The sequence below is a fragment of the Leptodactylus fuscus genome, chromosome 2 (genome assembly GCF_031893055.1).
Source record: "Leptodactylus fuscus isolate aLepFus1 chromosome 2, aLepFus1.hap2, whole genome shotgun sequence".
In the NCBI taxonomy this organism is placed as follows: Eukaryota; Metazoa; Chordata; class Amphibia; order Anura; family Leptodactylidae; genus Leptodactylus; species Leptodactylus fuscus.
The window spans coordinates 220,981,048-221,051,621 of record NC_134266.1 but is presented as its reverse complement, the minus strand read 5'-3'; the positions used below and the strand labels follow the sequence as shown (position 1 = coordinate 221,051,621).

The 70,574-nt window shown below is 43.0% G+C and overlaps 1 protein-coding gene across 1 annotated transcript; it reads left to right on the top strand.

Annotated features, from left to right (window-relative positions):
- The first annotated feature begins 18,825 nt into the window (after positions 1-18,825).
- Positions 18,826-37,830, top strand: PTGES3 (prostaglandin E synthase 3). Its single transcript, XM_075265699.1, has 8 exons — positions 18,826-19,005; positions 26,122-26,235; positions 28,919-28,988; positions 35,012-35,110; positions 35,239-35,328; positions 35,417-35,479; positions 36,445-36,469; positions 36,846-37,830. Coding segments are annotated over exons 1-8 (483 nt in total). The 5' UTR covers positions 18,826-19,003; the 3' UTR covers positions 36,866-37,830.
- Positions 37,831-70,574: the final 32,744 nt, after the last annotated feature.

Below are 70,574 nucleotides of genomic sequence, written 5' to 3'. Positions count from 1 at the left end.
ATGCTGGAACAATCAGAGGCATGGTGTGAGGAACAAGGTCAGCAGCAGGACAGCTTGAGAGCTGCCGAAATGCCGGAGCAGGCAAACCATCAATGGCAGCAATTTGCTGAATATAGGCGGCTCATCGACGCCAACAACCCGCAGACTAAGTCGTGGGCAGAGGCTAGTATCACATAAAATATACCCTTAAAATACAGTCCTATGAAAAAGTTTGGGCACCCCTATTAATCTTAATCATTTTTAGTTCTAAATATTTTGGTGTTTGCAACAGCCATTTCAGTTTGATATATCTAATAACTGATGGACACAGTAATATTTCAGATTGAAATGAGGTTTATTGTACTAACAGAAAATGCGCAATATGCATTAAACCAAAATTTGACCGGTGCAAAAGTATGGGCACCTCAACAGAAAAGTGACATTAATATTTAGTAGATCCTCCTTTTGCAAAGATAACAGTCTCTAGTCGCTTCCTGTAGCTTTTAATCAGTTCCTGGATAAAGGTATTTTGGACCATTTCTTTCTACAAAACAATTCAAGTTCAGTTAAGTTTGATGGTCGCCGAACATGGACAGCCCGCTCTCAAATGATCTGAAAACAAAGATTGTTCAACATAGTTGTTCAGGGGAAGGATACAAAATGTCTCAGAGATTTAACCTGTCAGTTTCCACTGTGAGGAACAATAGTAAGGAAATGGAAGACCACAGGGACAGTTCTTGTTAAGCCCAGAAGTGGCAGGCCAAGAAAAATATCAGAAAGGCAGAGAAGAAGAATGGTGAGAAGAGTCAAGGACAATCCACAGACCACCTCCAAAGAGCTGCAGCATCATCTTGCTGCAGATGGTGTCACTGTGCATCAGTCAACAATACAGCGCACTTTGCACAAGGAGAAGCTGTATGGGAGAGTGATGAGAAAGAAGCCGTTTCTGCACGTACGCCACAAATAGAGTTGCCTGAGGTATGCAAAAGCACATTTGGACAAGCCAACTTCATTTTGGAAACAAAGATTGAGTTGTTTGGTTATAAAAAAAGGCGTTATGCATGGCGTCCAAAAAGAAACAGCATTCCAAGAAAAACACTTGCTACCCACTGTAAAATTTGGTGGAGGATCCATCATGCTTTGGGGCTGTGTGGCCAATGCCGGCACCGGGAATCTTGTTAAAGTTGAGGGTCGCATGGATTCCACTCAGTATCAGCTGATTCTTGAGAATAATGTTCAAGAATCAGTGACAAAGTTGAAGTTACGCCGGGGATGGATATTTCAGCAAGACAATGATCCAAAACACTGCTCCAAATCAACTCAGGCATTCATGCAGAGGAACAATTACAATGTTCTGGAATGGCCATCCCAGTCCCCAGACCTGAATATCATTGAACATCTGTGGGATGATTTGAAGCGGGCTGTCCATGCTCGGCGACCATCTAACTTAACTGAACTTGAATTGTTTGTCCAAAATACCTTCATCCAGGATCCAGGAACTGATTAAAAGCTACAGGAAGCGACTAGAGGCTGTTATCTCTGCAAAAGGAGGATCTACTAAATATTAATGTCACTTTTCTGTTGAGGTGCCCATACTTTTGCACCGGTCAAATTTTGGTTTAATGCATATTGCGCATTTTCTGTTAGTACAATAAACCTCATTTCAATCCTGAAATATTACTGTGTCCATCAGTTATTAGATATATCAAACTGAAATGGCTGTTGCAAACACCAAAATATTTAGAACTAAAAATGATTAAGATTAATAGGGGTGCCCAAACTTTTTCATAGGTCTGTATAAGCTTTAATAATTGATATTGAAATACCCCAACAATATTTATTGTGTGCCCCCTCATAAACTTATAATGGTTCACTTAACCTGACAAAGTATTTATATTAGAATATCAAACTGGAAAATTAACAGGTAGAGCCAAACATGGTTTCCCCCTCTAATACAGATTGTTCATGGGGGCTGTTATACCCAAATATCTGAGGGGAAAAAAAAATGTCCATTGGTCACATGGCCATACAGCAGCGAGTCCCATTCATTTTAATGGCATGCAGTGATTTCACTGAATGGCCCGAATGCTAATGTACTAGACTGACAGCTTTATGCCATCTTGGTACAGTAATGATTGGGCTGTTCCAGAGCTCACTGGCATAAAGCTGTCAGTCTAGTACATCTTGCTATGGTGCAGTCAGTTCCATACATACAGCCGTAATCAGTCTGAGAAATGTGGCCCTCATACAGACCCATGACTGAATACGGTTGTGTATGAGGCCTAACCCTGCAAGGACATGTGTCATTGCAGTGTTAATCAGCTGCACAAAATTGAGTAGCTGGCTGTTACTACAGTTGTACCTCCAATACATTAGGGAAGGGTGGTCTGTTACTGCCCCTGCCTTCCTGAGATAGTGCTGTACACAGATATGGGAGCTGTGATCAGTGCTCGGGTGCAGCTACTATATGAGCTCCTAGATCCTATAGGACCCAGGTCAGCTCTACCATGTAATTTAGGAGACTGCATTACTCCTGTAACTGGTGCTGGGGTATAAAAAAAAAAAAAAAAAACCCCGAAAACATATAACGTAAATTTAAAAAAAAAATTACCACTGCCTGTGTCATAGCCCTGCTCCTGGCAACACAACAGTGTGAGTCACTAATCTAAAAATTACTGTAAGGGAGAGGCAAAACATGTTTACATCACTGTTGTTTTTTGTTTTTCATCTCAAATATCAAATTCAACATGCAAAAATGAAAGTCCACAAATGATACAATGGATGGACTTATCCTGCCTAAAGCATAGTGAAGTGACCTGTTCCTTAAGCGCTACCAGTGTCATATCTTAAGTCTTGTGGGCCCTGGTGCAAACGTTTGTCTGGGGCCCCTACCCCCTCCCTAGAGCGAATTCCTGACAGTGGTGGTTACGGTGCTACAGCGATATTTCATATACTTGAAAAGGATACAGCTTTAGCACCCACAACTGCAGTGTTTCTGAATATGGTGAGTGAGCAGCGCAGGGCCCGGCATGTAAACAATACTGGGACAGCATTATGGGCGTCCAAGAGGGCCCCCCTCCCAGAGCTAGTGCTATTATTATACGTCTTCTCAGACTCGTTCCACCCGTGCTCCGCGCACACCAACCCATCCCCCCGTGTCATAACCTTCCACCGCCCCTTAGCTGATTGTGTTTATTTCCCTCTTCCTCTTCTCCGGATCTTCTGCTTTCCGCAGACATCGGTATGCTCAGTTCTCCAGAGAACTACACGAGCGTGCCTGCGGAGGCACAGTACGCTTGTGTAGCAGACCACCGCAAAATGGTGGCTTGGGCATGATCAGTTGGCTCTGCCCAAACCCAAAATGGCAGAGCCAATTGCAAATGCACGAGATTTGATATCTGTATAGTGCTGTGTCCGATGCCTGCGAAAGGCAGAAGATCTGGAGAAGTGGAAGGAGGGAGTGAACACAGCTAAGGGGTGGCCGAAAGTTATGACGCAGGGGGTGCTCCAAGCACAGGGGGAATGCCCCCGGTGCTCCGTGATCGTAATTTGCATAACAGAAGACTTCTGCGGCTTCTACTACGGCTACTGCGCATGTGCCCAGGCCGTTTTTTTTTTTATCGATGTCAGATAGCGAGTGCCGGAGTAGGATGGGACCCGAAGATATCGGAGGAAGAGGAGGCGTGGATGCAGAAGAAGACACACCCTGAATGCCCGCCCAGCGTACACAATGCGTAAGTAGATCATTCTTTTTTAGGTTTTGCTGATAGAGCCCCTTTAATTCCACCCTATTATGATTTTTATCCAGCTTCCCAATACATTGCATAGAATATTAAATAGTGCCACTAAGAAAAATTCTTGTAGCATCAAAAATTAAGCCCACATATGCTCTGTACATGGAAAAAAAACTATGGCTTTTCGAAGGCTAGGAGTAAAAAATAAAAATTGGCTCTACATATTGAAATACCTCCAACAATATGGTTTATCATGTGGTCCATTAGCCCAACAAAGTATTTTTCGTGTTCGTCCATCGGCAGTACACACACGGGATATTATTCCCCTAGATACAATTAGTAGAGACAGATTAACAAGAAATAGTCATTAATTAAACAATTAAGGCCCTCCTATAAGAGAAACCCCGCCCTACTCAACCTCAGTATTTTTATTTCTCTTTCTTACTTTCTTTTTTGTTTTTTTCTAGGTTTTTCATCTACCCTTTTTAAGCTCCGAGGATAAAGTCCAGCCAGGGGGAGCTGAGATGGAGGATCTCATGTGATCTGGCTGGCACATTCCCAGTAAGCCTGTGTTAAACAGTTGCTTCTGGATGAGGACACGGCTAATTCTCTATGTAGCAGTTCAGCTTTGCTGACTTTCCCACAGAATCCTGCTTAGATAGTTGATTCTGCTGGACGAGATTGCCCAATGAGGAAGCTCAGTGGAAACTTGGAAATGCTTACCTCATGTGAAGCCTGTGCCATCTTGGTTTCTGGCAAAAAAAAAGTTCTGCACATGTGCGAGAACAATGAAGTCTCGCGGGACTTCAGAAAATTGTTTGGCCTGGTCTGATCACCACCTGCCAATACAAGCCACATCATCAAGGGGCGCAGTGAGTAATGTCAAGGCTGATGCCTGACCAAACCTGCTGCTCTGCTATGGTAAAAGGCAAAGAGACCCTTGCTGTATTTGTTATATGCTGTTATTCTATATAGCATATGGACTGTATGAACAAAGGCAAATGACTAATTTCCTGTATAAGCTCCATTTTTCTAAATGGTATATACGGACGTAGCAGATTTTGAATGACATATACTGACATGTATAGACTCCTTTGGTGTCTTACAAGCCCATAAATACACTGTTATTATACCGTTTTCAGGGGCATTTGTGTTTTACACACATGGGTACATTAGAATATATAATGATGGATATATACATGTAGGTGGCGCATATATATATATATACATATATATATATATATACATATATATATATATACATATATATATATACATATATATATATATACATATATATACATATATATATATATATATACATATATATATATATACATATATATACATATATATATATATACATATACATATACATATACATATACATATACATATACATATATATATATATATATATATATACATATATATATATATATATATACATATATATATATATATTATGGCATGCGTAACACCATTGTGGAATGGTATATAATGATGGATATATATATATATATATATACATATATACACTCACCGGCCACTTTATTAGGTACACCTGTCCAACTGCTCGTTAACACTTAATTTCTAATCAGCCAATCACATGGCGGCAACTCAGTGCATTTAGGCATGTAGACATGGTCAAGACAATCTCCTGCAGTTCAAACCGAGCATCAGTATGGGGAAGAAAGGTGATTTGAGTGCCTTTGAACGTGGCATGGTTGTTGGTGCCAGAAGGGCTGGTCTGAGTATTTCAGAAACTGCTGATCTACTGGGATTTTCACGCACAACCATCTCTAGGGTTTACAGAGAATGGTCCGAAAAAGAAAAAACATCCAGTGAGCGGCAGTTCTGTGGGCGGAAATGCGTTGTTGATGCCAGAGGTCAGAGGAGAATGGCCAGACTGGTTCAAGCTGATAGAAAGGCAACAGTGACTCAAATAGCCACCCGTTACAACCAAGGTAGCCAGAAGAGCATCTCTGAACGCACAGTACGTCGAACTTTGAGGCAGATGGGCTACAGCAGCAGAAGACCACACCGGGTGCCACTCCTTTCAGCTAAGAACAGGAAACTGAGGCTACAATTTGAACAAGCTCATCGAAATTGGACAATTGAAGATTGGAAAAACGTTGCCTGGTCTGATGAGTCTCGATTTCTGCTGCGACATTCGGATGGTAGGGTCAGAATTTGGCGTCAACAACATGAAAGCATGAATCCATCCTGCCTTGTATCAACGGTTCAGGCTGGTGGTGGTGGTGTCATGGTGTGGGGAATATTTTCTTGGCACTCTTTGGGCCACTTGGTACCAATTGAGCATCGTTGCAACGCCAAAGCCTACCTGAGTATTGTTGCTGACCATGTCCATCCCTTTATGACCACAATGTACCCAACATCTGATGGCTACTTTCAGCAGGATAATGCGCCATGTCATAAAGATGGAATCATCTCAGACTGGTTTCTTGAACATGACAATGAGTTCACTGTACTCCAATGGCCTCCACAGTCACCAGATCTCAATCCAATAGAGCATCTTTGGGATGTGGTGGAACGGGAGATTCGCATCATGGATGTGCAGCCGACAAATCTGCGGCAACTGTGTGATGCCATCATGTCAATATGGACCAAAATCTCTGAGGAATGCTTCCAGCACCTTGTTGAATCTATGCCATGAAGAATTGAGGCAGATCTGAAGGCAAAAGGGGGTCCAACCCGTTACTAGCATGGTGTACCTAATAAAGTGGCCGGTGAGTGTATATATATATATATATATATACAGTCCTATGAAAAAGTTTGGGCACCCCTATTAATCTTAATCATTTTTAGTTGTAAATATTTTGGTGTTTGCAGCAGCCATTTCAGTTTGATATATCTAATAACTGATGGACACAGTAATATTTCAGGATTGAAATGAGGTTTATTGTACTAACAGAAAATGTGCAATATGCATTAAACCAAAATTTGACCGGTGCAAAAATATGGGCACCTCAACAGAAAAGTGACATTAATATTTAGTAGATCCTCCTTTTGCAAAGATAACAGTCTCTAGTCGCTTCCTGTAGCTTTTAATCAGTTCCTGGATCCTGGATAAAGGTATTTTGGACCATTTCTTTCTACAAAACAATTCAAGTTCAGTTAAGTTTGATGGTCGCCGAACATGGACAGCCCGCTCTCAAATGATCTGAAAACAAAGATTGTTCAACATAGTTGTTCAGGGGAAGGATACAAAACGTTGTCTCAGAGATTTAACCTGTCAGTTTCCACTGTGAGGAACATAGTAAGGAAATGGAAGACCACAGGGACAGTTCTTGTTAAGCCCAGAAGTGGCAGGCCAAGAAAAATATCAGAAAGGCAGAGAAGAAGAATGGTGAGAAGAGTCAAGGACAATCCACAGACCACCTCCAAAGAGCTGCAGCATCATCTTGCTGCAGATGGTGTCACTGTGCATCGGTCAACTATACAGCGCACTTTGCACAAGGAGAAGCTGTATGGGAGAGTGATGAGAAAGAAGCCGTTTCTGCACGTACGCCACAAATAGAGTTGCCTGAGGTATGAAAAAGCACATTTGGACAAGGCAGCTTCATTTTGGAAACAAAAATTGAGTTGTTTGGTTATAAAAAAAGGCGTTATGCATGGCGTCCAAAAAGAAACAGCATTCCAAGAAAAACACATGCTACCCACTGTAAAATTTGGTGGAGGTTCCATCATGCTTTGGGGCTGTGTGGCCAATGCCGGCATCGGGAATCTTGTTAAAGTTGAGAGTCGCATGGATTCCACTCAGTATCAGCAGATTCTTGAGAATAATGTTCAAGAATCAGTGACGAAGTTGAAGTTACGCCGGGGATGGATATTTCAGCAAGACAATGATCCAAAACACCGCTCCAAATCCTCAGGCATTCATGCAGAGGAACAATTACAATGTTCTGGAATGGCCATCCCAGTCCCCAGACCTGAATATCATTGAACATCTGTGGGATGATTTGAAGCGGGCTGTCCATGCTCGGCGACCATCTAACTTAACTGAACTTGAATTGTTTGTCCAAAATACCTTTATCCAGGATCCAGGAACTGATTAAAAGCTACAGGAAGCGACTAGAGGCTGTTATCTTTGCAAAAGGAGGATCTACTAAATATTAATGTCACTTTTCTGTTGAGGTGCCCATACTTTTGCACCGGTCAAATTTTGGTTTAATGCATATTGCACATTTTCTGTTAGTACAATAAACCTCATTCCAATCCTGAAATATTACTGTGTCCATCAGTTATTAGATATATCAAACTGAAATGGCTGTTGCAAATACCAAAATATTTAGAACTAAAAATGATTAAGATTAATAGGGGTGCCCAAACTTTTTCATAGGACTGTGTATATATATATATATATATATATATATATATATATATATGCGTGTGTGTGTGTGTATATATATATATATATATATATATATAATCTCATGCATAACACCATTGTGGAATGGGATATTGTGATGGATATATATGGCATGCATAATGGTATATAATGGATGTATTACGCCAGTGCTAAAATTATATAGCATACATAGCATAATTGTTTTATGATATGTACTTATTAATATATACTGATGGACATGTATATACTGTCTTCTGCCCGCGACTTTGTCTGCGTGGTGTTGGCGTCAGTGATCCGCCTGTAGTCAGTAAAATTGCTGCTGTTAATGTTTTGCCTGCTCCGGCATTTTGGCTGTCCTGCTGCTGAACTTATTCCTCACTCTGTGCCTGTGTTTGTTCCAGCATCTCAGCAGCTCGTTGTTTGCAACAAGTTAGTTTTTTCCAGACTTATTAAAAAATTGGCAAACTGACAATCTGGATTAAAGGTGTTTGCCCATGTCAGTTTGTCAGCACTGCCTGGAGCTGATCAGTTAATATGCAAATGCATACACTCAAAAGGGTTAGTGTGTCTCTACACAGAAGAGATAACAGACTTAGGACCTGAGATAAGCTGCTGCAGGAGCAGAGTAATATAGTATGTGAACATGACTTCATAACAATCGTGGAGCCATGTCATTTACCGGGGTAAAAAGTAGCCTGTGTGTTTCTCTAGGTTGCAGACTATGTGACAAATGTCTCCAAATCTATTCAGCCGTTTTTTGCGTGATTGACCTAACAATCATCCAATCACATTTCATAATAAAAGTAAGATAGGATGCATAACACTCCTACTGAGTGGTATATAACAAAGCATATATATACTGTACATGACGTGTATAACCCCATTGCGGAATACTATATACTAATCACATGGATAACTCCATATCTGGTTGATATATGTAGCATGTATATCTCCATTTTTTGGAATAGGATATTCTGAAGGATGTATATATGGGGTAAGGCTCTTTTCAGAATGCTATACTATAAGCATTGTATATGGGGAGTATAACTCTTTTTCGAAATGAGATCTAACGTATATGAGTATATAATATGTGTAAATCCAAGGTGGACTCTACTTGTATAAGACTAAAGTTTGGGTCAGGATATTACATATAATCTGCAATTAAGCAAACTGATGTAAAGGAGAAATATTCATTAAAGGTTACACATGTATCAGGTCGGATATCTAGTAAAAAAAAAAAATCAATAAATAAGTACATAAAAAAAAAATATATATTACATACACCCTTATTCTGACAATAATGTAACGGCCACAGTCTTCTGCTGTTGGTACAGTCCTCCACTTCTTATAATGGTGTATATACAATCCGTTACTTCTGACACCAGTGTGTTATTATACACTGTACCTGTTTTGCATCTGGGACAGTGTTCAGTTTTCTAGAGAGAAGGTTCTCATTTTGTCGTCTCTGAATTCTGAGGAAGGAGTAGGTTTTAAGTCTATGGATCCACAATTTATCAGTCAGTGAGATTCAGTTCCTGTAATGAGCCTACTGATTGCTGTATTATCAGAGTATTCTGTATTTTCCTACAGTGCCTTTTTTATATATATATATCTCAAATCAAACCAAATAGGCTTTATTGGCACGTCCGAATGGATATTTGGCATTGCCAAAGCTAGTAAAGTTGGGGGGGGGAGTGTGTGTGTGTGTGTGTATGTATATATATATATATATATATATATATATATATATATATATATATATATTCTTTTTGGTTTTTGCATCTGCTTGTACAGCCATTTCCACTGTATCGAGGGCCGGGGCTCTCCGTATTGGCTAAATCAATGTGTCTCAGGCACCACAAGAAAATAAAATGTGGTACTCTATTAGATATAATCAGAAGTGTCTGTAGAGGCGGGATTGCCCCCTAATGCTGCCAATAGAGCACTTTAGATCACATTATGTAAAAGCTGGGTACCCCCTAATACTGTCAGTAGAGTATTATAGATGAATAATTGTTTTGTACTTTGCTTTTCTGAGTCGGATATTCTGTTTGTTTCACAGTTTATGGAAATACCAAGTTTTACTAACAGGGTGCAGGCAGCGCCATAATGCCCCTGTCAACTCCAGAAGGAAGCAAATCCTACAAAATCTGAGCTATGGTGCACAGATCTCCAGCAGGAGGGGACTGAGCTTTTATCTTGTCCATATTGTTACAGGTTCCTCGGAGGAGATGTCTTCCACACTAAATAGTGGTCATTCTTTGGAGCTCCGAGCATTACAGGGGGATAGGAAATCCTCCATCAAATCAACTCCATCCACATTCAGTCACTCTGAGAATTTGTAGAGCTGCATTACAGCCAGTCCCATGCCTCAACCACAACAGGGAGTGTATGGTGGAATTGTCCTGGTTCAAAGGCTGACACACATGGGTCAGTCGTAGATCCGATATCTCCATAGGCTCCAGTAAGAGCACAAAGATAGTCCATGGATTCAGGCATGGCCGTTATACAAAGGGAAGCTTTGGTGTCCTCACACAACCCTACAGATATATACCTGCATATTCCAGTTTCTGAGTGTTGCCCTACACAGTGGGACAGGAATATTATATTTCCAGTTCAGACATCTTCAAATTTGGATCACTTCAGTCCCTCTAATCTTCATAAAGTTGTCATAGGTCTTAAAATAGCCCTACATCCTCAAAGATGCGCAGTTATATCTGACCTGGAAAATGGGCTCCTTATATCTCCTTCAAGGGAATTGGATGTTACTCTTATTCGGGATGAATCCAAAAATCGGAAGTAGCAGGGGCTTCTGGTCAATTCATTGTGCATGAAGATGAAGCTCTTTCCAGAAAGAAATCCCAAAGAATATGCATCATTATAGCCATATAGGATAGGAGGCCGGCCCACCTGAGCGAGGAATTCTCTCTCCTGTGCAAAATTAGACTAGAAATGATTCATGGGTTCAAGTCATTCTATACAAATCACTGAACTAAGACAGCCATAAAGATAAAGAACCTGGGAACTGTGAATTGTTTGTTTTTATATGTATATAGTAATAAGCCTCTTCCCCCCCCCCTAAAATCCTATCCCTATGTGTCCAGTTGTACATAAATATGCAGCCTTCAGAAAGTGTTTTTAGATATATCTGAAGAAGCCAGGAAGCTTCGAAATGTTATATTCTGTCATCATTATGAGTTAGCCATTAAAAAAGGTATCACCTACTGAAGACTTGTAAGTTGTTGTTTTTTTGTTTTTTTTTATATAGAAATGATTCTACAGCCATGGTCCTCCGGGGAAGACTCTCTACAATATAAAGGGGTTAAAGCCATTAGGCTGCTACTGCATCACTTTCAACCACTCCTGGTGAACCACAAGGGCCTGGTACAAGCAGACAAGCGAATCTCCGATAATTGCAAACTTATAAAGCATCTACAGGAGTCAAATGTAATAAGTCTTAAATCCAGGAGAATGAGGATCTGAACCAAAATCATTTCAAGGAGTCTACTCAGAAGATGGGTCATCCTCAGACACCGGTGCCATGGCACAACACAAAACTCAACAGGTCTTGGTTCCTATATCCAAAAAGGAAACCTGGTAGCGACAATCGGGTAATAAGCTGGTCCAGTGTTCTGACTGTTGTATCTGCCTCCAAAGGTTCTGAGGGAAATTCTTAACAAGGAAACAGAGGCAACTGCAATATTGCCACAATGGTTCCGTCAAGTATGGTCATCCTTTTACATATCCTTTGAAGGGCAGGATCTGGTAACTTCCAGTCTGAAAATACCCATTTTCTCCAGAAAGGCTCTTCCGTGCAAGTTCACAGTCTACATTTGAAGACTGCCAGGGAAACTATATATATATATATATATATATATATATATATATATAAAAAAAAATCTGGCCGTGTGGATACTGTAGCAATAACTTGGAAGTCTGCAGGAAGACGTTCTACAGTCTCCATATGGAATAAAGGATAAGTATCAATAAATCCAGGTGCTCCTCCATTTATGCAAATTCAGAAGTCATTCCATCTGTCTTTCAACTACTACGAGAAGACATGGAAAATAACGCTTAAGGTCCATGTCACAACTATCAATGCACAACTACAGTCTGCCTTAAAGAGTCTCATGAGACGACTGGAAACACAATCATAAATAGAATGCTGGAAGTAGATAAGCCGTTCCCGGAATGTGGCTGATCAGTGGCGTAACTATCGTAGAGGCAGCGAAGGGGGCTGCCACAGGGCCCGGGCCATTAGGGGGCCCGGTGACAGCCGCTACCGCTGCAGGTTTTTTTTTTTTTCAATAGTCCGTTACGGGCCCTATTCACTTGCCGATCCTGGCTGGGCCAGGGGTAATACTGTAATATAGGGTTAATACTGTGTGTGCAGTGGACACTATTGGGGTTAATACTGTGTGTGCATTGGACACTATAGGGGTTAATACTGTGTGTGCAGGGGACGCTATTGGGGTTAATACTGTGTGTGCATTGGACACTATAGGGGTTAATACTGTGTGTGCATTGGACACTATAGGGGTTAATACTGTGTGCAGGGGACACTATTGGGATAATACTGTGTGCAGGGGACACTATAGGGGTTAATACTGTGTGTGCAGGGGACGCTATTGGGGTTAATACTGTGTGTGCATTGGACACTATAGGGGTTAATACTGTGTGTGTGCAGGGGACACTATTGGGATAATACTGTGTGCAGGGGACACTATTGGGGTTAATACTGTGTGTGCAGGGGACACTATTGGGGATAATACTGTGCGTGCAGGGGACACTATTGGGATAATACTGTGTGTGCAGGGGACACTATTGGGGATAATACTGTGTGTGCAGGGGACGCTATTGGGGTTAATACTGTGTGTGCATTGGACACTATAGGGGTTAATACTGTGTGTGTGCAGGGGACACTATTGGGGATAATACTGTGTGTGCAGGGGACGCTATTGGGGTTAATACTGTGTGTGCATTGGACACTATAGGGGTTAATACTGTGTGTGTGCAGGGGACACTATTGGGGTTAATACTGTGTGTGCAGGGGACACTATTGGGGATAATACTGTGCGTGCAGGGGACACTATTGGGATAATACTGTGTGTGCAGGGGACACTATTGGGATAATACTGTGTGTGCAGGGGACACTATTGGGGATAATACTGTGTGTGCAGGGGACACTATTGAGATAATACTGTGTGCAGGGGCCACTATGGGGGATAATACTGTGTGCAGGGGACACTATTGGGGTTAATACTGTGTGTGCAGGGGACACTATTGGGGATAATACTGTGTGTGCAGGGGACACTATTGGGAATAATACTGTGTGTGCAGGGGACACTATGGGGGATAATACTGTGTGCAGGGGACACTATTGGGGATAATACTGTGTGCAGGGGCAACTAAGGGACATAATTCTGTGTGCAGGGGCCACTAATGGACATAATACTGTGTGCAGGGCTTACTAAGGGACATAATAGCAGTACGGCGCTTTTGGAGTTTTTCACTGTATGGGAAAAATTATTTTGTTTGTATACTAGGCATTTTCAGACACAAGGGTACCTAATGTGTCTCGGTTTTGCTTTACTTATTTTTTTATATCTGATCGAGGGGGTTGATTAAAAAATATATATACCGTATATTATCCTACTAATATAAATGTGAAAGTTTGGATGTTTGTGTGTTTGTTACTCAATCGTGCAAAAGCGGCTGAATGGATTTGGATGAAATTTGGCATGTAGATACTTTGTAACCTTGATTAACACACAGGCTACTTTTTATCTCGGTAAATGATATGGCTTCATGACTATTATGAATTTATGTTCATATACTATATTAAACTGCTTTTGCAGCAGCTTATCTCAGCTAATTGGAGTTTGCTGATAAAGTCAGGTCTGTTATCTCTCTATGTAAACACTCAGCTAACCCTCAGTCCATTGTGTACAAGCATTTGCATATTATCTGATCTGCTCCAGTGCTGAGACACTGACATATGAAAACCCCTTTAATCCAAATTGTTAGTTTGCCATTTTTAAACATGCTGGGAAAAAGAAAATCTCGTTGTTTTAGAATTTTGCAACAAATTAGAACTATGAAGAGAGCCAGGAGTCGACAGAGTTTTCCTCACTGAGGAGGAATGAGCAAGCTAGGCGTCAAGCGGCTCTTAGAGCAGCCAAAACGCCGGAGTAGGCAGATCATCATGCCAACAACACGCTCATCTTTTTTCCCCCTGATGAAGCCACGGTAGTGGCGAAATGCGCGTCGGGGTGCGTTCACTACATGAAGGTCCACCCATAGGTAATTTACTACTTGGTATCATGTTATTTCACAGAATATTTGCACTTTAAAAAACTATGTATGTTGTATATGCACTTTAGAAACTACGGATGTTTCACATATCCTTATATATATATGTAATGCAAGTGTCATTTATTCATCATTAACCATTAGTATTCCATCTTGGGCCTTCATTGTTCTGTTTGGTTGTATCACCCCATTCATTATTTCTGTCTTATATATGTTTTAAAATGTATTCAAATAAAGCTTTATATATTTTTTGCTAAACATTTTCTGTGGCAGTGCGCTTTTTTAGCATAGTGTTCTATTTATATTGCTTTGCCAATTTTTGCCCTATATTTAGTCGTGTATACTCATTATATGGTGTCCCAGCGAGCTGCTGGGATGCTGGAACAATAACAGACACGGTGCAAGGAACATGTTCAGCAATAGGCCAGCATGACAGCTGCCGGAGTAGGCGGATCATCGACTCCAACAACACACTCTCTATATGGCGTCCCAGCCAGCTGCTGAGATGCTAGAACAATCACAGGCACGGTGCAAGGAACAAGTTCAGCAGCAGGCCAGATTGAGAGCTGTCGGAGCAGGCGGATCTTCAATGGCAGCAATTTGCTGAATATAGGTGGATCATAGATGCCAACAACACAAAGACGAAGTCGCGGGCAGAGGCTAGTGGTTAAATAAAGGGTGTGGTTTTTATGGATTTGTAGAAGGTTACCAAGGATTAGAGGAAAGGGTAGTACTCGCAGGGAAAAAAACACAGCCCTCCAGCATATAATGAAGAAAATTCAATCTTCAATGCATGAAACTTGAACGCAAACGTATAATATTGGAACACTCACTTAACAATGTGTGGGATCTAACGCACAAACTTTCAAAGATTCCTCCGGCTTGGAACATGAATACACATATGGGCTTGCGGTGAAAGTGAAGTTCAGCGAGATTCACTTGATTAAAAAACTTGAATCTTTATTTCATTGTCCAATTAAAAAATGCAGATATACAGATGGTACAGACATAGACCCTGATGGTATACTTCAGTAGCAGGTTACACAAAAAGAATCTGACGCGTTTCGAAACTACTGTTTCTTAGTCATAGCATGGGCTATGACTAAGAAACAGTAGTTTTGAAATGCGTCAGCTGCTTTTGGTGTAACCTGCTACTGAGGTATATCATCAGGGTCTATGTCTGTACCATCTGTATATCTGCCTGTCCTTAACTGTCCGTTCCCAAAGATGTCCGACTTTTCAAGCGGACAGACAGATAAAATTCAACTAACCCCCAGCCCCTCCCACACCTAGTGGCTGGTGATGGAAGGAGTACAGAGCTAAACCAAAGATTATGCCCATATGTATATACTGTAATACACGCATGGGATTATGAAGATTGAAACTACAAAGACATACTGATAGGAAAAAAAAGTATATTGTGATCCCTATATGGGGCTCACAATCTACATTAAAAAAAATAAAAAAAATAAACATTCCTGTGTATTTATAAGCTTTTGACAGTGTACCAGACATCATGACAAGGTTGCTGTGCTCAGATGTAGGCCTGACCATGTGGACACAAAGAGATTCTACAGGGTTTCCCATGAGAGCATGGGAGGGCCTGGCACATCACAGGAGGCGGATACCCCGACCAACCAGTCAGACTCATGATAAAGCTTGCTGTTGTTTACTTCCTGTAACTGGATATTAAAATAGGACATTATATTGTGTGAAGCAACCACTGTGGGACATTATTCTTAATGGGTTTTTTAGCAACTGGATAAACTCTGGAGGTTCAGGAGACAGGTGGAGGCCTTAGGTCACTAGCACTACCTGCATAGGGAGCAGTATACTGTGGTGTTGGCCAATAAGGAGGCAGAATACAGTGTGTGGAGGGCGTTATACCATGTGGAGCCAGAAAAGGGGGCATTATATTGTGTGGGGGCCAGTAAATGGTGTGTTTTACTATATGTGGGGTCAGTAATGAGAGTGTTTTAGCATGTGGGAACAAAAAAAGGGGGAGTTATATCTTGTGGATACCAGAATAGGGGGTTGCAATGCCATGTGGGTGCTGGGGTGAAACCACATCAAAACATTGAGAAGCAGAGCAATTTCAGATATCTTAAAAATGTATATCTAGCATATCTGTCCTTAATATTAAAAGCTAAATATGTCAAGTTGATTGAGAGGAATATTCAGATAGAGAAATGTCGGAAACTTAGCTTATCTTTTTGAAGTTCCTTACATAAAAGGCAATATAAAATGATAGATAGTGCCAGCTTGTACCATACATGCATCTAAAAGTGTTTGTAAACTACAGAGAGAAATGGTCTTAAGAAGATGATTAATTGACATATTGTTTCTGTCCTTTGAAGCAAAGCCTATTGAAGGATGTACATTCCTTACTTGTGTTCTGTGTAAAGAGTCCAAAATGAGAATATTTTAAACAGAAAATGTGGAACAAAAACAAAACTTTCCTTGCGTACAAGACAGAAAAAAAATTGAAACACCCCTGTGCTGTCTGGAGGCTCATTTGCAAACCGGGAGAAACTGGAACATCAACAGACTGGCGTCGCGGATCAGAATTATAAAGGTAGGGGACGAATAGCCTTTCTTAAGGCTATTCGGATGTGGTATTACCTCCAAGAAGGGATTCTAATGATAGAATAGGACGTCGCAGCATGCTCAATCTCATCTTGCATATGGGACTTTCCACGCTTAATTCGTTTCCCATGTGTTTTTATTTTTGACCTATGGCAAGTCAGTAACCCTACAAGCCAATCCGTCACATTCTTCTCCCAACCCAAGAATTGACGACTTCTTTGGTAATGCCCCAGCCTTCCATCTGCTCACTGATTCAGAGATTTGTATTTTGCTCCTGGTTAGATCATTGTCTGGTTACAAATTCATGACCCAATGTTAATAAATCTGTGAAACAACCTTGCAATCAAAATGCTCAGTATTCTCCTTGATAAATTCTATTAGGGGTACAGTTTCTAAACTTTTTAGGGTAGTCCACTTTGGGGGATCTGCAAATAAGACATGGCGGCAAAAACTATTGCAGCAAAATCTGCCCTGCAAAAGCCAAAGCATAGTCTTTCTGGTCCAAGCCCCACCATGTTCCCATATAACAGTTTAGGAAATCGTATCTGTTTAGAAGAAATTGTGTAATGAATTCCTTTAATCACTTGAGAAAATTAATTGTTTGGGGGTAAAGCAGCATTTTATCTTAAAAAAACCCAAAAAACTATTGTTGATTTTCATGTCCCGATGTTAATAAAATCTATAAAACAGCTGTGAGTTCAAAATGCTCACTATACCCCTATAAATCCACAAGGGGTGTCGGTTCCATTGTACTGGAAAATCTGCGAATATCTGCTCTTCAAACGCCCAATGGCGCTCCTTCCGTTTGGGCATGTTACTGTGTGGCAATACATTCGTTTACATGTGGGATATTTTCATGCTTCAGAGAAATTGCGTGACAAATTGTGGGGTGTATTTTCTTCTTGAAGCATGTAAAAAACAATGAAAAAAATGAAATGTCTAAATATGACCTTGATATTGTTTTCATTCTCATGAACCGCCTAAAGGGTTAACAAACTTCCTCAATGTGGTGTTGAATTAATTGAGGGCTGCACTTTTCAAAATGGGGTTATATGGGGTGATGTAAGCCTTCTAACGTGTAAAATAAATTGGAGGACGAATAAAAGATGCTGCTGGTATAAAGCAGAAATATGGGAGATATATAAAGCAGAAATATGGGAGATAATATTTATTCATGTATTTGGGTGGTATGACTATCTGTCTGTTGAGCATTTCACATTTTTTCAAATTTTTACTTCAGATTTTTCAAGTAAATACAAAAACTATTGACCAAATTTTACCACTAACATGACGTATATAGTGTCACGAAAAAACAATCTCAAAATGACTTGGGTCAAAGTTTTCCAATGTTATTGCGCTACAAAGTGACACATCAGATTTGGGACTTGTGACCATCTCCATACAGTGGGTTTAGAAGGTGTCCTTAATAAGGGGAATTAAAAAAAAATATAGCAAAAAAATAAATAAAAATATTTAAAGAAGTGTCTAGAACTTGGTGCCGCCGCGGGTGAGTGAGTTTCTAGAAGAGTCTCATCTGCTGCCATCTAATGGTCAGTATGAAGACTGCACCTTTCATATTTCGCCTTTATACAAACATAACATAGGCTGGCTGCGGCGGCTTTATGAGCTGTGGTCTTTGTGTGTCCCCGGTACTTTACACTGCATGTATCGCCGGCTATAACCTGAGGGATTAGCGAGAAATAACCGGGTAAAGCCATTACAAGCTACATGAAGAGATTGCGCAGCCATAAAAGCTCCCCACCCTTCAGCGGCCGTTACGGAGGGAGGGGCCGTATAATCTCCCGCGCTTTGCTCCTCCTCCCCCCGCCTGAGGCAGCCTTTGTGTTGCCGCGAGAGTACGCGCGCTTCCTCCCCCCAGAATGAGGCCAGGACCAGTCTCCACCAGCTGCCGGTGACGTCACTTACAGGCCCGGGAGAGCCGAAGGAGGAGCTGAGCGGCGTGCGGCGGACACGACGAGAGAAGCAGCGTGGAGCGGAAAGCCGGGAGAAGCGCAGCAACATGTGAGTGTGCGGGGCGGGGTGGTAGGGGCATTCAGGCAGGCAGTACCGGAGGGGCTGGTCACTGGGAGGCGGATAGCGCAACACAGGAACCGAGAGAGTTTAGCCGGTCTTCTCATGCACTACGACTGTAAAGCAGCATGGCGGATTAGCCAGCCCAGATGTAAGCCCTGTGCCCCATGTGTGGCCCTCACAGCCCGGTATATGGAGGAGGAGCCGCTCCCAGTCACCCCGGCCCAGCTCTCCAGAAGCTTCTGTGAGCCCGTAGCCGTAATCCGCTTACTCCCCATTCATTGTAGTGCGCAGCGCGATTTCTGCTCCGTCACCTGTGTGCTGTGGGCGGGGGGCAGCTGTGGGGTGAGCCCTGACCCAGCCCGGCACCTGCCGCCCTCCTAGGATTTTATTCCCGGTCTCCAGGATTCCTGTAGTCGGCTGTGTAGCCATGTCCTGAGGCAGTGCAGCTACACACTCCTGATCGGGGGCCACGTTGTCGGACGATCTCAATGACTCCAATCCAGCCTGTAAATACTTGTAGTAAATTTATATCCCGGGACTCACTGAGAAGTCCCAGAAACCTTCCATCTGCAGCTCTCACCCCTCAGTAGGCGCAGCCTTCTCATCTCAGCTGATAGGAACACAAATCCTTCTGTAAACCAGTCTGGAGGCCTTAGGGGCAGGTCACAGTTTTTTGCAAACAGATTTTTTTTTTTTTTTTTTGCATTTTTTCCGGCTCCGTTTGACTTCAATGGGTTTTTCCATGTGGAATCCACCTGAATATAGGTCATGTTGCTTTTTTTTTTTTTTTTTTTGTGCTAGCTGAAAAAAAAAAAACTAGAGGAAAAATCTGCTAGTGACTCCCATTGAATTGAATGGAAGGTGTATTTTGAAGTGGATTCTGTGTCAAAATCTGCCTGCAAAAAGAAAAAAGTGTGAGCATATAGGGTCAGTTCTCCGAGTTTTTTGCAGGTGGTTTTTGATGTGGAATCGCTTGAAAAACCGCCTCTTATTCATTTCTATGGGAGTCCATAGCAGTTTAACCTATCTTCAGGTGGATTCTGCCTCGAAAAAAAACATTGAAGTCAATGGAAGGAAGAAAAAAACGTGTTTGTTTTTTTTTTGGCTTGGATTTTGCAAAAACCGCTAGTTTTTTTTTTTTTTTTTTTAGAAGTTTCCAGGTCCATATAGTGTGCTGGAGCAAAAAGTGTCAAAAACCATGTAAAAACCGCACACTCCGTGTGAACATACCCTTAGGCTCAGCCCTTTGAGTCTGTCAGCAGTAAAGTGGTTATAAACCTTGTAGAGGTGATCAGGGCTGAGTGATCCTGGCCTAACTAAAAATCGTGATTGAACATTTAACCTCAATTACAATTAATGAATGATCACTTTAGGACGCTCCTCTTTATACATTCCACACCCCTTGTATAAATAGCCCTTCTGTACCACTACATTTTGGGAACTGAGATATCAGCAATCCTAATATGATCTTGTAATATTCATGCTATATCCGTTAGCCAATGGCCGGGTAAGGTTAATGGAGCTGACTTTCGATTTGTCATTTTATAATTAATTTCCCAGTCCTAGAGGTAATTCTGTTTTCAGCTTTGGAGAGCCATTCTCAAATAAACGTCTGTTTTATGCAAATAAGGAGATGGTTTTTTACATATGAATAAATAGTAAACTGCTTTACCTGAAAATGGGGCTCCAAACAGGAATAACAGGCATATTTGATAAGTGGGATCACCTCTACAAGGTGATGTGATGCGTCATAAACCTAATGTACTGCCAGCAGATTCCCTTTAAAGGGGCTCTGTCAGCAAAATTATGCTGTATGAGCCCCACATATGTGTGAATAGCCTTTAAAGGGATTCTACCACTAATCCAACATTTTTTTCTAATTACCACGTCGGAATATCCTTAAGAAAGGCTATTCGTCCCTTACCTTTAGACGTGGTCTCCGCCGCGCCGTTCCTTAGAAATACCGGTTTTAACCGGTATGCAAATGAGTTCTCCGCAGCAATGAGGGCGGGCCCCACTGCTCAAACAGCGATGGGGGCGTCCCCACTGCTGCCCGAGAGCTCACTCCAGCGACGCCTCCATCTTCAGCTGCAACCCCGCCTCTTCTAGCTTCCATCTCGGTCCAACAGGCGGTCCTCCACAGTCCGACATCATTTTACTGTCACGCCTTCTTCTTTCTTCTTCCAGCGATGCCCTCCTGTCCTGGCTCTTCCCCGCCTTCATCTTCTTTTCTTTCGGAATGAAAAAGTTTGTGAGCGTACTGCGCATGCACATTACGCTCGCGTAGTTCTAAAGGGTACTTAGAACTACAACAAAAATAGCGCCGACGCGTGTGCAGTAACGCTCTGGAGGGAACGATATTGCGCACGCGCGGGATTTGAACACAACCCCCGAAAGAACAGCAGATCAAGGCGGGGAAGAGCCAGGACAGGAGGATGTCGCTGGAAGAAGAGGAAGGCATGACAGCAAGATGATACCGCCCACCGTCCACGATAAGGTATGATTTACATATTTATTTTTTTTTGTTTTATTTTAAAATGGGAGGGGGGGCTATTCACGCATATGTGGGGCTCATACAGCATAATTTTGCTGATAGAGCCCCTTTAATGCTTCCTCAAACTAATGGTAGCAGGTTTGAGTGGTTTTTGACAGCCAGGGACCCCAAAAGGAAGCCAAAAGCCTATAGTGCTCAATGAGTAGAGGAAGCGGAGGCGCTGCTGTGTTTACCTGTAGGTGAGGCTTCTATTGATGCTCTGGTTACAAAGAAGTGTAAATATTCCTTTTTATAACCTCATTGTGGCTATACTATGTAACAAATATATACATCTACAACCACGAAGTACATAAAATAAAGGGGATAGGGATGCTCTGACAATGTATACTGTTGCTATAGCCACCCTGTTCATTCTATACTGTACGAATTGTATATCAAATCGCCTAAGGCCTGATTTGCATCTACATTTGGGTTTTCGTTTGGGGAGTATGCTTGGGACCCCAAACAGTAACCTATATGCACAAAAAAGCGGTTAGTTAAAGAAACGGACCCCATAGATAACAATGGGGTCAATGTGGTTTCTACTCTGTTCCCGCATGAAACATGCAGAGCGACTTTGAGTCTGACATTGTCCCATCCGTGCTTGCTGTATCAAATTGTGTAAGGGCAACGCCCCTTTGACACAGGGCTGTGGACTCAGTAGGCCAAACCACCAAACGCTTCTTTTTCCAGATTATAATTATTTTTGGAGACCAGAATTGCATCTACAAGGTACTGTAGAAAATGACACTGACCATACAGTCTTGCTAATTGCATTAATAAAGGGTAAACAAAACGGTGTGTACCCGAAAATGGTGCCCCCCCCCTCAGTAGGTCACACAACTCGAGTCCTAATATGACATGACTTTTGCAATGAAGGTGGAAAAATGACTTATTCCTTAAAACTTCTCTCCAGAGATGATTTTTTAATGTAATGGTTAACACACAGGGCTTACGGATTGTAATGAATGGGGTCATCCAGTTTCTAGCATTGATGGCCTATCCTTAGGCTTATCCTTTAGCGGTGAGTGTAGCTATTGCAGTGCTATTGTACAGATTTCAGTGAGGCAGCGCTGCAGTACCTACACTCTCCTCTACAGTTTGTACGGGCTAGTGAGCAGCAAGTCTTGTGCAATGTAAATATTACCAAGAGCCGCACTGTCTGGTTGCTGGTCCCCCAGGCCTAATTTTGATGATCTGACCTAAGGAATGACCATGAGTGTTTGAAACTGAATGACGCTGAGCAGTGAGGAGCGCCTCCTCACAGTACAGCGCAGTGGACACTACTGTGAGGAAGGGCGTTCCTGACACTGTCAGAAACGCCCTTCTGACACTGGAGAGCTACTGTAACTGCACCGATAGCTCTTCACTGGGGGACAGAACGGGAAAGCCGACAGTGTGCTGAATTCGTGGAACTGTCTGCTTTCTAGCTGTGTATTACACCGCATGTGCCGAGAGGTCATGAAAGGTCCTCTTTAAAGGGGCTCATTGGGAAAAGTCATTATTAACTAATCTCACCCTTGCATAGTCTTTAGACAGGCTATTCCACACCTACCTTTAGTATGTAAATTGCCTCAGTGGTTTCTGAATAAGTCCAGTTTTATTCATATGCTAATGAGCTTTCAGCCAGCACAGGAAGTTCCCAGCAGCACCCTTCTATTATCTCCTATGTGTGTGCAAACAGGAAGCTGAGTCAGCAGCAGCAGCCGCCTGTGCATAGGAAACAATAGTAACAGGGGTGCATAGCAAAGGGGGTGCACGATGCATCAGTCTAATTAGCATATGAATAAAAACGGACTTATTCAGAAACCACTGAGGCAATCCACATACTAAAGGTAGGTGTGGAATAGCCTTTATAAAGTCTATGCAAGGGTGTGATTAGTTAAAAATGACTTTTCCCATTTATGGAGCCCCTTTAAAAAAATTAACAGTGGAGGGAATAGTCCAATAGACTAGAGGTGAGATCTTCATAGATTAAGCAGGGCCCTCTATCCCACCGGTCCAGTTGGTCACTGTTGGCACTGCACTTGTATTGTGCATAATCCCTCATATTTACTGCACCATGGAAATAATCTGCTATCCAGAAATAATCTGCTATCCAGAAACTTCCATATGCTGGAAGTTTCGGTCCTAGATTAGACCTGTATGTAGCGAATGGTGTGTCTGGCATCCTTCCCAGTGATGATTCTGTCTGTAGGTTCTAAATTGCTTCTATAAGAAACCAAAGGGAATTAAGGTTACTCAGAAAGCCCGTCATGTAACTGGTCCTAAAAAGGGGAAAAATTCTTATCAGGAGAAATGTGCTAGTTGTCTGTACAGGCCCTCTACTCCCCACTACTTCTAGAATCTATATAAAGTATATATAATACATGTATGTCCATATTTGAATACTACCAGGTCTCTGTTCTGTCTTGGAGGCGGTGTAAGACACGGTCTCATGTGAATATAGTAGTCTGAAGTTACAACCTTTTGAAACTATCACAGTTTTCTGCCTGCTACTCTGACCAGCCACTTTCCAACTAGATCTACACTTTGTATTACCTCCGATTCCTCTACCATCAGTTTTGGATCAGAGTCTTGCCTTTCAACTTTTCTACCACATTGTGAGCACATTTTTTCTGGTGTCCGCAACCAGACATCTTGCAGCGCTTTCCTCAGTAGGTTTCACTTTGTCATGGAAATACATCTTAGTTTCATATGGCAACACTTAATGCCACAATTTGTCAAGAACTGAGTAATGAAATGTTCTAGTTTTGTTTTCTTAGCTTGCCAGTAATCTTAATTGATCTTAAGTAATAGGGTAAGTTGTATCCTGATGACATAAATGTCATTCCTTATGGGATTGTAATGCAGCATTATAATGAGCACATATAATTCTGGAGAAGAAGTCTTCATTTCTAAGACGTTCCCACAATACAATATTATACTTCGAGGACCTTTCATCACCAACTCCAGCTTTATGCATCCTTTAATAGGCGCTGCTCCAATGATTCTGGCTGATTTGGAATTTTTCCTAGTACTTGCCATTCCTGAGCAGTCAGTACAGTCAGTTGTTGGTACCCCACCTTTAGTATTATAAATGGGCGGTGCCAGGTAGGAGCAGGCAAAGGAGTGTGATTGAGCTCTGATACTGTCCAATCAGAGGAAGACTGTGTCAGATTCCAGGGTCATGCCCTCTTGTCTGCTCCTCCCTGAGACCACCCACATAATTCTACAGATTAATTATATCAGGCGCCAAATCTAATTTCACTGATTGCTTAGGAGTGATTGAAGCTAGAGGGGAAGAATACAATAACACAAGAAGACAGTGGAGTAACACCGAACAAGTATACAAATAGTTGGAGTTGTTGGAGGTGCTAAAAGGGATTCCCCAGAACTTGGGGGGGGGGGGGGGGGGAATATTAGTTTGTGTACTTGCAGTGATACTTTTCCAAATACGTTTTATATAGGTAGTCTTGTTTTGCTTAGGGGGTATCACACCAGTAAATCGCAATGGCCACCAGTGCAGTCCTTTGTAAGAAATCTGGCCTAGAGTATATAGGGGTTAGATTCTGGTGAAGACTGACATGATTTTTTAGGCAATGACCACAGTTGCAGTATGATTGTGAAGTAGCGCAATCTCTTAGGATGTCTGAAGTACTGACCATGGCTGTAGTATCAGCATGTCTTCACTGCTTCCAGGGCAGCTTGTCACGTAAAGCGCGAGTAAAATCTCGCACGTGTGCTGTACGTGGCTAGTTGCTCTAGAAGAGGTGTAGAAGGAGGGATCATTTTTCAAGACGGAGGGTGATAAGGGGCAACACGGTGGCTCAGTGGTTAGCACTGCTGCCTTGCAGCGCTGGAGACCTGAGTTCAAATCCTGTCAAGGACAACATCTGCAAGGAGTTTATGTTCTCTCCGTGTTTGTGTGGATTTCCTCCCATATTCCAACGACATACTGATAGGAAAAAAATTGTACATTGTGAGCCCTATATGGGGTTCACAATCTACATTTAAAAAAAAAAAAAAAAAACAACTTTTGGGGTGGTAAGAAACGGAGGCAGCTGATGAAGCAGGGGTTTTCGGAGCACAGGGATAACTCCCTCTGTGCTCCCTGAAGATTAATTTGCATATGAAGAAAACTAGTTTAATTCAAAAACTGCTGCGAGGATCAATGAATAACAGGCATGCCTATAATAGCCTTTCTAAAGGCTTTGTAAAGATGCACTTAGTTAAAACAACAATCTAGGCAATGATAGATTCAACTTTAAACTTCTTGTCAGTCTACACAGAAATGACCCTTATTAAGCCCTGACACTGCACCCGCAGGTCTTGAACAGCATGTAACAGGTCCTATTTGCATTCTAGGACTGGTTTCTCACACAGAACAATGCAGGCAGAAGTTTTCAGTAACTGTAGTGACTCCGCTAGGCAAAACGAAAAATGACATATTACTCATCACCACAACACCCATCCAAAAAAAGAACCCAGAAAACCCTATTAAAAAAATTTTTTTTAATATTTATCTGTACTTATGGTTCATTTTTATGTCATTGTTATGAATGGTTTTAACAAATTTATTTTGTCCATAGGCAAGCAGCATCTGCAAAGTGGTACGATAGGAGGGATTATGTCTTCATTGAATTCTGTGTGGAGGACAGTAAAGAAGTGAAAGTAAACTTTGAAAAAGATAAACTAGCCTTCAAGTAAGTGGTGTCGGTGAGAAAATTGTAATGTTTGAGCTTTTTAGGGTGGGTTCACATTGTCCTTGTTATAGTTTATTGCTCTGATCCATCATAGAATGAGAACGACAGACTTATACTGAAGACTGAGACTCCTCTAACTGCACCTGTTCCCATTTACTCAAGTGTTGATAAAAAAGAAAACAAAAAATCGATATCCATTTACTTTTCTTCAGGATGGTTACTAAAGTGAGCAAACCTGACAGAAGAAAGATTAGTCAGGTTTTTTTGTTTTATCTTTTAACATTAGAATGAATGGGAACAACTGGAGCCCCCTCTGTTGCAATTCTGTCGCTATAGACTTGTCGGTAGTTATCTGCACAGATCGCGTAATGCCCATTGCTAAAGGTATCAAAACAGCACCTATCCATTTGCCATATTATACCTGAGAATACAGGCACAAAACCTCATGTAGTGATGGCTACCTTCCACTGTGCATAGTGATAACTACAAAGCTCCCAAATAGAGCTAGCTGCCTGCCTCCAGTTTATAGTCCTCGGGCTGCCATAGTCACCCATGTAGAATACATGTGACAATATTCCTTTTGGAGAGTGCATACCATTACAGTTCTCAATCACTAGTTGGAACCGTCCACTGAACAAAGAAAAAAACAAAAAAAACACCACATTTAGATAAACTTCCCATTGTAGTGAATCTTTTCCTTAAAAACTCAGTCTAACTGCTCAAAAAGCCCCACTGATCAGGATCTCCTCCTCCGTTCTGAATGGAGTGGTAACACTCGGGCAGGGTGCACACAATTCCATTCATTTCAGTGGTAGGACCAGTGCGCTCAGTAACATACACCTCCTTTCACTATGCATGCTATGCTGTTCGGGTGCAGTGAAGTGAGATGTACAGACCTTGTCTTCACTGCTCCCAAATGCATATATAGTGGAGTCCTTCATTGGATGCTGGATATCTTGAGTTTGGATAGCTAATTATACTGGTGGCAAATATTATGATGCAGAGCATTGGGACCCGACATGCTGGTGGTTTACTAGTCCCAAACAGCCTGACTGTCTGTCATCCGTCCAATGCTTCTTGGCTTATTGCTTGTATTGAAGCCCAATAGTCTCCAGTTTATTAATAGTCACAAGAACCTGTGGGCAATACTATAAGACATTCTCTAAAGCAGTCTGCGTGCAGCTGACTGGCCCGTCTCCCAGTAGAAACCTTCATGCTTATAAACACTCATTCTCTTTGTGGTTTTCCCACTCGTGTTATTTAGTTATTCCCCTTGTGATCTGGGAGTTCTGCACTTACCGTACCTCTTACAGTAACAGCCGTTTAGGTTTGTCAGTATCTGTGGTACAAAGGGTAATAGATGACACTGCCTTTAGTTCTCCGGTTTGTAATGCATACAGAAATTGCACTCTAAAGCTGACTATATCCTTGTAGAGGCCTAATAGGAACACAGTTACCTTTGTGACTACAAACTGATGAAGCATTTCAGAGAAAATCCTCTTTTTTATGATTATATAGATTAGATTGCAAGTGCATCAGGGGCGGGGCCTGATTTACTAGATGTGCCTAGTGACAGATTTGAATGTTTCTGCTCTCCTCTGGAGTCTCTGCCCAATGTTTAGCAGTAAATGACATTCGGCCTCTGTCAGGCCCGACTTCTGATGCATTTGCAGGCTTTAGATAGAAAAGGTATCTTTCTGTTCTTACTAGAGATCCCTATAATTCACTAGAAGTTTGGTAGACATTTGGACCTGACATACTCCCTCTAACATATGAAGTGCTGGTTTCCACATAAGTTGCAAATGAAGTTAATTTCAGTTTCCATTTCAGGGAAACAAATACATTAGACTTGTGAAAATGAGAATAGCCCAAAATTAAAACTAAACTGTCCATAACCTTTAATAAAATTGACATTTTATCACTCGGCTCTGCTTGAAAATATCAGCGAGATTTAGGTAATCTGTATTGTAAAATATAATGGACACCCAGATGTATTGGTATTAAAGGACTCCAGGCCTGCAGCCGATAAAGTTTATAGGTAAAAGTATTACTTTTCCCACATCAGCTAGTCAAAGTAGAAACTGTTATGCTTAGTGCAGGGCCTGAAGTGGAGGTCACGTAGCCCTGTACTAGGCATAAGTGTGTATGTTTTCTTGTATTCAATTACTTTAATCTAGTACTCCATTAACTAGGAATACAATGAAGGTAATGATCACTGACCCCAGTGGTGAATGTCCATTAATGATTGAAAGGCAACACGCGAACATTTACTTTTGCAGGCTATAGTTAGAAAACCCGGTTCTCTGACATGTGTATGAAGGATATTTCCCCGCCTTTTGATATTTGTACTAAGGAGCTGGCACTCCCATGATCTGCTGTTAACAGAAGCCACTAGCCTTGGCACTACACTGTGGATGGAGTGGGGAGCATTTTGCACTGTGTAGTGACTGTATTGCCACAACTCTTATCCCATTAAAGTGCTTCTGGCTCCTTTCACTGCAGTTTCAGCACTGGCAATTCCTCATATCAGCTGACTGGGGTCCTGGATGTCATACCCCCACCATTCTGATATTGATGAGTTATTCTAAGGCTAGGTCATTATCAAGAAAAGTCTGGAAAACCTGTTTAATGTCTCGAATAGAGGAAATATTAAGTTGTATTTGTTTCCCCTTCTGTTTTTTAGTTGTCTGGGAGGAGCTGATAACATTAAATACTCAAATGAAGTCGATCTGTATCAGTCTATTGATCCCAATGTAAGTTTTCCTCTTTTTATATGTCATTTACCTGTCAAAAGCAATCACTGTGTAGTAGGAATAATGTGAATAAATGGCTGTGGGGGTATGCTTGTTTTCTGAACCATTATGGGGAATAGGAGTTATTTATTTTTTATAAATATATTGGTCTAAACTTTATAATTGGTTAATTATGAAGTTTTCCTTCTCCCCAAAAATTTTTTTTGGCGGAATCCACCTTAAGATGGATCGTGGTGCTTCTTTCCCCCTCCCCTCCCCCCCCCCCTCCCCCCAGCTGAAAAATCACAGAGAGGAAAAAAAACTGCTGCTGACTCCCACTAAAATGAATTGGAGAGTTAGGAGGCTTTTTTTTTTGTTTGTTTTTTTTGGAGGTGGATTTTGAGGCGGGTTCTGTAAACATGCATGAAGAGTCAGAAGTATTTAGCCAACAACTATCTCTGGGGTATAACAGCCTTTAGGCTGAAGCACCACATTGTGGGAACACAGTGTATATTCTTTTTCTGCTGTGGAAAAAAATGTAGCATTTTAAAGATTGAGAGATTCTGGCTAATCCCATCCTCGCATTGCAGAAAAAAAAAAAAACTCTGTGGAAAAGCTTGCATTTTCCCTATGGGGTTTAATAAAGGTAGAAAACCCACTGAGAAAAACTCAACAAAAAACACTGTGGGGGAAAAAAAAAGTTGTACATCTGCAATGTGGGGTCTTTAGCCTTAGGTTTTGTATTAGGGAGAATTTTAACCCCTTAGTGACCAGCCTATTTTGGACCTTAATGACCAAGCCAAATTTTGGAAATTTGCCCTGTGTCACTTTATCAGTGAATAATTCTGTAACAGTATAGCGCATCCAAGGGATTCTGATATTGTTTTTTCGTGACATGTTGTACTTTACTGAGAAGGTAAAATTAGACTGATATAACTTGCGTAAATTTATTTAAAAACTCGCAAATGCTGAAAATTTTGAAAATTTTTCAATGTTTTCCATTTTTAGCTGCGATATCTCACATATACACAATAATACAGGGCAAAAAAGTTAGTAGTTATATACTTCCAAATGTCCCTTTTGTGTTTCAAGCATATTTGAAATAATTTTAGCATATTTGAGTAACTTAGACAATTTACAAGTTTATCAAGTTTATAAGCAAATTTTGGAAATTTTGAGTTTCATTTTTTCCTGTACCAAGCTCTGTTTACAGACAGGAATTGGTGGAATAATGACAGAACCTCCCATTAAATGACCCAATTTGGAAAACTAGACCCCTTCAGGTATTCTTTGAGAGGTATAGTGAGTATTTTGATCAAATAAATATTGTTTTGCAAGAATTATTACAAATGATGAAAAAAAATGACATTTTCATTTTCTTCAAATATATGTCATTTTAAAGCCATTTTTTTGCACACAACACATCAAAAAGAAGAAACACACCCCAAAATATATCACCCCACTTCTCCCGTGTTAAAATATGTTCATTTTGTGGCCTTAGTCCTATGTACGCACATATAGTAGGGCCTAAGAGGTAAGGAGGGCCAATTGGATTTCAAAACACAAATTTTGCTTGCAGATATTTTAGGCCCATTGCACATTTAAACAAGATTTGAGTTACCAAAGCAATTGAAAACCCCCATAAATGACACCATTTTATAAACTTGACCCCTTAGGGTATTCATTGAAGGGTATAGAGAGTACTTTGACCCCATAAGTTTTGAGAAAATTTGCGTCAAACAAAAAAAAAAAATCATATTTTTTACACAAGTGTCATTTTATAGGCAGTTTTTTTGCACATAACACATGAAAATGAAGAAAAACACCCCAAAATAGATGACCCCATTTCTCCTGTGTTCAAAAATGTACACTTTGTGGCCTTAATCCCATGTATGGACGCACGGTAGGGCCCAAAAAGAAGGGAGCACCAACTGGATTTCAAGACACAATTTTTGCTTCTAAATGTTTCAGGCCCATTGCGCATTCAAACAAGATTTGAGTTACCAAAATAATTGAAAACCCCCATAAATGACACCATTTTATAAACTAGATCCCTTGAGGTATTCATTGAGGGGTATAGTGAGTATTTTGACCCCATAGGTTTTAAAAGAATTTGCGTCAAACAAAAAATTCTCATATTTTTTACACAAAAGAGTCATTTTAAAGGCAGTTTTTTTGCACACAAGGCATGAAAATGAAGAAAAACACCCCAAAATAGATGGCCCCATTTCTCCCGTGTTCAAAAATGTACACTTTGTGGCCTTAATCCTATGTACGGATGCACGGCAGGGCCCAAAAAGAAGGGAGCACCAACTGGATTTCAAGACACAAATTTTGCTTGCAGATATTTCAGGCCCATTGCACATTCAAACAAGATTTGAGTTACCAAAACAATTGAAAACCCCCATAAATGACCCCATTTTATAAACTAGACACCTTAAGGTATTCATTGAGGGGTATAGTGAGTATTTTGACCCTATAGCCGTTTCACAGATTTTACTAACCTTGGGATGTGTAGGTTAAAAATTACTAAAATGTCCCTTTATCCCCAAAGTTTTCATTTTCACAAGGGGTTAAAAGAGAAAATGCCCCCCACAGTTTGTTACACAATTTCTCCTGAACACGGCAATACCCCATATGTGGCCATAATCTGCTGTATGGGAACATGGTGGGGCTCAGAATGGGAAGAGCGCTATTTGGCTTTTGGAGGGCAGATATTGCTGGAATAGTTTTCAGGTGCCATGTCGTATCTGCAGAGCCCCTAAAGTACCAATACAATGGAAAGTCCTCAGATGTGACCCCATTTTAAAAACTACACCCATCAAGGAATGTATCAAGGGGTATTATCATTTTGAGCCTAAAAATGCTTCCCAAAAATTAATGTACAGAATGAAAATTGAAATTTTTAAAGAAATATGCCATCTCGGTGCCCAATACGTTGCACCCACTTTGTGTTGTCAGAGACCTGCACTCCTAAAACTATTAAGGGGCCATCCCGAGGGTCAAAAAATTATATATGTGGGTGTAAACTGCTGCTTGGGCACACAGCAGGGCTCAGAAGAGAAGGAGCAGTCCGCTTTTTAGCTATTGGGGTACAGAGTTAGAGGGACTTTTGGGGCGCCATGTTGTTTTTGCAGAGCCCTGGAGGTGCCAGTAAACTGGAATTCGCCAAGAAGTGACCCCATTTTGTAGGGGAAATTTTAGGGTCTCGGCAAATATGACATGGTGTCCAAACACCAACAATCTAAATCTGCACTCCAAAAGCACATTGCGCTCCTTCACATCTGCGCCCTGCTGTGTACCCAAATGGCGGTGTATGCCCACATGTATGACACTGGTGTACCCTGGATAACGTACTTAATGCCATGTGTGGGTAGAATCAGCTGTTTGGGTACAGCTGGGCACAGAAGGGAAGGAGCGCTATTTTGGTTTTTGGTGCACAGTTTGGTTTTTGGACGTCACTTTTGCAAAGCCCCTGAATTGCCAATAAAGTGGAATCCGCAGACCTGTCACGCCATTTTGGACACTAGCCCACTGATGGGATTTATCAAGTGGTGTAGCGAGAATTTTTAACCCTTGAGTGTTGCATTTATTTGGTTTCCAGAAATGAAATCACAGCTGATAATGAGAAGTTAAAAATGAAGTTTTCCAGAGATTCGCCATTTCAGTATCTGATATGTTGTGCCCGACTTATGTCAGCAGAGACACTCCAAACACTGTTAAGTGGGTATCCCGGGCACAACAGCTTTTAGAGCGTTCATCTCTGATACAAGGCGGGCACAACATATTATGCACTGAAATGACGGATTCCTGGAAAAATGGTCATTTTCACCTTTCACAATCAGCCGCGTATTCATTTATGGATAATAAGTTATAGCAACATTTGGGGGTTAAAATGCTGTCTACCCCTGGATGAATCCTTCAGGGGTGTAGTTTCCAAAATAAGGTCTCATATCAGGGGATTCCACTTTACTGGCGCTTCAGCTCTGCAAAAGTGTCATGGCATCCAAAAACCAAACCGTCTGTGCTCCAAAAACCCAATAACCGTTCTTCCCTTCTGTGTCTGGCTGTGCCCTAATATCAGTTTATTCCCACATATGACATTACGTCCGTTATCCCGGGTACACCAGTGTCATACATGTGTCATACATGTGGCATAAACTACAGTTTGGGCACACAGCAGGGCGCAGAAGGGAAGGAGCGCGATGCGGCTTTTGGAGCACAGATTCAGATGTTTGGTATCTGGACGCCATGTCATGTTTGTAGAGCCTGTAAGGTACCAGAAAAGTGGATTCCCCAAAGGAGTGACCCCATTTTGAAAACTGCACCCCTCAAAGAATTTATCAGGGGGTGTAGTGAGTATTAGTATCCCAGACGTGACTGCACAGCGGATGGCAAAGAGGGAATATATAAGCTGTGCGGAGGACATTGGGAACACCAAATTCCCTACTATGTCCCAGTAGCTCCTATGATTGGGGGAGTCAAACTGGGGGTCACTTTGGGGGTCACTTCTGGTGTCTGTTCCCTCACAAGCTGTAAATCTGGGGTGTCCCCTGATATTCGCTCGCACAGCTTATATATTCCCTTCCTGCCGCAGCCAGTTGTGTTCTAATGATTTTGGCGATTTTGGGGTTGTTTGTCTTCACATTACTAGATGCTATATTTTCTTTATTTTTCTGGTGACGCGGCCATATAAGGGCTTGTTGTTTGCGGGATGAGATGCATTTTGTAATGACACCATTTTTGGGTGCCTACAACTTATTGAATACATTTTATTAACTCTTTTTTTGCTGGATTTTCTAAAGAAAAATCAATTCTGGCATTGCATTCTACCTTTTAAATTTTTCGCCATGCAGCGTACAGTATAAGTAACATGTGACCTTTATTCTGCAGGTTGGTACGGTTACGGCGATACCTCATTTATGTTATTTTTTTAATGCGATACTAATTCTGTAGAATAAAAACACATTTAGGGACATAAATCAACGTTTTTTGTATCACCATCTTCTGAGAGGCGTAACATTTTTATTTTGACAGTTGGTTGAGGGCTTATTTTTTGCGGGACAATGTGCGCTTTTTATTGGTACTGTTGTGCAGTGATTATGACTTTTTGATCACTTTTTATAGCATATTTTGTAAGGTGAGATGGCGAAAAATCACTACTTCCGGCGGGTTTTTTCCGTTTTTTTTTTTCCGACGATCACCGTATGCATTAAATATTGTTGCAGTTTTATTATACAGATTGTTACGGATGCGACGATACCAAATATGTATTGTTTTTATTAACTTTTAGGTTTTTTTTTTAATATAATTCATTTTCTATAGAAAAAAGGGAATTTTGGGGCTTTATAAGTTTATTCATTTTTATCAGACACTTTATTTATTTTTCACTTTTTTTCTCTTACTTTTTCATGTGTCCCTTTAGGACACTTGGATTAGTGATGCTTTGATAAAAGCATCACTAATTCTCTATTAGACGCTGCAGGACACAGCTGTCAGTGTCTTGCAGCGTCTAGAGGAAGTCAGACGCAGGGGCTGCCTGCGTCTGACTTCCTCTTACCCCGGGCAGGATCAACCAGGTATGGGGGGTCTTTAGCAGTCTGGGGTCACTGGCCAGACCCCAGACTGCATGTTTTGTATATCGGCACCCTCCGATCTCGCCGCGGGGGGTGCCGATACCGCCGGCACTGTCACGGAACCGTTTCAGTTCCGTGATCATGTTTGATCACGGAACTGAAGGGGTTAAAAACCCCCCGATCGGAGACCCCTCCGATGGGGGGTTATGGAATGGGGTCTTAGCTGTTAGATACAGCTAAAATCCCATCCAATTATGTCGGCACTTACAGGGAATCCTTCCCTGACTGCCCGACGTAGTTTTCCTATAGGGCAGTCAGGAAGGACCTGCAAGTGCCGACGTAGATTCCCTATGGGCCGGTCGTTAAGGGGTTAAGTTAAAAAAAAAAAAAAAAAAAATGTCCATAGCTTGTTAATGTTGGGAATGATATCTTTGGGTTCCGCTCACATTGTTCTTTTTACCCTGATAGGAGTCTAAACATAAAAGAACAGACAGATCTGTGTTGTGTTGTTTACGAAAAGCAGAATCTGGCCAATCTTGGCCGCGACTGACAAAAGAGAAAGCAAAGGTAACACTTTTTACTACCTTAAGTCTGGCCAGTCCCTCACGTTCCTTGTCTTGTGCGTCAGCCTGTAATAAGACGCCAGTCACCGCTTTAGTAATGACCTTATGGTGCACATTTATAATATTTTCCAGCTCAATTGGCTTAGTGTGGACTTCAACAACTGGAAAGATTGGGAAGAAGACTCAGACGAAGACATGTCCAATTTTGACCGCTTTTCAGAGGTTAGTGACAAACGTCCTTAGCTGCTTTCTCTAGAGACTTGTGCTGACAATCTAATACATGAAATATCTTCATGACTTATGTTTACAGATGATGAACAATATGGGAGGAGATGAAGATGTAGACTTACCTGAAGTAGATGGTGCAGATGATGTAAGTTTGTATCTTTAAAACTGCTGAAAAATGTAGTGAAAAAATGTAGTTTCTCAAGATTCATTTGAGTAGGCATTTGGGCAAGCTCGATTTTCGTATTGTGTATTTTTTTTATTTTCTGTAACCATGTGATCTCAACATTGTAAGGCTGATGTGGCTTATGTGCAGTACAACGATCAGGCCTGCCAGCTCAATGTCTACTTTTGGGCATGTTCGCAAGGTTTAGTTTTCATGCACATTCTGATACATTTTGTCAGAATATTTATAAACTATACTTTACTTTATATTCCCATTGTTTTCACTGGGAATATTTACTGCAGTTCATACAGTGCATAATTTTCCACGCTCTAATAAAACAAAAAAAAAACTTAGTTTGCTCTGAAACTATATGAAGTAGTCGCACACTAATATATGCAAACATTAATATGCTAAAACTGAACAAGGACATGCCATAAATGCCTGATAAACTGGACCTGCAATTGACATATATGATGGATATAGCCATACGTGTCCAAATGAGAATAACCTTTTAATAACATAAGATACAACCATAAACTTTGCACATGGTAAACTGGCTTAATTTTTATTCGTATGTATTTTATTTATTAAAAAAGATCCCACCTCTCTTGACCAGATGTACTTTACTATGTACTTGCATGTCTCATGATAGGACTATTGTGGAACATCCTTTCTCCTAATTCCATTTTACGGTTCCTCTATAACTTGGCCTGGAAGTGACATATCAGGAGTGATGACTGGTTCCCTGTAAATATTTGGTACTCGATAGTTACTCCTCTTAGTTGTAAGCCTCTAGATCCAGCAGCCTCATTGTCTGCGTCACACTTAGATGCAGTATTGAGATGGGTGGAAGGCACCTACCATAATAAAATACTAATATGCATGTGTTACCCTTTACCTAATTTGTCACAATCTCCTGAAATCTATTTTATTTCTGTCCCCCTTAGGATTCACCAGACAGTGATGATGAAAGTAAGTACTAGCTTTGTTCTATATTCTGGGGCATAGAATTTTGAAGTTGAATTGTGTATTATGGGTGCTGTGTAATAATCTTTGATTTTCATGATATTCTGTATTAACCTTTTTCCTGTCAAGATGTAATAGAAACGTCCTTGGCAGAGAAAATCTTCAGTAGCCAAAGACTTACAAGATACAACAGTTGCATAACACTTAGACCTTGCAATCCATTTTAAGCTGATATTCTATTTGCACATGTGAATATTGTTCTGGCTACCAGAATTGCAAAAGATCCAAAACTGAATTTGCAGACGGGTGAAATCTGCTTTTTATTTTTAACATTTAAAAAAAAAAAAAAACTTAACGCCCAATTTTAATACTTTTCTTCTAGAAATGCCTGACCTGGAATAAGAAGATACAACATCCTAAAAATGTGGGAGGAGGGTGGGAGAATGGGTGGAAAGAAACTTTCAACACACTCTGCAACAGTTGCCGATACCCAAGTTGTAAATACAGAGTACTTCCAGTCAGCCTTGTACGTGTATCACCGAATGGCGCTTACCAGGGGTTCGGAGTTGCAATTGTACAGGACATCCCTGAAACCTTAATGCAAAGGAGCTGCTATTTTTAATTGTTATAACATTTTAGTATATTGTGTATCCCTTATTTTTATTATATGTGGTTATGAGTTTTCTTTTCTCCTTAGTTTACATGAGGGCATGTGTTCTTGAGAATTGCTGAATCGAGAACCATTACAACATAACTAATGATTTCATCTAAAGTTCATTGTGTCTCTAGCTATAGCATTCTGCTTGGCCAAGGGAGTTCTAGGTGTAATTCTTCCATAATCTCCAACATAGACAATGAACTACACAACCAAAATTGTGAATCTTTACAGATAGTGAAATTGATATTTATAAGGGAATTACTATTCATTTGAAGACTGACATCAGGAGTCCTCCCAGCACTGGTCACATGTGTTCTTGCTTAAAAACCGTAGCGTCAATTCATGAGTCCTTCAGTAGTTTTTTTTTTCTAGATAGAATGATTTAGGGTTTCTACATACAAAGTCAGATGTATGAGACTATCCCTTTTCTACCCATGAGTCCTGTACAATTGGTCTGACCCTTTGCATTTCCACCTTGGAAGAGTGTAGACAGCTGTACATTGTTTCTCTCATCAGTCTGTACATTTAGACCAAATTGTATTTGCACTGTCACAGTATATATTAAAAAGGAAAGAGTAACAATGTTAATACACTATACTGTTTTGTTTGTTTTATTTCTTAAATCGGGTGAAAAGCCTAAGTTGTATTGGAATTGATGGGGATTTTTTTAATTGTCTGCATTATTTCTAATAAACTATTAAGAGACTTATGATTTTTATTTTCTTTATGGATTCACAACATTATATATTTTTACTTTTTAACAGTAGAAGGTTCATTTATAGAAAGTGCAGACAGCCAGAGATGGTCACATGACTTATATACAGCAGTGCCAGGATTTCAGTGGTAAACCTAAAATGACTTAGAACGACAACATTTTTATAATGGCTTTCAAACTAAAGCCATTGGCACCTTTTTTGGGGGGAGTGTTATTTTGAACGTGTGGACAGTCAGTCCTTGACATAGTTCGACGGAAAATCCATCTTTGAAAAGTACAACATTGTGTTGGCTAGATGACCGTATCCCCAAAATAGCCGGTTTGTGGGGGTATTTCAGGATTGCGGTGTTCAGCAGCTACCAAAAGTGGCCAAAGGAAAGGTGACCCTTTCTGCCTGAAGACTAGACGGTCTGATCCCACACAAGAGCTACTGCAGCACAATCACAATTTTATTAGGCACAATGATCAATTATTGTAAAGAAAATGACTAGAACAAGGGGAGCGTAATGTCACACACCAACAGCATAAAGGCATGCTGCAAATGGAGAAAATCAGCAGTACAAGTGACCATAAAATGGTATGAAACTGCGATGACAAAGGGAAATGCGTATGAAACCTGCATAAACTATGGTTTGTAAGGAAATCTTCAATCCGCAGAGGAAGGCCACCAACTACGAATTTAGTGAGTGCCACAAACTTGTAGCAGTCTAATCTATGGTGGCCACGTAGTTTTATGTAAAACAAGTCAGTGGAATATAAGGAAAGGGTTGAGGGCTAAATAGAATATGTGTACAATGCAGCAGGGAGAGAAGAACCGCAGAGAGCCATTGTTGCCCAATAACAATTGTCCCTATGGGATTGAAAAGTAGGGAAGTTCATTCATTAAGCCAATGAGAGAAAGTTCAAGTGCGTAGTTATCTGCAGTATTAGGGCCCCTTCACACGGCATATACGCACGCTTCCCATTGAAATCAATGGGCTCTATTTTGAAGCGCTGCGCTCGGATACGTGACTAAATAAATGAGCAGCGCACTTACGCCGTGTGAAGGGGCCCTTAGAGTCAAAGGAAAGAAGTTCAGCTGAACTACACATTTGTCTTGGATTTGTCCCCGTATATTACACTACAGGGTCTGGGAACAATGAAATGAAGATGAGTCAGTTATAAAGGGGTAAGAGTTTGTACACAAAACCAATGTAACATACTGCAGCTCCACCAAACATACAATTTTGTCCTGGGACCCCTGCCACAGCACCAGCAACGATCTGATGGGACCCCTGTACCTACAGGTTGAGAATTTAGTAATTTTTTTTTCTCCTTGGCAAAGCTGGAAGTTGCAGGAGAAAAGTTTTCTGGCAATTTTCTCTAAAGATTTGGCTGCCACATTCCAGACCTTGGGGATCAGTAAAAGGGAGGTCAGAGATTAAGGAAGTGGAAGGTGATGATTGGAGCAGGAAGGCCATAAACTGGTCCTTCATATGCCAATAAGGTTGGCTTTGAGAGAGAAATTAATTCAGCTACCAATAAGACATCAATGAAAGCTTCCTGTGGTGATTCAAACTGGGGAACTTCACTCCCAGATAATGGAAAGTTAAAGGCTTCCACTTAAAGGAAAAGCTCCACAGAAGACAGTGAACCACGCCATAGAGATATATTAAGTGCTTCCATCTTAGAGTAACTGAATTTAAAATTACTCGTCCTGCTGACTCTATCAAATACCTTCATAACAGTTGACCGGAACACTAAGGCTCGTTCACACGTGAACAAAGGGGCGGATTTTGACAGAGGATTTCGCTTCAAAATCCGCCCCTTTACAATGGTTGTCTATGCAGACTGCCGGGCTTCTTTTTTCCGCTAGCGGCGGGCTGCTGCTAGCAGAGAAAAGAAGCGACGTCCTTTCTTCAGGCAAAATCCGCGGCGATAGAATAGAATTTAAATAAAAAAAAATAAAACTCATGAAACAGGCCTGGACAGAAATGATGGTTCCCTTAACTTAATATTTTATTGCACAACCTTTTGAGGCAATCGCTGCAACCAAACGATTGTTCACCACCCGGGCTTTACCATCACAACAGTCCTGCCTAGAAACATCTGTGGCAGAGTACATCTCGAATGGAGCCCTAGAAAGGGTCCCTCCCTCAGAAGTAGGTTGAGGAGTTTATTCACCCTTTTTTTTGGTTCCAAAGTCCACAGGCGGTTGGCGCATGATCATAGATCTGCGTTTTCTCAACCGTTATATCAGAAAAAAACCCATTCAGGATGGAGTCCATAGACTCAGTAACCACCTTTCTATTGCTCAATGAGGTCATGGTCACCCTGAACATTCTCATCTACCCGCCACACAAGAAGTACCTAAGAATAGCCATTTTTATGGCTGGCCACAGAGAGCATCTTCAATTCACCGCACAGCCTTTTGGCATTTCATCAGCCCCATACATCTTTACCAAGATGGTCGCACCCGTCGCTGCCGCCCTCAGACTGCAAGGCCTGTTCGTGATTCCCTACCTCGATGACTGGCTTATAAAAGCTCAGTCTACTTCAATTCTCCATCATCACCTCCGGATAGCCACCTCATTCCTCCAGGAGCTGGGCTGGATAATCAACTGGGAGAAATCAGAAATAGTGCCATCCACCCGGAAGAAATTCCTAGGGTTTATTCTGGATTCCCAGAAGATGCAGATTTTTCTTACCCACCCAAGGAGAGCGAGAATAGAAGTTTCCGCTCGATGCTTTCTCCGGACCTGGCGGATCACAATCCGTACCGCCATGCGGGTCCTTGGCCTAATGTCATCTTCAGCCAAGGCGGTCCCTTGGGCTTTATGGCATTGGCATCCCCTTCAGATGTAAGTGTTGAGTGCTTGGAATAGGTCTCCACAGGGACTGCACAAGAAAATCTGCCTTTCTCCCAATATCCGTCTTTCCCTCAGATGGTGGAGACACCTGAAAGACGGAAGGTCCTCGGTTCAACCTGGTTGGACCCTGTTGACTACAGATGCATCCCATACGGGATGGGGAGCCCACCTACACAACAGAACCGTGCAGGGACAGTGGAGGAATCCAGAGGAGGGAACTTCCAATTTAAAAGAGCAGAGAGCAGTCTATCTGGCACTAATATACTTCACCCCCTTTCTCAAAGGGAAGGCAGTCAAGGTACGGTCAGACAACATGACAACAGTAATATATGTGAACAAACAAGGCGGCACCAGAGTTCCATCACTTCTAAGAGAGGCGAACTTAATTTTCTCGTGGGCAGAGAAGAACCTGTCCCACTTATCCGCTGTTCACATCAGGCTCCCTGAACATAGTAGTGGATCAGTTGAGTCGGGGTATCCCTGTATCAGGAGAATGGTCTCTCAATCAAGACGTATTCCAACAAATCGTCCAGAGATGGGGTCTTCCAGATGTCGACCTTATGGCAACCCGACTCAACGCCAACCTTCTGCTCCCTTTATCAGGAGGACAACCCCTTGGCAGTGGATGCCCTGTCCATCCCGTGGAGGTTCAGGCTGATACACATCTTCCCTCCAATTTCCATCATACACAAGGTATTGATGAAAATAAGACAGGACCAAGTCTCGGGAATCGCCATAATCCCATTCTGGCCAAAAAGGACTTGGTTTGCCCAGCTCATGTGGATGAATTAAGGCAGATATTGGAGGCTTCCCCCCCTCCCAGATCTGGTAACACAAGGAGAGCTGAGATGTCACGATCTGACGAGATCCAACCTGACAGCCTGGAGGTTGACCAGTCCCTATTAAGAAATAGAGGACTGTCTCAAGGCGTCCTGAGGACTTTAGTTAGCACCAGAGCCGACTCTACTAATAGGAATTACCGTAGGATCGGTAACATCTTCAATGCCTGGTGCATAGATCATGAAGTAGACTCCTCCGATCCCCCAGTGAGGGTGATCCTGGACTTTCTTCAGGACGGCCTAGACCAGGGGTGGGCAATTAATTTTCCCATGGGGCCGTATAAGAAATTGAAACTATGCTAGAGGGCCGTGCCACGACAGATTTAGCTCCACCCACTTCTGTGTTGACTCCGCCCATTCCCAATCATCTTTCCATGTGCCCCCACACAGTATAATCCTCCTACAGTCACCCGTACATTATATGCCCCCACATTGTAATGTTCCCTTCCAACTGCCCCACAGTATTAAGTCCCTCTCCTGGTGCCCCAGTATAAACTGGGGGAAACTAGAGGGGACATGAAACTGGAGCAGCTGGAGGGGGACATTAAACAGTGTGGGGGTAGTTGGAGGGCGGCAATAAATTGACAGCTGGAGCGGGACATGAAACTGGGGGCAACTAGAGGGGGACATTAAAATCGGGAAGATGGAAGCAGACATTAAACCGTAGGGGTAGCTGGAGGGTAACATTAAACTGGGGGCAACTAGAGGTAGACAGGTCTCCCTACAGCTTCCTCCACGGTTTAATGTCCCCCCAGTCTGTGCCCTCTTCATCTACCCCCAGTTTCATGCCCCCCCCTCCATTTCTCCCTCAGTTTCATATCCCCCTTTATTTTCCCCATTTCATGCCCCCCCCCTCCATCTCTCCCCCAGTTTCATGTCCCCCCCCCCCCTCCATCTGCCATCTCTGCCCTAGTATAACATTCCCCTTCCATCTCTGCCCCTAGGTTACTGAGACACACACACACACACACAGGCAGACACACATATAGACAGGCACACATATAGATAGGCAGTGGCGTAACTAGGAATGGCGGGGCCCCGTGGCGAACTTTTGACATGGGGCCCCCATCCCAACTGACGCCGAAGACCTCGACCGACCCCCTCCTCCGCACTCTATTATGTCCCTTACTTGCCCCTGCACACAGTATTAACCCCAATAGTGTCCCCTGCACACACAGTATTAACCCCAATAGTGTCCCCTGCACACACAGTATTAACCCCAATAGTGTCCCCTGCACACACAGTATTAACCCCAATAGTGTCCCTTGCACACAGTATTAACCCCAATAGTGGCCCCTGCACACACAGTATTAACCCCAATAGTGTCCCCTGTACACAGTATTACGTTCCTCTGTGGACACCCATAAACAATTATTATACTCTGGGGTCTTTTCAGACCCCAGAGTATAATAATCGGAGACCCGGGAAATAAAAACATAAAAAAAATTAAAAAAAACGCTGTTGCTTCTTACCTGTTCCCCGGCTCCTGTGCTGTGCTGTCCTCCTCTCGCGTCCTTCGTTAATGACGTCAGACGTCACATGACCCGGGAAGCATGCCGGGTTCATGTGACGTCAGAGACGTCAGACAGCAGTAGGACGGAGGCCTGGCAGGATCGCGGAGAGGTAAGTAACAGTTTTTTATGTTCCCTTACCTCTCCGGTCCGCCGATCATTATACTCGGGGGTCTGCAAAGACCCCCGAGTATAATGATAGCCCTTGTGGGGCCCGCGGTGTCACTTGCCGATCCCGGCCCAGCCAGGATTGGCAAGTGAATAGAAACCGCAGCGGTAGCGGCTGTCACCGGGCCCCCTAATGGCCCGGGCCCTGTGGCAGCTGCTACTGCTGCTACCACGGTAGTTACGCCACTGTAAATAGGCACACACACATATAGATAGGCACACATATAGACACACACATATAGACAGGCACACATATAGACACACACATATAGACAGGCACACATATAGACACAGACACATATAGACAGACACACATACAGACACATATAGACACACACATCTAGACACACACACACTCTCTCTCTCTCCACCCTGCAGCTCACCTTACATCTCTCAGTACTTTATGACACGCTCCACAACTCCATCTTCGGCCGGCACTAAGACACGCCCCCTAGACACGCCCCCCTAGACACGCCTCCCTAGTCAAAGCTGTGCGGGCCGGATTGAATCAGTCAGAGGGCCGGATATGGCCCGCAGGCCGGACTTTGCCCAGGTCTGGCCTAGACAGAGGGCTTGCCGCTTCTACCCTGAAAGTACACGTAGCCACTTTGCCTATCTGGGGAGGCGTTTGTCTCAGGATCCTTTAGTGAGCACCTTTATTAAAGGGGCAACTAGGCTGAGACCAGCAGTAGCTGCTCCTGTCCACCAATGGGACCTCAGCACGGTCCTAACGGCACTTTGTATCGCTTCTTTCGAACCCCTGGAGGAGGTGGATCTGAAATGGCTGACAAATAAGGTGACATTCCTCCTCGCAATCACTTCAGGGAAGAGAGTGGGAGAGCTCCAAGCACTCTCTACGGAGGCTCCATATATTGACTTTTTTGAAGACCGCGTACAGCTCAGATTTCTACCAGGTTTTGGACCTAAGGTTCCATCCAGTGCAAATATAGGTCAACTAATTTGCTTGCCGATCTTCTACCCTTCTCCCTCTTCCCCGAGGAAGAAAAGTGGCATACTTTGGACCTGGTGAGGAATCTCCATATCTACTTGCAGCGTACTCGCTCCTTTAGGAAATCGGAAAATCTGCTGGTAAATTATGTGGGCAGCCAGAAAGACTGCAAGGCTTCCAAAGCAAACATCTCACGCTGGGTGAAGGAAGCGATAAAAGCTGCATTTTTATGTCAAGGGTTACCTCCGCCCACCATCCTAAATGCCCACTCGATGCGTGCAGTTTCGACCTCTTGGGCGGAAGACAAAGCGCTAGCTCTGGATCAGATATGTGCAGCTGCATCTTGGTCCTCTCAATCGACCTTTGTAAACCATTACCGACTAAGTCGGCATTCCTCAGAGGCTACTGCCTTTGGGCACACTGTGTTAGGCTCAGCATGTACCGAGGTCCCACCCTAAGGGGGGTTACTCGCTATCTCCCCACATTGTGCCGCTGGTACGGACGACAGGGAACAAAGGATTATGAAGATAATCTTGTTTCCCTTAGTCCTAACAGCGGCACAAGACTTCCCCCCTATTACATTTTGTTTTTCTACTGTATGTTGGTTATTACTTTGATATTGACACGCAGGGGGGGGGAGGTATCTGTGCCCTCTTAAAGGGGTCAAGCCATGTGAAATTAATAGTGGCTAATTAAAATTCCGCCTGTCCTACCAGCACACAGGGGCAGTAAATACCCCATATTGTGCCGCTGTTAGGACTAAGGGAAACAAGATTATCTTTATAATCCTTTGTTAGTGTCTGTTATGAAAGGTGTCTATTTTTTTGTTTTGTTTTTTTAACGGACACCTTCATAATGGAATTCAACGGTAGTGTAAGCCCAGCATTCTATGCTTTATATTACTTGACCAAAAATTAGGTCACAGCAAATATCCCCTGAGAACTTCAAACACAACGAGTACAGTTAATACCAAAAAGCTCTATTTTGTTCTCATCTGACCACATGACCTTCTCCCATGCCTCCTTTAGATCATCCAGATGGTCATTGGCGAACTTCAGATGGGCCTGGACATGTGCTGGTGTGAGCAGGAGGACCTTTTGTGCCCTGCAGGGTTTTAATTCATGATGGTATAGTGTGTTATAATAGTAATCTTGAAGACCGTGGTCCCAGCTCTCTTCAGGTCATTGACCAGGTCCTCCAGTGTCGTTTTGGGCTGATTCCTGACATTTCTCAGAATCAATCTTACCCTACAGGATGAGATCTTGCATGGAGCCCCAGACCAAGGAAGATTTACATCCATCTTGTGTTTCTTCCATTTTTTCAATAATTGCGCCAACAGTTGTTGCCTATTGTCCTGTAGCCCATCCCAGCCTTTTACAGGTTTACAATTTTTTCCCTGGTGTCCTTAGACAGTTCTTTGGCCTGGGCCATGATGGAGAGTTTGGAGTGTGATTGAGTGTGTGGATAGGGGTCTTTTAACTCAGTTAAATGAGTGCAGAGTAGGAAAAAAAATAACAGGTCTGTGAGAGCCAGAGTTCTTGCTGGTTGGTAGGTGATCGAATTCTTAATACATGCAATAAAACGCAAATTAATTATTTAAAAATCATACAATGTAATTTTTTTGAAAGATTCTGTCTCTCACAGTTGATGTATACTTTTAGAAGGTTACAGGCAGCTGTGGATAATAGGCTCATTACTGGATCATAAAAGGCTGCAAACCTGCACTTCAGGGCAGATCGAGGGAGTGAGAGGTGAAGTCTGGGTCTGTCCTGATACTCTGTCTAGTGAGACTGCATCGTGCTAATTTGTTTACTCTTGTGACTGTTAGTAAGCCACACGTATAGTTAGTTTATTGTTACTGTTTAGTTAAGAGCTCAGATGAGCAGGATTTTGTTTCACATCATTTTTTGCCTGAAGTTAAAGGGGTTGGCCCATAACAAGGATCCTATCTAAACTGCTAGTTTATGTGGATATAAGACTTTTTCTAAATACATTGCTTTATCAAAACTGCTTTGGCTACTATCTTAATTTATTCACTTTATTGTTTACATGCGTTTCTATGACCACGGGCTTATCTGCTCAGTCCCCAAGTGATGTAGCTGCCTGCTCTCAAGGGGGGAAGGGAGGGGCTGAGTGCTGGGAGCAGCTCTGAGCTGTTTATGTCTCTGCCACAGACAAGCAATGGAGCTCCTCAGATAGGGGAGAGGGGAGGTGAGAGCTCCGGGATTTCTGATCTCTTATCTCCTGCTCTTCCACTTATCAGTCAGTTTAATTGAATTTGGCTGATAAGGGCTGAGATAGGGAGTCCGGTACCTCTATATGTATTACAAACTGACTCAAATCCAGCTCTGCTACATCAGCCTCTACATCAGCTTCATACTGTGGTAATTCATTTACAACCAATCCCTCATTACTGACTGCAAACATAGCAGATAGCAGAGCAAGTGAAACCCTGCCCATCAATGTGCCGAGAAAACCAGGAAGTGAAGAGAGCACACAGCCTGCAGGTTGGTGAACAAGCATGATGGGAATACCCCTTTAAGGCTGTATTTTATTTTTCTTATTTTCTGATGGAAGTGAAGGTTTATTTATTTTCAAGGTTTTTTTCTAAATAAACCTGTTTGATGCATATTTTGTGTCCCTTATTTACATATATTTATTCCACCACCGTGAACCAGGGGCAGAAAATATAGAGGAATCTGAAGCAAAGCTCTGCCTAAAATTCCTCTTTATTTTCCTATGCCTGAACAGGCTATATCTACTTGTATAGAATGGACTGTATTACAGTCCACTCAAGTAGGTCTGCCTTAGCAAAAAACACCCAGTTTAGGTTTTGGGTTTTTTTGCAGCTGTGCACATGAGTTGCTCCAAAAGGGGCCCACTGAGGCTCTGTTGCACCACACAAATCTGGAGCTGGCCCTGGCGCTGATAATAAGGCGACTGCTGTAAAGAAATCTCCCACAGGAGGTGGCAACATATTAGGTTTAACCCCTTAGCGACCCTTGACGTAACTGTACGTCATGGGTCGCATGGGGATGTATGGAGCGAGCTCACACGCTGAGCTCGCTCCATACACGGCAGATGCCGGCTGTATAATACAGCCAGGACCTGCCACTAACAGCAGCGGTCGGTGCCCGAGCCGATTGCTGCTGTTAACCCTTTACACACTGCGGTCAAACGTGACCGCAGTGTGTAAACGGCGCCGGCGGCATGGGCGCCGCCATGTTTTGCCGATCGCCGCCCTCCTGAACGTCACAAGAGGGCGGTGATCGGTTGCTATGACAGCCGGAAGCCTATTGAAGGCTTCCAGGCTTGTCTCTGCCCGAGATCTATTAGACGATGCCAGAGGCATCGTCTAATAGAAGTGCTGGGATTCTGCTATTCACTGCAGTACTGTAGTATTGCAGTGAATAGTATGAGCGATCAGACTCCCTAGGTTTCAAGGTACCTAAGGGGTCTGATCATAAATGTAACAGAAGAAAAAAAAAAGTTTTTAAAAGTATTAAAAAAATAAAAAAAATATAAAAGTTCAAATCACCCCCCTTTCCCTAGATCAGCTATAAAAGTAATTAAAGAACATTAAACATAAACATATTAGGTATCCCTGCGCTCCAAAATGCCTGAACTATTAGAATATTAAAACATTTATCCCGTACTGCGAACGGCGTAGCGGCAAAAAAAATAAAAACAGCCAAAAAGCGTTTTTTTCAACACTTTGCCTCCTATAAAAAATTGAATAAAAAGTGATCAAACCATCGGATCTTTCCCCAAATGGTATCAATAGAAACGTCATCTTGTCCCGCATAAAAAGACACCACAACCAGCTCCATACATGGAAATATGAAAAAGTTACAGGTGTTAGAACATGATGACACAAATTTTTTTTTCTATTTTGCAAAGTTTATCATTTTTTTAAAAGTATCAAAAAATTTCAAATACTATATAAATTTGGTATCACCGCGTTTGTACTGACACGTAGAACACAGGTAACATGTCATTTGTACCAAACAGTGAATGCTGTAAAAATTAAACCCATAAGAAAATGGCGCAAATGCATTTTTTCTCCAATTGCGCCTCATTCTGAATTTTTTTCCAGCTTCCCAGTACATTGCACAGCATATTGAATGGTGCCATTACAAAGTAAAATTTGTCCCGCAAACAATAAGCTATCATGTGACTCTGTGAACTGAAAAATGAAAAAGTTATGGCTCTTGAAATGTGAGGAGGGAAAAACGAAAATGCGAAACCAAAAAATGGCCTGGTCCTTAAGGGGTTAATGACCACAGTAAAAAAAAAAAACTGCATGATATAGGATTGTTTTAACATCTTCCCAAAATCCACTGTAATAGTACGACAGAAATCAGGTAATTAAATATAGATGTAATGGGGGGGGGTGGGGGGAATCAGAAGTGCTAAACCGCCATTTTTTCTCTGTTTTGCTTCTGATAAAAATTTGAATAAAAAGTGATCAAAGCAATATGCATTCCTCAAAATGGCAGAACTAAAAAGTACAACCTGCCCTGCAAAAAAAGACACAATATGCATTCCCGTACATGGAAATACAACAAGTTACGGGTGTCAGAATATGGCAACTTTCAGAATTTTTTTTTTAGATTTTAGGTTTTAGATTTTTCTTAAGGGGTTAAAATGTAAATAAAACTATATAAATTTGGCATCCCCAAAAATGTACCAAAGCATAGAATACAGGTGACATGTCATTTTGGCTGGAGAGTGAATGCCATAAAAACAAAGCCCATAAGAACATCGCACAAATGCACTTTTTCTTCAGTGCCACCCAATTCTGAATTTTTTTCCAGCTTCCCAGTACATTGCACAGAATCATAAATGGTACCATTATGAAGAACAATTAGTCCCGCAAACATTAAGCCCTTATATGGATCTGTGAACAGAAAAATAAAATAAGTTTTGGGGTTTGGAAGGCGGGGAGTCAAAAACAAAAATTTTAAAAAATGTACCAATGGAAAGGGGTTAAAAAAATATATTTTAAAGGTTTTTTTATGATGCATTTACTTTAAAGGATCTTCCGCAATCTTTTTTATGCCACATACTAAAGGCATAATACATTAGACAAGTGACTGATCAGGGAACATTTTATATAGTTTTAATTGTTAAATTAGAACAACATATGATGAAAGGGAAGAAGGAACTCTGTAAATTCCTGGAATATACTGTATTTATTTCTGAATTTTAGATTATTTTCAAGGGATTTTCCAGTCTCATATTGATTTTCATACTGATGACCTATCCACAAAATAGTATGTGATCTGCTAGGGTCTGAAGTAGACCCCCACACAGTTCAGCTGTTCTAGCATTCTCCAGATGTGGGAAGCTATAGCAGTGGATGGGGAGTGCATGCAGGTTGCTCCTATTCCAGTAATAGGAGCACAGTTGCAATTCCACAAAACCACCAGTATAAGGGCCCCTTCACACGGAGGATACTGTGGCTGATTCGGAACGTGTAAACATTCCGAATCAGCAGCATTTAAAGCAGATCCCATTGCTTTCTATGGGAGCTGGCATACACGCGCTCCCCATAGAAATGAATGGGAAAAAGCAGCCCATTGATTTCTATGGGGAGCGCACGTATGCCGACTCCCATAGAAAGCAATGGGACCTGCTTTAAACACTGCTGATTTGGAACATTTACACATCTGGCATTGTATTGTTTGCAGCTTCCTTTGCTCTTGGTGTGGGAAGGTCAGGCCCTGTTCATTGGTGATTACTAAATGACTTATGGTCCTTTTAGAGCAGGGATAGGGAACCTTTGGCTCTCCAGCTGCTGTGAAACTACAACTCCCCGCATGCTCCATTCACTTCCATGGGAGTTCCAAGAACAGCAGAGCAAATATGCATGCTGGGAGTTGTAGTTTTGCAACAGCTGGAGAGCCGTACGTTCCCTACCCCTGTTTTAGAGTGATTACACACAGCAGCTCCAATCACATGGCAGGTTGGCCCGCTAATGTTCTCACTTCTTAGTACTTGTAAAGGTTGTGCGGTAAGCCACAAAAGATCATGGCCAGTAACAGGTAATCGATACATGTTACACTTTATGAAGTGAAAACACCGGCGGCCATGTATCTCACTCCGTCAATACTTCCTTATTCGTGCTTGTTTATCAGTTTTACATAAAAGATGCTATAAATGTTTATCGGCTGTTTGTAGACATGTTTATAAATAGATTCACCTGCAAACATTCCTACTGGTGTAAATGTACCTAATTGTTGGGTCAAGTTACCAGTTCCAAATTGTAGCTTATGTACCAGAAATATTTGTCCTATCCTGGTCCACTGCAAACAATCCGGTCACTATTATTACTTTTAACAGATAGAAAGCTATTGTCACGGAGCAAAGGTATACGTCTTCCTCCGGAAGGTCTTTTGAATCAACACGGACGCAAGAGGTGGGGAGACAACAGCAATTTATTGTAATCCACAAAGTTAGTAGCCGGCGGCGGTCACATCAACCGTAACAACAATAAGTCCACAGAAGTCACAATCCAATGATAGCTTTGGTTCCTTGGTCCTGTAACTAAATCCTGGCTCTCTGCAGAGCTGTGCACAGGCCGGCTAACCCATACTAACTGCTGCTACATACATATACTAAGACTGTTACAGCCTATATCTGTGGGTGGGAAGGGCTGAGTCACAGATCCTTCCCCCCTCACCTATACCAAGGAGAGCAGACTCCCTGTCTCCTGTGGACAATGCACCGTCCAACATCTTCTTGGAGACACCGATCAGATTATCTCCACCCATTGTCCTCACTGGTCCTCACTAGTTAGAGGTATTTGCATACAATGTGCTAACACACTAGACCCCAATCAGCCAATTACACATTGATGTATACAACAGGTTAGAGAATACATTCCACACCAAATATATATTACACATGGCCTATGGAATATACTCTAAACATCCCGTGACAACCCCTCCCCCTCTCAAAACATGTGCAGGACACAATTGGCCTACACAGGTAAATTGGGGAATGCACATCAGTCTCTATAGCTCATATGTCCTCCTGCCGGGATAACCCATCTGCGTTCTGGTGTTGGCTCCCTCTGCAGTACTGAATGGTAAAGTTGTAGGGTTGAAGGGCCAGACTCCACCTCAACAGTCGTCCATTGTCCCCAGAGACTCTCTGCAGCCACATGAGGGGGTTGTGGTCGGTAACTACGGTGAACTCCCGACCATACAGGTATGGCTGTAACTTCTTGAGGGCCCAAACTACTGCCAAGCATTCCTTCTCTATAGTGGCATATGCTACTTCTCGGTCCTGCAGCTTCCGGCTGAGGTAGGCAATGGGGTGCTCCTCCCCCGCGGCATTTACTTGGCTGAGGATGGCTCCCAATCCATATGTGGAGGCGTCTGTCTGAACAATAAACCTTCGTTTATAATCCGGGGCAGCAAGGACAGGTGAGCAGGCAAGGGCGTCCTTCAGTTGGTTAAAAGCTCTGTCGCAGGCCGGGGTCCAGCTCACCACTCTGGGCAGGTTCTTCTTCGTCAGGTCCGTCAGGGGCTTGGCCACGGAGCAGTTGGGAAGTTGAGGCCGCTGGGCTGGCATCTGGCAGAAAATCCGGTCGATCTATGTTGGCTTCTCTCTGAGCTTGGCTTCGGGTCACTGCTCCCACAAAGTGGCACTGTAGATTTCCAACATCGTTGCCTAACAGAACATCGGCCGGCAGCCCGCCCATCACACCAATTGTGCATCGTTTTGGTCCATAACCATAGTCGAGTTCCACGATAGCTTTAGGAATACGTCTCTGAGTACCCCCTGCCAACTTGATAGAAATGCCAGGGCCCTCCTCTAGGGCCTCGGGTTGCACAACTCGGGGGTCCCCTACCGTTAGGAAAGCTCCCGAGTCCCGGAATCCAACAACTGTTCGGCCATCCAGTAGGACCTCCTGCAAGTGCTTCCGCTGAAGGTTTGCGGGATGTGTGGCGGAAGGCTGAATCCCATAGACCCCTGGAGGTGGAACAGATGGGTCATTCATGGAGTCATCTGGAAATGGGGCCAAACTTTCTGTCCTAGGGGTGGTTCCCAGGTAGTGAATAGGCCGGGATGCCACGGTGGCCCGTGCCCCCATGTTAGCAGGGCAACTAGCTTGCAAATGTCCAGGCCGCCCGCACCCAAAACATCTGCGCTCTAGCATTCTTCCAGTAGGTCGTTGTCTAGGGACAGGGTTGTTCATAGCTGGAGGCCGACGGGCTGGGGCAGGGGTAGAGGGGGAATTGTAATCCTGAGGCCGGACACGAAAGGTGGGTGGCTGGCTGAAGGGTATCTGGTGGACTGTGGTAGTTTTCCGCTCCTCTGCAAACAACCTCTTCCACTGCGGCTTGATGGTCAGGCCCTCATCTGCAAGAGAAGCAGCTTGCTCCACTGTGGCTGGGTTCCGTTCCAGCACCCACTCACAGATCTCAGCAGGGCACTGGGAAAAGAACTGTTCCTTAAGTATGACTTGGAGGACCTTATCGACTGTGACAGCCTCCTCTCCTTCTAGCCAGCGCTTGCATGCTTGCTTCAACTTGTGGGCGAACATGTGAAAGGAGCTTCCCCCATTGTAAGGCAAAGAGTGGAACTGAACTCGGTAGGTCTCTGGAGTGACTGCATAATACTTCTGCACCGCTCTTTTAATGGCCTCATAGTCCCGCTGATCACTAGGGTCCATGGCTCTGAGAGCTTCCGCAGCCCCATCTCGTAGGTGCCCCACCAGATACCGGACCCAATCCTTCTCTGGGACTTCCATCAGGCGGCACTGGTGTTCGAAGTCCTGAAAATATCCATCAACATCCCCAGCCGCTTCATCAAAGGTCTTGAAGTGTTTATGGGACACATATTGTGGTTCTCTCACTGCTGGGCTGGGGGTCGGCGTTTGATTATAATTCCTCGTAGTTATCTCAGCCATTGGCATTTCATGCGCCATTCTTTCCTTTTCATGCGCCATTCTCTGTTCCTCCTTCTCCGTTTCCTGAGCCCTCTGTAATGCTCTACTCCTTTGCTCTGCAGTTGCTTCTAGCCCCAGCACTGCCAATTCCTTCTCATACAAAACAACCCATCTACTCTTTTGGGTCTGTACCTGCCACTCCTGTATCTCTCCAGTCTCCTGGGGGAAGCCCTCCTCATGGTCGCTTTGCAGGGTCATCTCCTCCAGTGCCTCGATCAGTTGATCTTTCGTTCTTCCCTGGTAACTCAGGTTTAGTTCCTGGGCCCTTACTTGTAGACTTGCCATAGTCCAGTTCCTGTATTCTGAGGTTGTGGCTCCATTAATCGCTGGGCTGTTGTAGTCCATCTCGCTGTCCGCTGTTGATCCCACCGCTGCCAACCAGTTGTCACGGAGCAAAGGTATACGTCTTCCTCCGGAAGGTCTTTTGAATCAACACGGACGCAAGAGGTGGGGAGACAACAGCAATTTATTGTAATCCACAAAGTTAGTAGCCGGCGGCGGTCACATCAACCGTAACAACAATAAGTCCACAGAAGTCACAATCCAATGATAGCTTTGGTTCCTTGGTCCTGTAACTAAATCCTGGCTCTCTGCAGAGCTGTGCACAGGCCGGCTAACCCATACTAACTGCTGCTACATACATATACTAAGACTGTTACAGCCTATATCTGTGGGTGGGAAGGGCTGAGTCACAGATCCTTCCCCCCTCACCTATACCAAGGAGAGCAGACTCCCTGTCTCCTGTGGACAATGCACCGTCCAACATCTTCTTGGAGACACTGATCAGATTATCTCCACCCATTGTCCTCACTGGTCCTCACTAGTTAGAGGTATTTGCATACAATGTGCTAACACACTAGACCCCAATCAGCCAATTACACATTGATGTATACAACAGGTTAGAGAATACATTCCACACCAAATATATATTACACATGGCCTATGGAATATACTCTAAACATCCCGTGACAGCTATATTCACACAACAGTGAATAATGGCTGTGTGATGTCCGTTTTTTGAAAAAATTTTAAGTTAATTTTAGAGCAACTGAATGAGGGAAATTCACATGACTGTTATTTTCATGGCCTGACGTAATACACCATCAAAACATAGGTCATGTATAATTTTTGTTCATTTTTATGGATCTCTCCATTCAAACGCATGAGGTATCTGTGAAAACAGGCGCCCCTTGGGTGGAAATAATTTATGAAACTTATTACTTAATTAATACAGTGTAGTACAGCAAGTACACTGTTATTCTTATTTTACAGTATGACATATACAATTCAATTGCTGTGACCTCTTTTCCACTGGTTTTCATGTCCCACTGCTTGTAAGAAAAGACATTTCATAGGTTTGGATACTGAATGTACATCTTCATGTAATTTAAAATATGATCTCATTCTAACACCCACCAGCTAATGGCTCATTGTAATCCCTTAGGTGAGTCATAGCCACTCATGGTGGGCAGAGTATTGCACATCCATTGTTGCTTGTTTTATTCACACACACTGACCCTTTCCATTCTGTTTGCTCTCTGCAGAATGCATCTATATGTTCTTACTTATTCATTTGCAAAATTAAAAACTGTTAAGGCCTGGTTCACATCTGCGTTCGGTATTCCGTTTGGGGAGCGCTTGGGGACCACCCAAACAGAATACCGAACGCATTAAAAAGCAGTGAACAATGAAAGCACATGGACCCCATGGACTATAATTGGATCCATGTGTTTTCCTTGCAGTGTGCACGGGTCATGGGGAGAGAAAAGTACTTTAAGAACTACTTTTTTCTCCGCATGACTCATGTGGACACCGCAAGGAAAACACACGGACCCCATTATAGTCTATGGGGTCCATGTGCTTTCATTGCTCACCGCTTTTGAAAGCGTTCGATATTCCGTTCAGGGGGCTCCAAGCGCTCCCCAAACGGAATACCAAACGTAGATGTGAACTGGAGCAGAAAGTCTACAAAGGAAGACTTTCTGTGAAAAACGATGCAGAAAAAAAAGTGATGCGTTTCTGTTGCAATCTTTTCCACAGCATTTTTGCTGCACTTCTTTATGCACTAGCCTGCAACTGAACTTTTTGCTACATTGGTGAGAGTTTATGTTTCTTGCATATTAATCGGAGTGATCGGTAATATACCACTTGCATAGCTGGGAAACACTTGTGTCAGTACTCAGCCTAGCAGGAGTTAATTTGTGTTTTCTTTGCATGTCTGACTGTATAATACACGAACAGGTAAGACCCTGTTCACAACAACAATACAACCTCAGAACAACAACTCACAACAGATTCCACCGTTCCGTTATTTATTCAGCAAAAATTAAGCCAAAAGGGAAAAGCCATAAGTGAAATACTATGTATATCCCAAGCATCAACAGTTTGTAGAATAACTTTTATCAACAATAACTTGAAGTAACAATTTTACCTCTAACATCATTTTGAAGGAATTTTGGCTGACTGTTGACAACATTACTTTCATTTATGCACAGCTCTCTTAAATGGTCACTAACTATTCAAGGAACGTAGTGTCATTATTGACCACAATGTAATGCATTTTAATTAAAAATGTTGCTAAGAAAGGTCCGTCTATAGATACCATCTTCACCGTAAGTGGAGGGGACGGGTCTAGTCTTTTCACACAGAGAATGCAGAGGGGAAGAGGCTGCTATAGACAACAAGCAACTTTGACAATTGGTATGAGATGTTCGTGCTGACATGCCGTGTCTGTTTTTTGCATTATGGCCAAATATTTCAACCTTGGTCTATTCTGTCCAAAGGACATTGCTCTTGTGTTTTAGCATATGTAACTTTGCAAAATTAAGTGATTCCATGTTCTTTTTAGAAAGAAGAGGCTTTCTCCTGGCTACAATTACAAACTGTTCAGACACTATCTAACTGTACTGTCACGAATTGGATCATTTAACATGCCAACTGAGACCTGTAAGATCCTAGACACAGCAATGTGAGCATTGAATGGTCTGACTTTAGGGTATATTTGCTGGGATCTCCAGCCTTTCAAGAAAGTTGACAGTTTTCTAATGTTTTCCACTTTGTGCATAATCTTTTTCACTGTAGAATGATGAATTTCAAATTGTTTGGAAATGGCCTTATAAAATAATCCAAATCGTTTTGCGATATTTCCAGCACACATTCCGAAAGTTTAAAACTTAGCCTTTATTCGATATAAATCCAGAGTAAAAGTACATTCCTTATAAAGTTTCAAAAAACGCTCATGATGGCAGAGAAAAAACAAGCAGCGTCCGGCTGACGCGTTTCGGAGTTTTAAAATAACCCCTTACTCATAGCCTGGTGCTGTGTTGATGTTAGCTCACATAAATAATGATACTCATTATCTGCGCAGCTGTGTTGGACCGGAAACTCATTATAAGAAAAGAGGAAAAAATTATATATATATTATAAAATAATTGCTTCTCTAAGATCACTGCTGATGCCTTTCCTCTTTAGCAATGTGTAAACACACATCTCAGTCGTGTGCTCCAGGCCAGCAAACTGCCAAAACTTCTGCTGCTATACAGGTGGTGACACTTGCTGATGATCAACTAATCAAGAACATTTGATAAACAGATCCTGACAGCTACTCTTAATTCTCTTAATTGCTATAGATACAGTAAGGACTTACTTAATTTTTGCCACACCACTTTCACATTTTGGCATTCAATAATGACAAGGTGTAATATGTTATATGTTATTCACCTGAGGTTGTATTCACCACATTTTAGGAACCTTTGAGGACCAGATTTTTATTATTATTCCTGATATGTAAAACTATAGAATTCAAAGAGGTTGTACTTTCTTTTTCTCATGACTGTATATATTAAAATGATATAGTAACCTAGCTTATGCTAAAAAAAAATAACTCTACAAAAGTGTCAGGTAACTACAAAGGCTACCTTTACATTGTATCTAATACGAGCAATTCCATGGAAAACCAGAAGCTTTTTTAATGTCTATCAGGTGTATGGGAAGTCTAAGGATCTGTTAAACAAGTATACAATGTAAAAGTATCATCAGAGAACTAAAACGAATACATAAAGTAATGTTCCAAAATATTACTGGAATAGTTGACATTTTTTTCTTAGCAAATAACCTTGTGTTTATCTACATTGAAATTTCCAATGTAACATATTCATCCAGACCTTCATTATGTTCAATAAATAATCACCTACTTCACATGGGAAAGTAGCAAATATAAAGACAACTTCATTTCTGCCCTAGTTCCCCAGCCCCTGTGGGATTGACTCTCTCCTGTGCTGACACAGACTGTACGTGTGTCTGAGATCTCTACGTTGGCAGATTCTGCTGTGGGTTCTCTACACTGATGTTGCATGCATATATGATGTCTCCCACTTTCATCTTGAGGTTTTACTATGGGTTCTCTCCTCTCTATATACAGAAAATGCAGCTTGTATGATCTCTTCTCCTGCAGACTCCAAGTACATTCGTCCTTCTCTAATACGGTTTACTCTGCCCCTTTTTGAGGGGAAAGCCAGTGTGATGTCCAATGTATACTGTATAAGAAACAACATGAAAGCAAGTTATATAGAGGAGTTGTGCAGACTCTACAGCAACAAAGCTGTAGGATATTTTTTATGTGAAACTTGGTTGATTTTGCATGTAAGAAGCCAATGAACAAATATAATATAATATATACTTTATAAAAACAATTATATCTCTTATGGAGTACACATTTAATCTGAGGCCTCCCGCAGTGGAAACAAAGTTTTTTTTTTGTTGCAAATTTTGCTGCGTTTTTTTTTTTTGAGCCAAAGCTAGAAGTGGACTAAGCAGAAAGGAGACTTATAAGTAATCCCTATATATTTCCCATTCCTTTTCTAGCCAAAACACAGCAAAATCTGCAACAAAAAATGCCAAGTTTCAGCAATGTGGGGCCTCAGCCTAAAGATGTTCTCTATGGCTTAAACATTTATGACCCCTATCCCCTATCCTATATGTTATTTGTTACTATTTAGGGTAGAGGTATCTCATTAACTTTTTTTTTAACTCTTTCTGTGAAGGAAATAGAAAAGAACACCAATTTTTCCATTGCCTTTTTATGGAATACGTTTTGCGTCAATCTATATACATGTAAAATAACCGGATCAATGTATTCAAATTTTAACTTAATACCAAATTTGTATAGCCTTTTTAAGTTTTACTACAGTACTTTTGCAAAGTAAAAAAAACTATTTTTTTGTATCACCGCTTTCCAAGAATGATAACTCGACAGGGTCGGACTGGGGTGCCTAGGGCCCACCAGTGGGATTATTTTCAGGGGCCCACCCTACTGCCATATGTAATATCGCCCCTCCAGTTTTTGCCATTATGCACGTTTAAAGTGCACTTTCACGCACAATACAATACAGTGTGCAAAACAGCTATGGCTACACTACTACTTCCTTCATGCAACCAAAGATCACAGTGTCCCTTTGGGACTCTTTCACATTAGTGAATGGAGTCGCATTGGGTCCCTCAGGTTGCAATGTGACTCCATTCACTAACATGAATGAAAGAATCACAGGGCAACACATCTTTGGTTGTATGACAGAAGTTATAGTGTAGCCATAGCCTTATGCTAGGTTCACAACAGGGGGCGGGCCCAAATAGCTAGGGACATTCTCCCGCCACTGTGCTATGCCGGCAGCCGGCCATTTTCATGTACCCTCACCCAGTGGTGAACCTGTACCCTCACCCAGTGGTGAACCTAGCCTCTCTGCTGCCTGAGGCGGACGATCAAAAGACGCTCCCCCCCCCCTTCCCCCCGTATTGAGTCCGGGGGGAGGGGGGGTTGTTCATCTTTTGATCGTCCGCCTCAGACAGCGGGGGGATTGGTGGTGCTAGCAGTACCATTACAATAAATTACAACATTACAATAAATACAATGCAATGTGATATTTTGTGCAGTAATACTCACAGGAGACGTCTTCCCATATTTCCCGTCTCTTCCCTTTGGACCGCCATGACCACTTCTTCCAGCTGTGACTTGACTCTGTAAAGTTTGAAACACAGACATCTTTGACTCCTCACTTCTCCACACATCCAACCCCTATAGAGATATACACAGTATAATATATATATATATATATATATATACAGTCCTATGAAAAAGTTTGGGCACCCCTATTAATCTTAATCATTTTTAGTTCTAAATATTTTGGTGTTTGCAACAGCCATTTCAGTTTGATATATCTAATAACTGATGGACACAGTAATATTTCAGGATTGAAATGAGGTTTATTGTACTAACAGAAAATGCGCAATATGCATTAAACCAAAATTTGACCGGTGCAAAAATATGGGCACCTCAACAGAAAAGTGACATTAATATTTAGTAGATCCTCCTTTTGCAAAGATAACAGCCTCTAGTCGCTTCCTGTAGCTTTTAATCAGTTCCTGGATCCTGGATGAAGGTATTTTGGACCATTTCTTTCTACAAAACAATTCAAGTTCAGTTAAGTTTGATGGTCGCCAAACATGGACAGCCCGCTCTCAAATGATCTGAAAACAAAGATTGTTCAACATAGTTGTTCAGGGGAAGGATACAAAACGTTGTCTCAGAGATTTAACCTGTCAGTTTCCACTGTGAGGAACATAGTAAGGAAATGGAAGACCACAGGGACAGTTCTTGTTAAGCCCAGAAGTGGCAGGCCAAGAAAAATATCAGAAAGGCAGAGAAGAAGAATGGTGAGAACAGTCAAGGACAGTCCACAGACTCCTCCAAAGAGCTGCAGCATCATCTTGCTGCAGATGGTGTCACTGTGCATCGGTCAACTATACAGCGCACTTTGCACAAATAGAAGCTGTACGGGAGAGTGATGAGAAAGAAGCCGTTTCTGCACGTACGCCACAAATAGAGTTGCCTGAGGTATGAAAAAGCACATTTGGACAAGGCAGCTTCATTTTGGAAACAAAAATTGAGTTGTTTGGTTATAAAAAAAGGCGTTATGCATGGCGTCCAAAAAGAAACAGCATTCCAAGAAAAACACATGCTACCCACTGTAAAATTTGGTGGAGGTTCCATCATGCTTTGGGGCTGTGTGGCCAATGCCGGCATCGGGAATCTTGTTAAAGTTGAGAGTCACATGGATTCCACTCAGTATCAGCAGATTCTTGAGAATAATGTTCAAGAATCAGTGACGAAGTTGAAGTTACGCCGGGGATGGATATTTCAGCAAGACAATGATCCAAAACAACGCTCCAAATCCTCAGGCATTCATGCAGAGGAACAATTACAATGTTCTGGAATGGCCATCCCAGTCCCCAGACCTGAATATCATTGAACATCTGTGGGATGATTTGAAGCGGGCTGTCCATGCTCGGCGACCATCTAACTTAACTGAACTTGAATTGTTTGTCCAAAATACCTTTATCCAGGATCCAGGAACTGATTAAAAGCTACAGGAAGCGACTAGAGGCTGTTATCTTTGCAAAAGGAGGATCTACTAAATATTAATGTCACTTTTCTGTTGAGGTGCCCATACTTTTGCACCGGTCAAATTTTGGTTTAATGCATATTGCACATTTTCTGTTAGTACAATAAACCTCATTTCAATCCTGAAATATTACTGTGTCCATCAGTTATTAGATATATCAAACTGAAATGGCTGTTGCAAATACCAAAATATTTAGAACTAAAAATGATTAAGATTAGAGATGAGCGAACAGTGTTCTATCGAACTCATGTTCGATCGGATATTAGGCTGTTCGGCATGTTCGAATCGAATCGAACACCGCGTGGTAAAGTGCGCCATTACTCGATTCCCCTCCCACCTTCCCTGGCGCCTTTTTTGCTCCAATAACAGCGCAGGGGAGGTGGGACAGGAACTACGACACCGGTGACGTTGAGAAAAGTAGGTAAAACCCATTGGCTGCCGAAAACATGTGACCTCTAATTTAAAAGAACAGCGCCGCCCAGGTTCGCGTCATTCTGAGCTTGCAATTCACCGAGGACGGAGGTTTCCGTCCAGCTAGCTAGGGCTTAGATTCTGGGTAGGCAGGGACAGGCTAGGATAGGAAGGAGAAGACAACCACAACAGCTCTTGTAAGAGCTAAATTCCAGGGAGAAGCTTGTCAGTGTAACGTGGCACTAACGGGCTCAATCGCCGCAACCCAGCTTTCCCAGGATCCTGAATGGAATACACTGTCAGTGTATTCCCGTATACCCGATATATACCCCGATACCCGTTCCAACGGTGTGCCCCCCCACCATCACCCCAGAAATACCCTGCAAGTCCCCTAGCAATAGAATTGGGGCTATATACACCCACAATTTTTACTACTGGTATACAGTGCCATTGTCTGACTGGGAATTCAAAGAATATATTGGGGTTATAAATACCCTCATTTCTTGCTACTGCCATATAGTGCCAGTTTCTGACTGGTAATTCAAAGAATATATTGGGGTTACGTGCACCCACAATTTTTACTACTGGTATACAGTGCCATTGTCTGACTGGGAATTCAAAGAATATATTGGGAATACAAATACCCTCATTTCTTGCTACTGCCATATAGTGCCAGTGTCTGACTGGGAATTCAAAGAATATATTGGGGTTACGTGCACCCACAATTTTTACTACTGGTATACAGTGCCATTGTCTGACTGGGAATTCAAAGAATATATTGGGAATACAAATACCCTCATTTCTTGCTACTGCCATATAGTGCCAGTTTCTGACTGGTAATTCAAAGAATATATTGGGGTTACGTGCACCCACAATTTTTACTACTGGTATACAGTGCCATTGTCTGACTGGGAATTCAAAGAATATATTGGGAATACAAATACCCTCATTTCTTGCTACTGCCATATAGTGCCAGTTTCTGACTGGTAATTCAAAGAATATATTGGGGTTACGTGCACCCACAATTTTTACTACTGGTATACAGTGCCATTGTCTGACTGGGAATTCAAAGAATATATTGGGAATACAAATACCCTCATTTCTTGCTACTGCCATATAGTGCCAGTGTCTGACTGGGAATTCAAAGAATATATTGGGGTTACGTGCACCCACAATTTTTACTACTGGTATACAGTGCCATTGTCTGACTGGGAATTCAAAGAATATATTGGGAATACAAATACCCTCATTTCTTGCTACTGCCATATAGTGCCAGTTTCTGACTGGGAATTCAAAGAATATATTGGGGTTACGTGCACCCACAATTTTTACTACTGGTATACAGTGCCATTGTCTGACTGGGAATTCAAAGAATATATTGGGAATACAAATACCCTCATTTCTTGCTACTGCCATATAGTGCCAGTGTCTGACTGGGAATTCAAAGAATATATTGGGGTTACGTGCACCCACAATTTTTACTACTGGTATACAGTGCCATTGTCTGACTGGGAATTCAAAGAATATATTGGGGTTATAAATACCCTCATTTCTTGCTACTGCCATATAGTGCCAGTTTCTGACTGGTAATTCAAAGAATATATTGTGGTTACGTGCACCCACAATTTTTACTACTGGTATACAGTGCCATTGTCTGACTGGGAATTCAAAGAATATATTGGGAATACAAATACCCTCATTTCTTGCTACTGCCATATAGTGCCAGTGTCTGACTGGGAATTCAAAGAATATATTGGGGTTACGTGCACCCACAATTTTTACTACTGGTATACAGTGCCATTGTCTGACTGGGAATTCAAAGAATATATTGGGAATACAAATACCCTCATTTCTTGCTACTGCCATATAGTGCCAGTGTCTGACTGGGAATTCAAAGAATATATTGGGGTTACGTGCACCCACAATTTTTACTACTGGTATACAGTGCCATTGTCTGACTGGGAATTCAAAGAATATATTGGGGTTATAAATACCCTCATTTCTTGCTACTGCCATATAGTGCCAGTTTCTGACTGGTAATTCAAAGAATATATTGTGGTTACGTGCATCCACAATTTTTACTACTGGTATACAGTGCCATTGTCTTACTGGGAATTCAAAGAATATATTGGGAATACAAATACCCTCATTTCTTGCTACTGCCATATAGTGCCAGTGTCTGACTGGGAATTCAAAGAATATATTGGGGTTATGTGCACCCACAATTTTTACTACTGGTATACAGTGCCATTGTCTAACTGGGAATTCAAAGAATATATTGGGAATACAAATACCCTCATTTCTTGCTACTGCCATATAGTGCCAGTTTCTGACTGGTAATTCAAAGAATATATTGGGGTTACGTGCACCCACAATTTTTACTACTGGTATACAGTGCCATTGTCTGACTGGGAATTCAAAGAATATATTGGGAATACAAATACCCTCATTTCTTGCTACTGCCATATAGTGCCAGTTTCTGACTGGTAATTCAAAGAATATATTGGGGTTACGTGCACCCACAATTTTTACTACTGGTATACAGTGCCATTGTCTGACTGGGAATTCAAAGAATATATTGGGAATACAAATACCCTCATTTCTTGCTACTGCCATATAGTGCCAGTGTCTGACTGGGAATTCAAAGAATATATTGGGGTTACGTGCACCCACAATTTTTACTACTGGTATACAGTGCCATTGTCTGACTGGGAATTCAAAGAATATATTGGGAATACAAATACCCTCATTTCTTGCTACTGCCATATAGTGCCAGTGTCTGACTGGGAATTCAAAGAATATATTGGGGTTACGTGCACCCACAATTTTTACTACTGGTATACAGTGCCATTGTCTGACTGGGAATTCAAAGAATATATTGGGAATACAAATACCCTCATTTCTTGCTACTGCCATATAGTGCCAGTTTCTGACTGGTAATTCAAAGAATATATTGGGGTTACGTGCACCCACAATTTTTACTACTGGTATACAGTGCCATTGTCTGACTGGGAATTCAAAGAATATATTGGGAATACAAATACCCTCATTTCTTGCTACTGCCATATAGTGCCAGTGTCTGACTGGGAATTCAAAGAATATATTGGGGTTACGTGCACCCACAATTTTTACTACTGGTATACAGTGCCATTGTCTGACTGGGAATTCAAAGAATATATTGGGGTTATAAATACCCTCATTTCTTGCTACTGTCATATAGTGCCAGTTTCTGACTGGTAATTCAAAGAATATATTGTGGTTACGTGCACCCACAATTTTTACTACTGGTATACAGTGCCATTGTCTGACTGGGAATTCAAAGAATATATTGGGAATACAAATACCCTCATTTCTTGCTACTGCCATATAGTGCCAGTGTCTGACTGGGAATTCAAAGAATATATTGGGGTTACGTGCACCCACAATTTTTACTACTGGTATACAGTGCCATTGTCTGACTGGGAATTCAAAGAATATATTGGGAATACAAATACCCTCATTTCTTGCTACTGCCATATAGTGCCAGTTTCTGACTGGTAATTCAAAGAATATATTGGGGTTACGTGCACCCACAATTTTTACTACTGGTATACAGTGCCATTGTCTGACTGGGAATTCAAAGAATATATTGGGAATACAAATACCCTCATTTTTTGCTACTGCCATATAGTGCCAGTTTCTGACTGGTAATTCAAAGAATATATTGGGGTTACGTGCACCCACAATTTTTACTACTGGTATACAGTGCCAATTTCTAACTAGGAATTCAAAATGCGCAAGGCTCCCGGAAAGGGACGTGGACGAGGCCGTGGGCGAGGTCGGGGGAATGGTTCTGGGGAGCAAGGTAGCAGTGAAGCCACAGGGCGTCCCGTGCCTACTCCTGTGGGGCAGCAAGCATTGCGCCACTCCACAGTGCCAGGGTTGCTTGCCACATTAACTAAACTGCAGGGTACAAACCTTAGTAGGCCCGAGAACCAGGAACAGGTCTTGCAATGGCTGTCAGAGAACGCTTACAGCACATTGTCCAGCAGCCAGTCAGACTCTGCCTCCTCTCCTCCTATTACCCAACAGTCTTGTCTTCCTTCCTCCCAAAATTCCGAAGCTTTACAGAACAATAACCCAAACTGTCCCTGCTCCCCAGAGCTGTTCTCCGCTCCTTTCATTGTCCCTCAACCTGCCTCTCCACGTCACGATTCCACGAACCTAACAGAGGAGCATCTGTGTCCAGATGCTCAAACACTAGAGTCTCCTCCATCTCCGTTCGATTTGGTGGTGGATGACCAGCAACCCACCCTCATCGACGATGATGTGACGCAGTTGCCGTCAGGGCATCCAGTTGACCGGCGCATTGTGCGGGAGGAGGAGATGAGACAGGAGTTGGAAGAGGAAGTGGTGGATGATGAGGACACTGACCCGACCTGGACAGGGGGGATGTCAAGCGGGGAAAGTAGTGTGGATGTTGAGGCAGGTGCAGCACCAAAAAGGGTAGCTAGAGGCAGAGGCAGAGGTCAGCAGCTTAGGCGAAGCCAGGCCACACCCGGAATCTCCCAAGATGTTCCAGTTCGTACCCAGCCCCGAAAAACTCCCACCTCGAGGGCACGTTTCTCGAAGGTGTGGAGTTTTTTCAAGGAATGCGCCGAGGACAGATATAGTGTTGTCTGCACAATTTGCCTCTCGAAATTGATTAGGGGCTCTGAGAAGAGCAACCTGTCCACCACTTCAATGCGCCGTCATTTGGAATCCAAGCACTGGAATCAGTGGCAGGCAGCAACGGCAGGACAAAGGCCGCCTGCCGTTCACGCCACTGCCACTGCCTCTGCCACTGCCTCTGCCACTGCCACTGCTGACTGTGCTGGCGATGCACTCCAGAGGACGAGCCAGGACACCACTTCATCTGCCTCCGCCACTTTGTTGACTTCTACCTCATCCTCCCCTGGTCCTGTCTTATCTCCTTCTCCTGCACCATCAAAGGCACCATCAGGCGTTTCTTTACAACAACCCACCATCTCTCAGACATTGGAGCGGCGGCAGAAATACACTGCTAACCACCCACACGCGCAAGCCTTGAACGCCAACATCGCTAAACTGCTGGCCCAGGAGATGTTGGCGTTCCGGCTTGTTGAAACTCCCGCCTTCCTGGACCTGATGGCAACTGCGGCACCTCGCTATGCCGTCCCTAGCCGTCACTACTTCTCCCGGTGTGCCGTCCCCGCCTTGCACCAGCACGTGTCACTCAACATCAGGCGGGCCCTTAGTTCCGCGCTTTGCACAAAGGTCCACTTGACCACCGACGCGTGGACAAGTGCATGCGGACAGGGACGCTACATTTCACTGACGGCACACTGGGTGAATGTAGTTGAGGCTGGGACTGCTTCCCAAACTGGCCCGGTGTACCTCGTCTCCCCGCCTAACATTCCTGGCAGGGACACGAGAAGAACACCCCCCTCCTCCTCCTCCTCTACCGCCTCCTCCTCCGCCACCGCCTCCTCCTCCGCCACCGCCTCCTCCTCCGCTGTTAGATTGACCCCAGCTACGAGTTGGAAACGTTGCAGCACTGGCGTTGGTAGACGTCAGCAGGCTGTGCTGAAGCTGATCAGCTTGGGGGACAGACAGCACACTGCCTCCGAGGTGAGGGATGCCCTCCTCGATGAGACGGCAATATGGTTTGAGCCGCTGCACCTGGGCCCAGGCATGGTCGTTTGTGATAACGGCCGGAACCTGGTAGCAGCTCTGGAGCTTGCCGGACTCCAACATGTTCCATGCCTGGCCCACGTCTTCAACCTAGTGGTGCAACGTTTCCTAAAGAGCTACCCCAATGTTCCAGAGCTACTGGTGAAAGTGCGGCGCATGTGCGCCCACTTTCGCAAGTCGACAGTAGCCGCTGCTAGCTTAAAATCTCTCCAGCAACGCCTGCATGTGCCACAACACCGGCTTTTGTGCGACGTCCCCACACGCTGGAACTCAACGTTTCAGATGTTGAATAGAGTGGTTGAGCAGCAGAGACCTTTGATGGAATACCAGCTACAAAACCCTAGGGTGCCACAAAGTCAGCTGCCTCAGTTTCACATCCATGAGTGGCCATGGATGAGAGACCTTTGTGACATCCTACGGGTCTTTGAGGAGTCCACAAGGAGGGTGAGCTCTGAGGATGCGATGGTGAGCCTTACAATCCCGCTCTTGTGTGTTCTGAGAGAATCCCTGATTGACATCAGGGATAACTCAGATCACACAGAGGAGTTAGGGATAGCATCCGATCCGTCACAGCTGGAGAGTAGGTCCACACATCTGTCCGCTTCACTGCGTTTAATGGAGGAGGAGGAGGAGGAGGAGGAGGAAGAAGAGTTGTCCGATGATGTGATGGTGATACAGGAGGCTTCCGGGCAACTTCGAATCGTCCCATTGTTGCAGCGCGGATGGGTAGACATGGAGGATGAGGAGGAAATGGAGATTGAACTTTCCGGTGGGGCCAGAGGAGTCATGCCAACTAACACTGTGGCAGACATGGCTGAGTTCATGTTGGGGTGCTTTACAACCGACAAGCGTATTGTCAAAATCATGGAGGACAACCAGTACTGGATCTTTGCTATCCTTGACCCCCGGTATAAAAACAACATCTCGTCTTTTATTCCGGTAGAGGGGAGGGCCAATCGCATCAATGCTTGCCACAGGCAATTGGTGCAGAATATGATGGAGTTGTTTCCAGCATGTGACGTTGGCGGCAGGGAGGGCAGTTCCTCCAGTAGGCAACCAAGTTCTCACCGGTCCACACAAACGAGGGGCACACTGTCTAAGGTCTGGGACACCTTGATGGCACCCCCTCGCCAAAGTGCCGCCACGGAGGGTCCTAGTGTCACCAGGCGTGAGAAGTATAGGCGCATGTTGCGGGAATACCTTTCCGACCACAGCCCTGTCCTCTCCGACCCCTCTGCGCCCTACACGTATTGGGTGTCGAAGTTGGACCTGTGGCTTGAACTTGCCCTATATGCCTTGGAGGTGCTGTCCTGTCCTGCCGCCAGCGTCCTATCTGAGAGGGTGTTCAGTGCAGCCGGTGGCATCATCACTGACAAGCGCACCCGTCTGTCAGCTGAGAGTGCCGACCGGCTCACTTTGATAAAAATGAACCACCACTGGATAGAGCCTTCATTTTTGTGCCCACCTGTGTAAAGCACCCCAACATGAAACTCCATGTCTGTACTCAACCTCTCCAATTCCTCCGCATCCTCATACTCATCCACCATAAGCGTTGCACAATTCTGCTAATACTAGGCTCCCTCCAACATGATTTCCCCCAACTCTGCTGGTTAGAGGCTCCCTCCACCGTGATTTCCACCAACTCTGCTGGTTAGAGGCTCCCTCCACCCTGCTTTCCCACAACTCTGCTGGTTAGAGGCTCCCTCCACCATGAATTTGCCCAAACTGGGCTGGTTAGAGGCTCCCTCCACCATGAATTGGTCCAAACTGGGGTTTTTAGAGGCTCCCTCCACCATGAATTTGCCAAAACTGGGCTGTTTAGAGGCTCCCTCCACCATGAATTGGTCCAAATTGGGGTTTTTAGAGGCTCCCTCCACCATGAATTTGCCCAAACTGGGCTGGTTAGAGGCTCCCTCCACCATGAATTGGTCCAAACTGGGCTGGTTAGAGGCTCCCTCCACCATGAATTGGTCCAAATTGGGGTTTTTAGAGGCTCCCTCCACCATGAATTGGTCCAAACTGGGCTGTTTAGAGGCTCCCTCCACCATGAATTGGTCCAAACTGGGGTTTTTAGAGGCTCCCTCCACCATGAATTGGTCCAAACTGGGCTGGTTAGAGGCTCCCTCCACCATGAATTGGTCCAAACTGGGTTTTTTAGAGGCTCCCTCCACCATGAATTGGTCCAAACTGGGGTTTTTAGAGGCTCCCTCCACCATGAATTGGTCCAAACTGGGGTTTTTAGAGGCTCCCTCCACCATGAATTGGTCCAAACTGGGGTTTTTAGAGGCTCCCTCCACCATGAATTTGCCCAAACTGGGCTGTTTAGAGGCTCCCTCCACCATGAATTGGTCCAAACTGGGTTTTTTAGAGGCTCCCTCCACCATGAATTGGTCCAAACTGGGGTTTTTAGAGGCTCCCTCCACCATGAATTGGTCCAAACTGGGGTTTTTAGAGGCTCCCTCCACCATGAATTTGCCCAAACTGGGCTGTTTAGAGGCTCCCTCCACCATGAATTTGCCCAAACTGGGCTGGTTAGAGGCTCCCTCCACCATGAATTGGTCCAAACTGGGGTTTTTAGAGGCTCCCTCCACCATGAATTGGTCCAAACTTGACTGTTTAGAGACTCCCTCCACCATTAATTGGTCCAAACTGGGCTGGTTAGAGGCTCCCTCCACCATGAATTGGTCCAAACTGGGTTTTTTAGAGGCTCCCTCCACCATGAATTGGTCCAAACTGGGGTTTTTAGAGGCTCCCTCCACCATGAATTGGTCCAAACTGGGCTGTTTAGCGGCTCCCTCCACCATTAATTGGTCCAAACTGGGCTGGTTAGAGGCTCCCTCCACCATGAATTTGCCCAAACTGGGCTGTTTAGAGGCTCCCTCCACCATGAATTTGCCCAAACTGGGCTGGTTAGAGGCTCCCTCCACCATGAATTGGTCCAAACTGGGGTTTTTAGAGGCTCCCTCCACCATGAATTGGTCCAAACTTGGCTGTTTAGAGGCTCCCTCCACCATTAATTGGTCCAAACTGGGCTGGTTAGAGGCTCCCTCCACCATGAATTGGTCCAAACTGGGTTTTTTAGAGGCTCCCTCCACCATGAATTTGCCCAAACTGGGCTGTTTAGAGGCTCCCTCCACCATGAATTGGTCCAAACTGGGCTGGTTAGAGGCTCCCTCCACCATGAATTTCCCAAAACTTGGCTGTTTAGAGGCTCCCTCCACCATGAATTGGTCCAAACTGGGCTGGTTAGAGGCTCCCTCCACCATGAATTGGTCCAAACTGGGTTTTTTAGAGGCTCCCTCCACCATGAATTTGCCCAAACTGGGCTGGTTAGAGGCTCCCTCCACCATGAATTGGTCCAAACTGGGTTTTTTAGAGGCTCCCTCCACCATGAATTTGCCCAAACTGGGCTGGTTAGAGGCTCCCTCCACCATGAATTGGTCCAAACTGGGTTTTTTAGAGGCTCCCTCCACCATGAATTTGCACACACTGGGCTGGTTAGAGGCTCCCTCCACCATGAATTGGTCCAAACTGGGGTTTTTAGAGGCTCCCTCCACCATGAATTTGCCCAAACTGGGGTGTTTAGAGGCTCCCTCCACCATGAATTTGCCCAAACTCTGCTGGTTAGAGGCTCAATCCACCCTGATTTTCAAAACAAATGTTGGTGCCAACCTCAACTTACTACAAGGGCCAAATTCACTGCTGGTGACAAGCTCTCCTCACTGCAAGTGCCAAATACACATGTTTCAAGGTGTTTTCCTACTGTCAGAGATGTGGTATTGAGTGTGTAAAGTGTGTAGTTGTTAGGCTCTGATGTTGGGGTAATAGAGGGTCTTTGGTGTGTTAGATGCCCCCAGACATGCTTCCCCTGCTGTCCCAGTGTCATTCCAGAGGTGTTGGC

What these genes read in the sequence shown, in the direction of transcription:
- PTGES3 (XM_075265699.1), top strand. An exon ending in AAAGATAAACTAGCCTTCAA is followed by an intron (nt 26,236 to 28,918) that starts GTAAGTGGTGTC and finishes TCTGTTTTTTAG; the next exon opens with TTGTCTGGGAGGAGCTGATA. An exon ending in TGACAAAAGAGAAAGCAAAG is followed by an intron (nt 35,111 to 35,238) that starts GTAACACTTTTT and finishes AATATTTTCCAG; the next exon opens with CTCAATTGGCTTAGTGTGGA.